We start from the raw sequence: 71,545 nt of genomic DNA, 5'->3' as shown, positions 1-71,545 counted from the left end.
TTAGAGGGATTCACTGCTAGGTTTCCTAAACACAAGAATAACAGCAACAGAGAGGAGGCCAGGCCAGCACGTGTCTCCTGTGAACAGAAGGGTCATTGTCTCTGTAGTCCCGTTTATCACTGAGACACCACTCACTGAAACAGCTCATTGTCCCACAGCAGACCTGTGTTTTTGTATCACAGCATGAGACTTCACTGGAGATTTGCTTGATGAGTGGAATTCCTTCCTTCCTTCCAGCTCAAAAGCCTGCAGTAGTCATTTGAATGTTGGTTTACCCAGAAGGATCCAGTAATGAGTAATGAGATGTGGAGTCTGTTCCCACTTTGTGTTCTGCAAGCCAGTTCTCTCCTTTTGTACAAAACATCCAGTTTTGTATTTCTGAAGCACAGAAACAGTTCTTTTACAGGTCTGGAACACAAGTATGAAGGATGATGAGAGGCATCAGTACAATCAGTTTTATTTTCACATCCTCATCAGCCTGTTCAGCTTTTCTTAACACCTCTTTGCTTTATTGATGAAGCTGATCTGTCTCTACCTGTATTAAGAGATGTAAAGCTGAAAGAGGGCAGGTTTAGATGGGTATGAGGAAGGAATTCCTGACTGTGGGGGTGGTGAGGCCCTGGCTCAGGGAATCCAGAGAAGCTGCCCCATCCCTGGAGCAGGCCAGGCTGGATGGGGCTTTGAGAAATCTGGGATAGTGGAAGGTGTGGAAGGGGGTGGAAGAAGATAATCTCTAAGGTCCCTTTCAACCCAAACCATTCTTGGATCCCATGGATCTATGATAAGAAGCTCTACTAGTATACACGTACAGCACAAGGATATTCTACTCCAATTGTCTTCTTAATTTTTTTTTTATTGCCAGGGTGCTGTTACCATGCTCAACCACATCTAAACTGTTGCTGAGCTCCAAATGATACCTGATGCACCAAATCTCACTCTTTGCTTCCCTCACCTAAGTCTTTATTGTATCCTTGTATAAATTTCTTGCCATAAATATTTTACTGTATAAACAAAGCTCTTTAGCAGGATATTACTTTCTAGGTCCTAGCAGAACAAATGCTGTGATTTGACACTATTTCACTGCTTTGCCAAATCTCAGTCCTTCCTCACATTGATAGTAGGACCCTGCTGGAACCAGGTAGGTTAAAATCCATGTACACTCAGGCTCTGTCTCAGAACTTCATCTGTCAAAAATGTCAAAATAGCACAGATCTCTGGCTGCATTAATATCTCTGTTTCCAGACTTGGGGCCTTCAGAAGTTAGTGAACCACATTTTCCCACTTGAAGCCACAATGCTTGTACACAGAGTTCAAAGCACTTTTGGGATGAGTCATTTCACGTGTAAATGTTCTATTTCAAAACTGACCCGTGCTTTTATTCATTGGACATCACTTAAATAAAAACATGGCAGAATGAATGAGTAAAGCAATAGAAGCATGTTCAGACTATATCTTCAGAGAAATATCTGGTTTATATTCAGGTTCAGTGAAGATGTTATACCTCATTAGCTACAACAGAACTGAGCCATTTTCTCATTAGATCATCCAAGTGGAACAACACAAAAGATTTTTCGAGTTTGTCAGTTGCATTTTAGTTGTGCTTTTTAAAGTGCTTGCTGGAAAGAAAGAATTGAAACCGTATGGTATTGCTTAAGCTTAAAAAGTGCTTTTGATCTTAAGCTTCAAAAGAGGTTTTTCCCAGCAGAGAGTAGGCTGGCACTTTATTTAGTACTGGGTTAGGTACACACCAGAACACTCTGTACATAATAATATTTTCTTGTTTCATGCCATTGATTAAATCTCTTTTAATGTTGTCACTGCTGAATTTGAGATGAGTTACAGTTCTTTACTCACAAGAAGTTGATCTTTACTGTTTATATTACTGCAAAACCAAAAAGACATTTCTGTCATAAAGACTATGATATAGAATCTTTATTATTTGGGAGAGTTTTTTGCTTTTCTTATGAAGCACATTCCAGTTGCAAACTCACCAGAGGACTCTGGACTTCCTGGAATGCCAGCAAACTTTACAAGACATAATCCTCTCAGAACAACGAATGGGAACCTGAATGAAAACTTTTACCATTTATTTGGCTCTGATCTTAAATTTGGTCATGAACATCAAGAGCATCTTCTCAATAACTCAAATGAAAGCAAACATAAATAAAGAGGATTACACATTCCTGAATACTTAACACAGTTAGACTCCTTCAGGTTACATTTCTTCCTTACCCATTCCCACCCCTGGAAGTTTTCCAGGCTGTGTTGGACAGGGCTTGGAGCAACCTGGGATAGTGGAAGGTGTCCCTACCATAGCAGAGGGCTGGAACGAGAGAATCTTTAAGGTCCCTTCCAACTCAAAGCATTCAGTGATTCTGTGATATTCTGGATACCTAACACTGTTATACACCTTCATTCTACATATCAACATCATCATATAGAGAATTTGTAACAAGTATAATTTTATCTTTCCTGAGTATTTTGCAAAACTGTAACTTTTACACAACCTTCCCTGAGCTGGAAAATGTGTTTTCTGGTAAAATATATATCTTTCTCAGTTCTTCACCCTTGGATGGACCTTCAGGTAGAAGAATTAGCCTTTTGGTGCTTTCAAAAGCCTTGGGGTTTGGGGTTTTATTCCTTTTCATTTATTAACCAATTCCAGACTGTAAATTAAAGTTTTAACCATCCTAGGAACTGAAAAGAAATTATGAAAATGTCGTTCTGGTGAGGAAAATTAAGAAGAAAATAAGAATGAGTGCCACACTTGGTGACTGGCAGCTGAGGAGGGCACGCAGGGATAATATCCATGTGCATTTTGGGTTATAGATAAGTCTAAGAACCCGGGAATTACAACAAATAATCTTTGAAGCATCCATGTGGAAAGAGTTCTTTGGCAAGCCAAAGGAGCAGCAGCTAATCTTCTAAACCCCTTGGTGCATTACAGTGCTGCAACTTGAACCAGCCAACTGCACCAGGGCCACACAGAAAATCCAGGCAGGTGAGGCTCTTACCAGCCCAAACATTCTGGTTTCTTTCCATTTTGGGGTTTTTTTGGATGGGAGATGCAGCCAAAGCATTTCTCTTCAAACATTACTTTCCTTCCTCTATTTTCTTTATCTCATTTTCCAGACCACCAAGAATGTGTTTACTCTCTTTCTTCCGATAAAACCTGCAATGCATCTAAGAAAGCATTTAGACAACAACTTAAAATTTTGCAATTAGAACAACAAATGTACTATAAAATAGAGCCAGCTGTTTAACTGAAATAAGCTGGTATCTCCCAAATCCATGCTTAATCCTTTCCTATCCCTAACTTAAGACTTTGCTTTTTTTGTTTGGTTGTTTTCTGTTGCATGAAATCTAGATTTTCTTAGCAATTAAAATATTAAGTATGAAAGCAGAAATGCAAGAGTAGGGCTTTTACTGTGGTTAAATATTTATAGTTAAGATTTTAATATTATAAATACTGTATTAGAGAATATTATTAATAATAATTATGATAAAAACAGAAGTATCTTGCTATTCCTGCCAGAGGAACCAGCAGGTGATTGAATGTTACAGCAACACTTCTCATCATATCAAATATTTCTCCACAACAGGGATGTGAACAAACCTGGAGCTTGGGCTTTTACATTTCCATCTTCTTGATTATTAATATTTATTACCTGAAATGACTTCCTCAAAGCCAGGTGTGTAAGCCAGTGAGGTGATTCCTTCTGCAATCATTCTGCAAAATTGCTTTTCATGGAAGATTAGTCCCAAACAAACACTTTTCTTAGGTATATTTCATATGTTATTATATTTGTAGCCCACAGTGCAAGCTGTGAGTTTTCTTTGCTAGAGAAGCATTTAAAAATTGCTTGTCATGTTTGCCAATGACAAAGTGATAGTTAAGGGCTTGTTCCCAAAGGTGTTTCTCCACAACCAACTTCAGCTGGTATTTACATAAGCCCAGTGGTGATGGGAGTGGTTTCCACAGGAACATGACTGATATCACCAAACCTCTGGAGGGGAAACACTTTAAATAAATCTCATTTAAACAAAGGAGGGCCGTGCTGACTCAGATGTGGCAGAGGAGAAGGCAGTGGTCAGAGGAAGTGACATTACTCAGCATGACTGATTTACACAGAGCTAAATTCCCGCTGGCCTTGACCTGAGCTGGCCCCTTCACACTGCACAGGATCCTGTTACAGGTACTTCTCTCAGCTATTTAAAACATGGGCTTTTCTGGCCTAAAGCAGCGTGCATGGATTTTTCCCTATGCTGTAATTGATCCTCACACATTAAAAAAAAAAAATCCAACACATGGAGAACACGTATTTTTAAGTCATGTAGATGAACTGCTGCAGCAAGCATCCTCTATCAGTAGTTTTGTTTGCATTTCCTCACATGCCACATGTGCTCTTTGATCTTTTCCTGTATCTCTCAGCCTGTTGTAGCTTTATAACTCCTTGCTTAGTGACTGGGTGTTTCTAATTTCACAGAGTTTTTTATTAAATCCAACGTACTAAAATTAGAACACCACAAAGGCACCTAGACAATAATCATAAAAAAAAACCCCAACCAACCAAACAAACAAAATCTCAACAAAATGTTCCTTTGACTAAGCAACACAACTCACATAATCCCAGACCAGACAAAGTGATGGTTTAAGGCAACTGAACCTTTTTTTTTTAATCTTTCCCTTCATAACATCTCTTTAGGCAGAGATAAAGCTATTCAGGTGTCTGGACAGCCTAAATCTTAACTTACTGTGGTTAGATTTCTTTGAAGTATCATCTTCCCTAAATTTATTAACTGACATTATTATCTGTAGCATCTTCCAGTATTTTACAGTTGTTACTGATATTTACTTATTAATTTCTATTTACAATTGATTTTATTAAAAGTGAGAAATCTTGCACACGACCCTTAAATAAAAATGACACAAAAATGCTGTTACTCAACACTGTTCATTGTTTCTGCTTACTGGGTCCGTCTTTAATCAGCTCTTATTTTTTTAAACTTCAAGGAAGATTCACTGAAGCATCAAAGCAGGAAGACTGAAGTAATCATTTGAGCTAAATTTTTAGTTGCTTTCCAGCCCCAAAAATCATATGAACCCATGCATTTCTTCCTTATTCTTTGGTGCAGTTTACTGAATTTTTGTCCTCGGTTTGTGTGTCACCTAATTAACCATAACACTTGTGCATGATTTTTAATTAGCAACTTAAATTTACTGCAAGATAATTAATGCAAGTGAATTCTATGTATAATATATAGAATTCTCTTGGAAGTTTAAAGTGTTTTCCTTTGCTGTGATCAAAAGAAACAACACAAACAGGGAGGTAAAGCTTTTAAAAGACAGAATTTCACCTCACTCTACTTCAAAAAGTAACAAATGCTTGAATTTTCCCATTCTATTAGAGAAATGGTAATGAGCTCTTTAATATACAAAGGCATGCATTTTTTAATGTACAAAAGAAGAGTCTGGATACTTGCTAAGTAAGTAAAACAACTTTCTTTTACAACTGGATTCTCCACAACTGTCCCCAGCTGAAAAGGGAGCATCACATTGGTCTGCATTTCCAAATATTAAGAACTTCCAGACTTCATTTTGTTCGGTTTTAAATATTTTAGTTATAAATTATATTTCAGTAGAGGGGAAATTCTAGCAAAAAGGAGGATTTTTAAAAGGATAATTTGGACTGGAATGGAAATGCCTGTGCTTTAAGACTGTTGGGGTTTTATCCTTTGATGGCTTCAGGCAGTAGGTCTGGAGTGAGTCATTCCATCCACCAGCTGCCTGTAGATGAGAGGGATAATGAGATAATTTGTTATTATCTTAGGGGTTCCTTCAGGTCCTCTTCTGTGACACGTATGCCCTAGCACAGTGCTGGTTTCATGGTATCACCACTGGGACAGGGCTAAAAGCTTTCTTATTAACCAAAAAAATCAACAAGCTGGAGCTAAAAGATGCTCAGGAGCCACCAATGGCACATTCCTCTGCTCTTTATTCCTGAATCACCTGGTTTAGGGAAGCAAAATCAGTGTTTCACCTTGTTTCTAAATAATCTCTTCTTTCTAAAACAAAGTTCTAAAGATGGTTGTAGAGGGATGTACTGAAGTAGATGGTGAAACCCTGACTTGTCTGTATTAGCAGCGGAATTCCAAGTTAATTAACAAATTCCTGCTTTCATCCGTGAAGGGAACATATTAAAGTTATTGTCATGGGGGTACATGATAGGACTGAATGTGATGTTACTAATACATTAAATAAGTATTATAATTATTACTTCTCTAATAGATTTTTTAAAAACAAAATCTCTGTGGTGTAGTGCGGAGTTGTTTCCAGCCTCCCCACCTAAATCTCACCTAAGGGTCAAAAAAACTACAAAAATGAGAGAAATTCTGGGAAAAAAAATTATTCTGAGCATTGCTCCACAGCCTAAATGGTGTTACCAAAGGGAGAGTTTGGGCATTTGTACTTTCATTTTAATACAGTGATCCTGAATGTATAATGAATACAAAATATCAATTATGTAAAGAAATTTTTAAATTCAGTGAAGCAACCATTTACACTTATGCAGAATACCTGTGGGACTCAGAGATGCCTTTAGATTGTTCTGCTTTCAGTCACCATGGTATAAATCAGCAATAAAATCTAAGAATTTAGTTTACATTAAGTCTGATTTTATATGATTTCTTCAGATCTGCACTAGGAAAAAAATAGAGGGCAGAATCTGATCTCTCCAATTTTATTACATCATGGGTTGGTCAATTTTCCAAAAGCTTCATGATCTGACTTACTTACTCTTCTTTTTTACTGACTTGGTTATGGTAAAACGAACTTTCATGGAAAGGTGAAGAAGGAACTAAAACATCAGTACACATCAGCTAGAGGTTTTATGCTACATTCAATATGCAAGACTGTGTTTTGCTGTTCAGAAATAGTTTAATCAAAAAAATACCACTTTGTTAAAATAAATGGGCTTATTGTATCTGTAGAGCCTTTCTCATATATATGTGTGTGTGAAGAGATGCCAAGGATAACAATGAAACTACAAATGAATATAACTATGGACTTTATTATGCCATCTCTTTTTAAAAAATACATTTCACTTTTCATATTATATTTTTCAAAATATAGTGTTTGGAGTACAGTGTGTGGTATTATATACGGGTTTAAAATACATACTGGTATACAGAACTGTAAACGTGTATCTTCAGATTTCTAACAAAACTGTAAGTTGTTTAAAGGCAAATGTGAATAACTTACCCTGTTAACTATGAAATTAAAGTTCTTAGAAGATTTTAGAGAACTATAAGAGTTTACTTCTAGACTTGATAAATCTTTCACAGAGTTCACTTTACATATCAGATCAAATTAAATTATTGAATAGAAATTTTAAGGGTTTTTTTAATCTAATAATTTGAGTTCCTAAGCTTAATTCAGAAGCAAACACCACATTTCTATTGAGTGCATTATTTATTCTTCACAATTATCATAAAGTACTCAATTTATTAGTATCATTTCTTGTTTCTCCCAGGTGATTTGAAGGAGGGGTTGGTATTAATGGCATTTTTAAGTAGCTCAAAGGGAGTAAGAGTGAAGATTGCCCCAGAGCAGACACTCCAGGCTGGCGGGTTCTGTCTGTGTGTGTGGTTTGCAGGGCAGCCACGAGGTGTCTTTGTTGCACCGCTGAATTTCCACATCAGAGATACCAACACATGCTCGGAGTGCACCGGGGAACAAGGGCTCACCGCCTTCAGCAGGGCTGCGGCACGTTTGTACCGGGATAAATCAAAGATTCGTGTCCCATTCTTTAAATTTTGGGTTGGTTTGGGTACAGAAAACTGGAATCACGCTGGGCACTGCCTGGCTGTCACCTGTGAGAAGTTTTCAGGTGTTCCTCTGAGCCAGAAGGATGGGAGGCAGACAAAGGTAGCTGAAGTTAGCAGAGGATCAGCACAAAACAACAGGAGACAGTCCCTTATCAGTGAGAGGGTTGTGGCAGTACCATGTGGAGGAAAAAGAAGAGCAGAACTGCTCATGCAGAGTTTGGTGCCTGTGGCTTTGTGCTTCTGATCTGTGTACAAGGGCAGTTCCAGCCCCACAGAGGTAAAACTGGATTTTAAGACAAGACTTAACAATTGGGCTTAAGTGGGATAAGGGGAGAGGAAAGGGCTGAGTGAGCTCAGTTCTCTGCAGAGATTGCTCAGAGCACTGTTTTGTCCTTGTGCTCCCTGTGTAATTCTGAACCCTTCAGAAAGACCCATGTATCATCCTGAGTAGAATTATCCTAAAGCAGCCAAAGTTTCCCAGGGTCTTGGAGTTTCAGTGGCCTGCTGCCTCCTCCTGAGAGGGAGAGCACTGCTTCTTTTAGGGGAAGAGCTTCCATCTCCTTGGGCTGCAGAAGCACGATAGAGTAAACATTGTGCAGCCCCCTGTAGCTTGAGTTCTTTTTGATTCTCTGAATTCATCTATGCTTTAATTCTCTTGAACTTATATATTGTGCATAATACTCTTTCAATTTTCCATCTCTGCCTATAGCCAAGGCTCCTTTAAGTGCAGAATTTTATAATGAAAGCCTATTTTGCTTTTGGAGGCTAACTGCACTCCATTAAAACACGCTTTCTGTCTCTCTTGGTTTAGCAAAAGATTTCCTTTTTGAAAAACAGCGTCATTAAAGATAGTTAAATGCTGAAGTGCCATAAATATACAGGGCATTTGCATTACAAAGCTTTTAAAAGAGATATCTTTATATCTAGAAGACACAGTTGTAACACTGGATCTTGTATGTGTGCTCCAGGAAACACAGAAGATGTGAGAACTTTCTTAGCACTTGGCTATGGACTCCCAAGTGGAGTTGAAAGATTGAAAGAAGGGACATGGTGGTACATTAACAGAGCTGGGTAAATGGCTGGAATCAGTGATCTTCAAGGTCTTTTCAGCCTAAATTGTTCTATGATTCTGTGTTTCAATAACATTTTGTTTGCTTTTGATTCACACTCCCTGCACATGAAGAGTAGCAGGGCAACAAAGGGGCTGCAACAGGACACAAACAGAAGCCTTGAGGCTGTGATGCTATTTCTGTTTCTGCCTTATCAAACACTGGTTTGCTGGTATAAAATTCAACGTTATTATAAGATTCCGTAATTGATGTTGGAGCACCCAGGCTGACAGATGTGTTCTCACCACCACAGGTCTGTTTGTGTTCAGGACAGGCAGCTCCAGCACAGCTTTTGCAGTGTGGAGGCATTACTGGGGAACCACCACTTCCAAACGTGGCAGTGCAGACCCAGACACAAGTGGCCAAACAGCCCACAGACAGCTCAGCAGGAAGACCACCATGAGCTGACTGACAAGACAAAGGATAAACCTGCAAGTAAAATCCCAGACAGGGATTTAAAGGCTTGCAACAGAGGCACGATCACTTCTTTGGCTGGATGCACCCAGGATTGTCTGCATTTATTCACCCATCTCTTCTGTGGGAAGAATCTCAGAAGGAAGCAGGACTGAGTTTGGCCCTGTGAAGAAAAATGAGGCTACAGCAGAGTTTTGGTCCAATATATGCATTGAAACCAATGTTTTGCCTGATAAAAGAATGCAGAAATGGCCCTTGGTTTCTGTGACTCCTGACTCCAAGGAGCAGTAAAGCCTCTGTTTAGTACAGACACATTGGCATCCAGGCTGGCTGCACAGATCCCCTGTAAGGCCCAGACTGAGAGCTTAGAGCCTGCAGAGCACAGACAGATCTGCTACGGAGGCCTCGCTTCTCTGTCCCCTGGAGAGAACCAGGAATGCTGCAGTCTGTGTCTATTCCCACCTTATTTAATCTTGTATAGAGCTGGTTGTCAAAAAAAACCCAAACAAAGCTTTGACTCTCCCCGTCTGTGCATGCATTTAAGGAGTTCTGGTACTGCACCATTTCAACAGCTTTTGCCCACCAAGTGTCACGCTTTTCATCTACCATTTAATTCTCCTAAATGGATGTTACTCCTCTCCCCATAATGAATCTCTATCGCTTCCATGAAACATTATTTGCATAAAAGGAACTGAATAATTGATCGAGGATGTGAGCAAGAGCCAGCAGACAGCTTGGGAGGGGTTTGCTGGTAATCCCAGTGAGTCCAACACATAGCTCCTGGCTCGTTTAATGGGATGGAAGCTGACAGGGTTTCCTTGTAGCTCTGCAGCAGAACTCAGCGCTGCTGCATGACCTCCTTGTACTCAGCTACTTTGCTTGTTGATCTCACTGCTCTCTTCCTACATTAAGAGCAGAATTCATAAAGCTCAGGATACAGCCTGCAGTTTTTGCTCACATACACCTTCAAACACCCCTGCAGCCAAGGCCTGGTGGGCTGATTCCATTGCCTTTATAAAAGGAAAAGGAACAAAAGTCTTAAATTCATCATAATATTAAAGGCAAAGTCTGGGAACAGCTGTCATTTACAACTTTGTTAGATCCTGAATTCAAGCCTGAGTTTCATTTTGAGGCTCAAAAGGTGTGGGTTTTTTCCATATAAAGATTTTTTTAACTCCATTAAAACTGTAAAACTCGGCCTATGCAGATTTTTTTGCTCCTATTCTGCAACGTCTTATACTTAAAGTCTTCCATATTTTAGATATCTCCACTTAGTGAGATGACTGTCAGAATGAATATCTATATTTCTGAAAAAGAGAAAAAGCCATAGAAGTGATACATTTTGTAAATAAAATATGTTTGGCAGCTGTCTGAAAAAAATATCTAAAAATAAACCAAAATCAAATTATTTTCTTTTAGAGCTTTCTGCATTTCTATAAAGTACATATTTTTTAATGATAAGCAGCAGTATTAGGAGAGCCTGGAAACAGCTGGAACGATTAGTATTTTGTTTGGTGACGAGCCGCCTCAGCTGCTCTGACAAGCAAGCTGCCATTTTCAATGTAATCACTTTTGATTCTAAAGCACTTGCTTTGCTTTTAACTTTGTGCAAATCCCTCTTGATATTTCTCTTTTTAAAGCAGATGCATTTCCGTATGTCCATAAAAGTTTCCTTGACAATTCAGCATGCTGTTCAGAATGACTTCCCCTGATTCCTGGTGAGGGATTTGTGAAGTGAGGCTGCTTTGTTCATTAAGGATACGTGTACATAATGTAAAACGTACTTAATATCATCAACTTCTGCACAGGTGTTTTTGTTCTGAAAGGCACTCAAAGTTTCGCTGTTTTAATTAAACTTTTTTCCTCATTTGTAAAGAAATGTATTAGTAACTCCTCCTATTCCTGATCAATTTGTTATTCCATGGTGCAAATGTTACTCTTAAGGAGTTTTCATTACTCTCTGAAGAGAAATACTTGAGAGCAAAAAATATTTTTTATAACAGAAAATCATGAAAATAACTGATCCAGATAGTTCTGTTCATTCTGCAATTTTCTGTTCTCAGAACTGTGCCTGATGGTTTTTGGGGAAAAGGCTTTCTGCAACAACAAGCTACTGCCTGGAACATTTTGTTAAAGTCTCGGTATTTTATTCCTCAAAATGTTTTACACAGGCTTTTTAAATTCTCATAAAAATAACCAGCAACCAAATACATATCAATAGCATTTTTAAATTTCAGTTTTTATTCCTTCCCACCAATTTGGCTGAAAACAGGTATTTGCAAACACTGCTAGCCTAATTTCTTGCGGCCTTTCATTTTTTATGAAGTGTTTTCAAAAGACTTCAATCAACCTTAATGGTGCGTTTTTAGTTAAGGAAACAGAATGGAGAGAAGTCAATTTAAGCTCCCCAATGAACAAGTGTGTACGGAAAAAAAAGCCATAAATGGGTTTAGAAAACAGAGCCAGTACAAGCAAAATGCAGAGAGCAGAGCGCTCAGGGAAGCCAAGATATAATGGAAAGAGTAAAATACTGCAGAGCTTTTTAAACTATATACAATTGGAACAATGGGCTGGACCAGACATCCACGTTAAACTGTTAGGAGATAGGTGAAAAGCAAGCTGCAATTCTGTAACCAAGGCTAGGGAATATGAGAATGGAAGGGCTTAAAGCTGAAGCTGAAATGTGTGTGGGGAAGCTAAATGAATGTGGGGTAGTTTGGCAGCGCAGAAATCAAGTCAAAATTGCCATATTTCACTGTTTAATGTACCACGTGAAGAATCATGTCCTGGCTTTCTGAATTAAAGGACTATAAGTACCAAGCTCCTTAATGAAGCAGCTTTTATGCGACCTGTGAAATAATAACACCTTTATTTGCACACCTACTTTTACCAAAACACTGTAAAAGCACAGGGTAATTAAGTAATGCAGCGTCTGCCAGAACACAGTATAGATCTACAAAATATATCAAACAGGAATACACCTGGGAAACTATCACCCAGCGATCGTTTAATTGTCTCTCATTATTTAAACATGGCGTTAATAATGCATGGAACACATTTTTCCAAAGCATCACAACCTCCCTGGTAAAAGGGTAACTGCATCAATATTAACAACCCACAGAGTTAAAATAATTCAGCCCTGCTAAAGCAGAGCGAGGCGCTCTCCCCGGCGCTGCTTTCAAACAAACTCCTGCACGGGGTCCCGGCGATTATCGCCGCTTGTATCAGTTTATACGTGGCTTTTATGCGTGCTCACAGCTGAGTGCAGTTGTTTTTTCAGCGTCTGCCTCGCGGTATGATTCAATCCATTTGGGTGGCTTAATGCAAAGATTTCGTAATGTACACAGGGATGAGCAGCGCTAAGGCAACGAACATCGTGCTCATTATTCTTTTAACGGGAATGTCAACAAGAAGAGGAATTAGAGAGGAAATCGTTGTAACTCCAAAAGAACATCTGACTAACCACTACAGATGACATGTTTTTTCCCTTTTTATCCTCTTCATGATCCATAAAGCAGGATTTTTCCAAAACAATTAATTTGGTTGCCAAACCCTTCTTAATTCTAAGGAGATTTAAAACTCATCTACTTGGAGTCTGTCTCATGGAGTTAGACCCACAACCGGATTACAAGCTATTCCATCATATGGCTGGTGTTAGCCCAGTTGCTGCTACATGGTACATAATTGGATGGTTTAAAAAAAAGAAAAAAGGGAAAGAAATATAAACCTCCAAGTCTTCTTTACACTAAGCCCACTGGCACCTCTGTCTATTATTATTTGTGTTACTTTCTCCTCAAAATAAAAGCTCAGCAGCATGAGAGAAAGAGTTTCCAAAAACTTCTTCTAAGTAACCTTGATATCCTTGATATACAGACTCCACAACAAACATTAATACTCTTTAAACGAGCCAATCAACAGCACTGGGCATCCCAATTCTACAGCAAAACAGAGGTTTAAGTGGTAAAATGGTTCTTTGTGTCTAGTGTTGGAGAGCATATGGCAAATTTCCACTTAACAACAGTCTCTTGGTTTGCAACACAAACTAATTCCCGTGTTAATTCTTTTAATTATTAAGTGTGTGTGTCTGTGTGCACACAAGTCTGCGTGTTGTTTTGTTTCTTCGAAGAGAATCAGTGACCTTAAAAAAACTGAGGTGGACTTAAATCCTGTTTCACTCCTTTGTAACATAGAGCTGGGATCATGGTGGTAGCTTTGTCCTCTCTTCTGGTAGTGCACAACGGTCTGTGCTTGATCTTTGCAGCCAAGATAAGGCCAACAATTAGATAATGTCTCTGCTGATAGCTGTGGTCTTGGGCCTCTGGTCATCCAAACATCCTGAATACAACAGGACCACCATGCCTGTGTGCATGTTACCTTTCTGGGGGAACTGCAGTGGCCAGGGAATATAGAGGAATGTCCTCAGATGGGACTAAAGTGCTGTCCCAAAGAGAGGAACACAGCAGTAAATCAGTGATCTTACTTCATAATAGGTTTCTAATTTATCAAACCTAAACCAATTCCAAAAACTAGAAACTTTTGCCCTTCATCAATCTCTTCACTCATTCAGTCCCCTTCTAACTCTATGGCTGGACATGATATTGACTGCACTGGCTGCATCATCTTTTTCTGTGGGTTTTTGTTGTTGTTGGGGTTATTTTGGTTTTTTGTGGTGTTTTTGTTTGTTTGGTTGGGTTTTTTTGTGTTGGCCTTTTAGGTCTGTTATTCCCAGGATTAAACATAAACTGAGTTCACAAAAGTAACACAAACAAGAGCAACCCGGAATGACCTGATTGCCCAATATGCACCATGCTGCCAAAGAGATATGAGGCAACCCAGGAATTTGAAGTAAATAAGGATGCAATTACAGAAAATGCAATAGAAGGTATTTGATATGTAGTCTGGATTGATTATTCAAAAACATTATATGGTACAGTTCAGATAAAGTGTCTACCTGGGAAAACACTCCCCCTTTTGCAAACAGAAGGGATGAAATATTCTAAGAGAAAGGGATGCTGATGCATGTGAGGATCATCCATTCAAATTCTAGTAGAGCAGCCTAATTTTTAGTTACACTTAAAGTATTTAATTTAACTGTTTAAAGTTTGTTGTCCAAGGACATAAGCTGCTTAAAACTACATATTCAGATTAAGTCCTCTAAACTATTTTATTCTAAAAAAAAGAAATGCACTGGTATCGGATTTTCACCTTTGGATTTCAGTTTGCAATAAAAATTCAAGTTATCCTATGTCTACCCTTGTCCCAGGAAAGGAATTATCCCACTGGGCTTCTACCCTAATGCTGATCATCTTGGGATAGGAGGGCTGAAGTGTGAGTTTATGATAAATTCCAACCTCTGAACCCAAGGTGAGATTTCTCCTCCCCATTTCCCATGTGCAGCTTTGACACTCCCTCCGCTGCTCTGCCTGGAAGTGTGTGGGATCTGTTTTGTCCTGTCACAGAAAAACACAGGGAAATTCTATTCTCCTTTCTCATCCTCACTCTCTCCAGGGCTCAGAGGGAATGCCCTTTTTCACTTCCTTCTCTTTGTGCAGCTCAGGCCATATTTACCAACTTTAAATAACAATACCTCTCCCTATCTCCAGCTTGTTCAGTGTGTAACATCATCCAGAACCAAACAAACTGCAGCATTTCCTAAAACATGAATTGTTTTTAAAAAATTCAGCGTGGCCAGCTGTTTGGAGTCTCCCAGCTAGGAATGCTGCCTTCAGAACCCTTCTGAAGCTCGAGCAGAGTCTTTGCTGCTCACCACCGTGTCCATCTGTCTGTGTGCCGATCCTTATCCAGGGTACCAAAGCAACACGGATTGGGACTGACAGCCTCAGTAACTGCAAGTGTCACTTCTTCTGCTCCAAGTCCCTCTGCAGTGACAGCACTGCCTTCCTTGCTAGACTGCTATCTCAGGTTGGTATCTCGCTCCCGTCGGCCTCTCGGCTCTGTTTCAGAAAATGACAGAGTGATATTGATGCAGAGCCATAAAAGTACTACTAAACATAAAACCATAAATATTGATTTTTTTATATACATCATTTTTATGTGCATTAATGTGTTTCTTCCACTTAGGAGTTGCATACCTGAGCTACACGAATGTGTAACAAAAGGTAATTGTTGTATAGTTTGAAAACTCAATCACAAAACTACCCTTGGTGTTACTGTGACAAGAACTTGCCCTAAATGTAATTTTGCTAATTTTTTTGGTTTAAAACATCAGGTTAGGACCCAAATCTGCAAACATCACTTGAGCAGTAATGTGCTCCAAGGAAGTCCCACCAAAATAAATTAATTTCTGCTGGAGACATTATCCATTGCAGTTTTGGGGACTGGGATAAAGTTTTGAGTGCAGAGAACATGGATTTGCAGTATTTTTCTTTCTTTTACATAGTTCCATATGTGTATGATCCTGCTGGAGGTGCTTTCTGACTCCACCCTGCTAAAGACTTCCTCTTGGGACCATTACAATTAATAATTACTTCTCCAATCCCTGGTTCAGAAATAGGCTATTTCCTTTATAAATTCCTCTTAATGTCAGTGGGCGTATTTGCTCTACAGCCATCACTAGGCAACAAAAGCATTGCTTTTTTTTTCTGAGATATGAGTAGTTTATGCTCTGGATTGAGGACAGCAAGAGCCAGACTGTCACTGTAACCATAATTTATCTTTCAGCCAATTTTGTAGAGTGAAACATAAAAGTTTGAATCTCTAATTTGAAAATGATTTACATTCTTGTCTTCAATGATGACCTGATTTATGCAGAGTTGATTGTATCTCAGAAGAGGGATCTTGGACTGACTTCTATTAATTAGCATTATAAATGAACATTTCCATTTAGAGCTGTCCTAGTTTTTCTCACAGGTGATGAGAAGGGGGCACAGCCTGGAGCTCCAAGTCAAATTAAATTCTTTTTGCAACCAGCAAAAGCAAAGACTTCAGTCTGCTGGCTCAGCCCTTGGTGAAAGAGCAAAGAGTTCTCCTGAATACAACAATTAAATCAAACACTTTGCTAACTTTGATGCAATGCTCAGTTTTCATCTGGTTCACCCCACCACATGGGAGTGTATTTTCATGCACAGACCTGATGTCTTTGACAGTTTAGCATTCCTGCAGTAGGACTGATGGATTACTGTGATGTGTGTGTTGCCATGTGTCTGTACCACACAGGGCTGAGAAAAGCTCCTGTGTTGAAGGAACTCTCAGGCTGTGGAAATATCTGCCATTTTGTCTGTCTCAGTGGCCATGTGGAATTGCATCAAGGTAATGGAGCACCTTTTGTGTGTAAATCACCCTTTTGTACACTGTTCTTTTAATTATTGTTGCCGTTGGCTTCTCATCCCATTGCTGTTAGTAAATTATCTCAACCCAGAGTCTCTGCCCTTGTCCCTTCATCACCAGAGGGAAACAGGGAAAGGGGAGCAGCTTATTTGGAGTTTAAGTTAAAATCTTTAAAAGAAAAATGTGCCCTGTGCAAAGGAAACAATAAGATGAGATTTTCACAGATACTTCCATGGGAAAATGGCTCTAAGGCAAAGCTTGCATCACTTCAGGGATGCACCACAGCTCCTCCATTTCACAGCTTCCATGACAGTGAGCAGAGGCATCAGGGCTGGTTAGGGGAAGGTTTGCTGGGCACCACACGGGCAGTGAGATGTCTGAAAAGTCCTCCTGCTTCCCTCTGCACTCCAACCTGTGCCGGAGCAGCAGCGGCGGCTGGGCCAGCACCAGCTCCCCCTGAGGAGCCAGGGACGAGGGCAGGGCTCATTCCTGGACACCATCACTTATTGTGGCAAACCTAAACAGCTGCAGCAGTTCTGTAAGCTCATTGTGCTCCCATCTGGGGTGGGAAGGCTACGAAAGTGGGACCACTTCAACACTTCAGGAAATTTCTGAATCATAGTACTGGAACACCTCCCACGCTTAACAGAAAGTTCTTTTAAAAGTACTGCTGGTGGGTTGTGCTTTCTGTATATGGACAGGGTTATAATTAGACATGGAAAACTATTTTCAAATTTCCCTATTTTAATTCATTCCATTTTTATGAGGGTTTTTTTGAGCTTGCTTGTATGTTCTGCTGTATTGTTAACATAGGTCTGGCTGAGATTCTTCATCAGACTAAGACAAAACACATGCACAGCATAGAGCATTTTTCTGCAAAGAAACCACACAAAATCTGCAGCAGCACACAGCCATCCTCAACTACCCTTGTACTCATGCTGGCATTCAGCCCCTGTCAGCCTTCTTCTTATTAGGGCAGTAATAACATTATAATGGGAGCGGCAGACAAAACTGTCAAATTCTTTCCAAGACAATCTTCCAGGCTCATCAGCATAGACAATCATTCCTTTTACTTCTGGAGTAATAGGAAGATTTTAAGCAATATCTTTTGATTTGAGTTGGACTTAAAAAATGACATAGCTGGGGGCCTTATTTGAAAATGCAATGAGACTGAAATGTAAAGTGCAATTTCCCATGCAGTCTGCGGGGAGAATGAGGCACTTGTCCCAGCTCTCTTAATTGTCTCTGATTGCTGTTTGTGTAGCACAGTCACTTCCTCGTCTTCGAAATCACCTTCAAGGGCTCCAAAATTTTTCACTTCACTGTTTTAAATCAAGAAGGCCTAAACACCAACCCACTCAACCATTATGGCTCTTTTATGTTATTTACGTGGTTTATGCTATTAGGCTTTAAAATTTTGCTTATTTAATGGGCCTTAACAAGTACTTAAGTAACAGGTTTGAGGACACATCAGTGGGGCTTGGCACATGTTGATTAAGGTGTGCTTAACCTGACAGTTAATATTTTGTACCATTTTCCCAGCAGCCGTGACTGTTATGGAAGAAGTGCTAATTTTCCAAAAATGGTTAGAGCTTGATTATTATGTTGGTTCTTTATTCACATGGCTTCATTATTTTGTTGGCGCTGCTCTGTGAGAGATGAAGTAGTGCTATTATTTCTACTCCCAGCTCCTTTCAGTCTTTTGCAATCATTTAGGCACACGTGTGACATTACTCAGAGAAGCAATTCTGTTTGCCTTCAGTGAGAGTGGGCAGCAAAAGCAGTTCATAAAATGAGCTGCTCAGCTTCAGGAGTGACCACAGGATTTTCTGGCATATACCTGGGGAGGCAAACAAGAAACTGTAAAAATCATAGTCATACGTCCCACTAAATCTTCTTTGTCTAAATAAAGAGCTTTCATTCACAAGGGATGTTCTGTCAGCTGGAAGCCTCCAAAGCCTCTCTCATTTTTTTGGGAAGCCCAAAGGAGCCTGGTTATAGTCAGGAAGGAGGGAAAGGTTAGGTATTTGAAATAAGTGGAAACCAGAGAGGCCACTTTGTCCTCTAAAACTAGAAAATCTGTTTCTGTCTGTGGCTAGAATATTAGAAGCTGGTACTCCCAAGTTATTCAACACAGCAGAAGTCCAACTTAGCTTTTTACATCAAATTATTCATGAAAGTCAGCAGGAGGTGGAGATAAACTATTCATTCTGTGCATATCTATGTGAAAGGAGCTCTCAGGAGAGATCCTCAAGATCCTGCCAAGAAAACAAGTGAAAACATTTTAAGAATGGGAGGGAACATTCATAATTGAAATCACCAACAGCATATTTTGATTAGTTAATTCTACCAGAACAAAGATGCCACCTTTCCTTAGATGAGGGGGTAGCACAGAGAGCAGAGTATGAGGGGGGGAGGGAATGTGATTGTCACCCCAACATATCCTGCCAGCCTGATTTTAAACACCGTGAGACTTGTGTGACCCTGATGCTCCAGACATCCTGTCCTGACAGTGCACCCAGGCACACCTGACAGCTCTCTCCTTCATTTCTTCCCTGTTCTCAAGATAATACAATAATGTCATGTGGAGACACCCCTAAACCAGCACCTCCTACCACCTCACACTCACTCACAGGGTTTCCAAAACCAGGTATTGAGTGGCCTCTGATTCCCTAATAGCACAGAGAAAGGCAGAACTGCAGGCAGAAGCCAGGTCCCTTTTGCCTTACTTTGCTGAAGAAATAAAAAAGAGGAAATAATTATTTAATGTTGTCTTATTTCTCCATGGCTTTTTGTTGTTACTGTTTCAATTGCCACAGCAATTCTGTCTGGTTCTGGGTCTGAATGTGCTGCTCATGGTTCCTACCGATGACAACAGGAGGAGAAACCAGAGATGGACAGAGCCCAACAGACCAAATAGATGGAAATACTAAAACAAGCCAGGCCAGCATGTGTTTGGGGGGATTCAGAACATCTGAACTTTCACCTTAGAGAAAATAAAACTCCATTAATATTAAAGACAGTGCCAATTTTAGACCATTTAAGCTAAAGTTTCCTTTCCCCACAAAAAGAAAGTAAATGCCACATAAAATGTGAATTTTCTTCAAAGCCCCTAGTCTAGTAAAAGGGAAAGGAAATAAATGATTGTTTAAAAATGAAAACTTTTTATTTAACTCCAGTATTTAAAATGAAGAGTATCAATTGTTTTTCATTCTTTATCTTTAATTAGATGTTAAGATGTTCTTAGTGGCATTTGTGGCAATGGGAATAAGTCAGTGTTAAATTGGCAGAAACCCCAAACCACATTTAGCTGTTCCCTATTGTAACAGTGAACAAAGGTTTTATTAACATCTTACCCCTTGTTGGGCCCAAAAGTCCCTTTTCAACAAAACCACAGCCTTGAGTCTTCAATTTGCAGCTCTGTGGAGAGGATTTACGCTTTCAGATCCAGCATGTTTTTCAGCATCTGTTTACATTTATCCCCAACAAAAGTTATCTACGAGTAGCAGAGATATTTAGATAAAGAGGATTTTTATTAAATCAGCACCATAGTGTGCTCATCTCTCAAACTTGATGTCCTTGCCCCAAACACCCAGCATCAAGTCTATCCCAGTCCAAACCAAAACTGATTATTTCACTGCCTTTTCAAGACCCAATGTATTGCCAGCTCTTGCTCCTTGATGAATTTAGGATGAAGCATTCCTGGCAGGACAACATGCTGTCACCTGGAAATAGATCTTTCAAGACCACACATCTAATAGTCACATTTAGAGAGAAACCAAGAGTTTGCAGTCCTTCACAGTGAGGTGGTGATGACATCCAAGGCAGTTGGCTTCTTCCAGCCTGGAGAGACCAGCACCTCCCTCACAAGCACAATTCCCTCTGCTTGACTTGAGCCTGAAGGTCAGCCCTCCTTATGTGTCAAGTTTCCTAATCCACTTTAATATCCAAACACATCAGCATTTCCTGATGCATTTTGTGCTTTGCCTCAAGGGCACAAGAGCACATTGTGGGAAATGCATTCCCTTTCTTCATGGAAATAGCCTTTAACCTTGCATGATCTGCTGGTTCATGCTCCAGGGAAATGCACCTTTTTGGCCTCAGGGCCCTGCAAAGAAGCATTCTCTGTGCTTTTCGTGTCCTCTAAAGGACTGGATCTCATGGAAAAGATGGAAACAAAGAGACTAGTGTGCTTTTATAAATAGAAATAAAAAACCCCACCGATTTGGCATGGATTTATAGCACCTTTGTTTTTTCACAGCAAACAGCAATATCTCAGCTCTTCACCAGCATCTGTGTTTCCAGTTCGTGTTGCAGCTGCAGCTGTAAAAAAGGGAATAAAAGGGGCTGCTCTCCTACCTCGAGAGGGCACCACGAGACAGTCGAAAAAAGGAATGGAAGCAAACAAGCTTTACCTCAGGCACCAAATATTCCTGTCATGAGGATGTTCAATTACAGTAATTAGCAATAATCACATAAGCAACAGGAGCTTCCCTTACCTCCCTTCACCCCTTGGAAGAATGGAGTCTGCTTCATTAAAATCTCTGCTTCCTGCCTAATCCCAGGGACCCCTTCAGGGGTGCTTCCTTCGGAGGCCGGGGGACCTGCATTCACCAGGGCAGCTTCCCAGAGCTGCTGCCAACATGCCAGGACAATGTGTGAACTGCAGAAGGAAAAAAAAACCATATTGTAGTGACTCACCCGACTCAGAAATGGAAGTTTTAAAAGGGGGGAAAGTGTGAAACATTAACAGGGGCTATTAAACACTGTGTGACTATGGTTGTGCTTTCTGAAACGACTCTGACCTACTTGTAAGAGATGAGCTCTGTCCATGAAGCAGGATTTGGGGTTTTTTTTATAAATAGTTATATTTTACCTCCTACTACCTGGTATCCAACCAACTTAGTTGGACAGTACCTGATTTGCAGGGGGAAAGCTGAAGTTAGCAGATTTACAGAAGGTTGCAAGAAATCACATCTGTTTAAAGAAAAATTTTTTTTACTATTTTAGCCTAGATGAATCTCAGTCCAGTATCTTAAACTCAAGGCCATTTTTCCACCCTTCAAACTGAAGCATTCTGAAGGGAAGGCATGGGGAATTGCACTTGGAGGGAATGCAGAATTCAAGGCAGACCCAGGCAAGGCACTGGGCGACATCCTGCCATGCAAGGAATGGAGCTGAGGGTTCAAATGTGCTGCCTTGTACCTGAAGAGATTCACACAACCTTGCCATGAAGATCCTCTACCCTGACCTTTTCCAACAGTCAAGTTAAGAGTGAGCAGATTAATTGTAAATATCACAAATTATTTTAGCATTATTTCTACTTCCTTTCTCTGCAGCGCCCCCTTTACAATGTTGTTATTCTAGTCCCACACCTTTTCGACAAATCTAACTTTTGGTACTATTGATAAATTTGTGGTATAAAACTTGAAAGAAAACAAAGACATTTCAAACCAGAGAAGTAAAATAAAAAAAGTAAACTATGTTAATGTTAAAAATTACTCAGTGAGTTTGAGTAAAGAAAGGTAGGTAGAAGATTCTGATTGTGCTTAAATTTCTCAGTGTGGATGAAAGAACAGGCCTGGATTTTCCTGATCTCCAAATCATTTAACATACAGGCAGCACAAAAGCATCTTCCTTACTGACTTTCCATAAACCAGGACTGTGCTCTCAATGTCTTTAGTGCATTGTCTGAGCCATTCAATATAGACAGGCAAGTCTGGATTCAAGGTAAAGCACAAAACAAATTTCACAGATGGGTGTAAATCCATGTCGTGAATCAATGACTGTCCCATGTGAATGGCAAAAGCAAAGACAAAAAACAGGAAATCTCAGACAGTTCTATTAGACTTTAGGTTCTTCTACCCCAAAATAGCATGCAACATGATAAAGGCAAAGAACAAATTGGACATATTCAGGACATTTGGCAATCTGATGGCAATTCCAGTCAGTGACATTTCACAACCAGCATTTTGCTTTATCCTCTGTACCCAGGAAACCAGATGGACACTCTATATTCTCACCATTGGTAAGCTGAGGGCAGAGACAGTGAGATCTTGTTGTTGGAAAGATCAACCATGCAGAAAAAAAAACGAGTATACAAAGGAAACCATTAATTTCAGTCACATAAATATACAGAAATAAGTGGTTCATTCATAACTAAGAGAATTCCATTTACACATGTTTATTTTGGGGCAGTGTTGCCATAATTTAAACATAAATGCGACAAATACAACATTTTAGAACTCAAATTACAACACGGAGAACTAAATAACTGCAGTTTCTTGTTCTGGTATAGATTTACACAGGTAATCCTTATATGGATTTTGTTTTCTTTTCAGACAGCCTTCAGAGCTCAGGATGATGACATCTTACAAGTGTGAGGGCCATGAAGTAAAACATGGTATGTGGGTTTTGTGGGAACCTCAGATTCTTCAATATCCATCCTTCCAGCTCTATCCCAAGCATTTATTTATAAACACTTCCAAATGGCAAAGAGCAGTATCATCAAAGGATTTCAAAGTCACAGAATAGTTTAAGTTAGAAGGGAGATCTGGAAATCATCAAGTCCAAGGCCTCTGCTGTAGCAGGGCCACCTAGAACAGGTGACACAGGAATCCATCCAAGTGGGTTTGGAATGCTCCAGAGAGGGAGAATCCATCATCTTCCTGGGAAGCTTGTTCCAGTGCTCTGCCACCCTCAATGTAAAGAAGTTCTTCCTCACATTGAGATGAATCCTTTTCTGTTTTAGTTTATAGCCACTGCTCCTCGTCCACTTGCTGGTCATCACCGAAAAGAATCTGGTACCATCCTCTTGGCATCCACCTCTGAGATATTTGCATGCATTTATGAGATCCCCTCTCAGTCTTCTCTTCCCTGGACTAAACAGGCCCAGCTCCCTCATCTCTCCCCATAAGAGGGATGCTCCAGACTCCTGATCATCTTTGTGGCCTCCAGTAGCTCCTTGTCCTGCACCCAGATATTAATACCCCCAAGCACCAGTATAGGATGAGGCCAACAGCTTGGAAAAAGCTTTACAAGAAAAACTCTGGGGGTCCTGGTGGACAACAAACTGATCATGAGCCAGCAAGGTGACCACTCAGCAGAGCCCTCCAGGGCTGCATTTGGGAAAACACCTCCAGCAGGTCAAGGGAAGTGAACCTTCTCTCTTCAGCATTAGTGAGGGTCACATCTGCAGTGCTTGGTCCAGTTCTGGGCTTTCCAGTACAAAAGAGATGTGGCCATACTGGAAACCATGATGATGATGATGAAGGGACTGGAGAACCTGTTATATAAGGAGAGAAACAGTTCAGTCTGGAGAAGGTCAGAGAATTATATCAACGTACACAAACTCAGGATGTGAAGGAATAAGAACACAGAGACCAACTCTTCTCTGTGGTACCCAGTGAGAAGACAAGAGGCAATGCAATGGACATGCAGTGCAACAGAGGAAACTCCTTTAAATATGAGCTGTTTATACTGGGAAGAAAATCAAACACTGGAAAAAGGTTGCCCAGAGTTGTCTTGAAGTCTCCATTCTCAGAGATACTGAAAACCTGAGAGGACACAGCCCTGAGAAACCTGCTGTAAGTTGACTCTGCTCTGAGCAGGGCTTGACTAGACAACCTTCAAAGGTCTCTTCCAACCTCAACACTTCTGTGATTCTGTTACTGCCGAGCCAGTTTTTTTTCCAAGTTACTGATGTGTTTGGAAACAGGAAGAGCCACAAGCTGTATCAACAAACTTTTGTGACTGGAAAAGCTGAATTAATTGCTAGAATCACACCAGTCAGCTGGAGAGGGCGCAAGTTTCTGTTCAATGGGCTGCCAACGTAAACATTATTGTTGCAGAATCTCAGCTCCAGCCGAGGGCTGGGTGCCAGATTTCTTGATGTGCTTCAAGAACGTCGACTTTGTTAGCCACAGTAGTAGGACTCTGATAAGAGCTGCATGTGATAGCAGTGGGAGGGGCTGGTGGAAATGGGGATTGAGCCTGTGCCACTGATCTGCGGCACCAAAAGGGGTACGAATGCTTTAGCCCAGCCAGAAAATCACCCTGTGGCAAACAAGTGCCAGATATAGGAAAGAACTACAGAGGTGGTTCCAGAGCAGCCAACAGAGAGGCCTGGCAGACCTGGCCCTCTCGTACTCTGGGGAAAACTGTCAGCAGCCCCCAGACCCCCCTGTCCATTTTCAGTCTGCCACCCAGCCCCTGGAGGAGAAGCATTTCATGAACATTCATTTCAGCAGAAATATTGTGCTGTTCCATGGCAGGAGGTGGAGTGGGAGTAATGGGCAGGCACCAGAGCAGGAAAAGGTAAGGGATAAGCAAGACTGAACACTGCTGAAGGTAGAACCCTCCAAGCTTCTTCATGGGTAGAAAACCGGAATGGAGAAAGAATGTTCCAGTGCTTGGAAACTTCCATTTCCGGATTAGATGATGAGCTGTTTGATCATGATAAGGGAGATTTTCTTGCCAGCTTTGCCTGTTTGGCAGAGGGCTCTTTTAAGCTCCAGTTCTTAGAATACATTTAAGCTTTCATTTTTTTTCAGGCCTAACGGTTTCAGAAAACACAATGTAAACGTTATTCCTAAAGACACAAACTGAGAAGCAACACTCCTCACATCTCAAAATCATTCAGCCTAGTTTTTAAGTCCATCATGTAAGTTAGCAAAGAAGGTCCACCTAATTATTTCATCTGCAAAGACAGATGAAAATACTGTTTTAAAGTACATCAAGTGTATATTTCACAGCCCATTTTTAGATCTAATAGCATGGTCTGTTACATCAATCATCATATGGTTGTAGGTTTCATAGATTCAATTGCAATGCTTGTCTGCCCCCTTCTATATAGATGGCATGAAATAAAACAAACTGGAGATAGATGCCATGGAATTATTTATTTTGAGAAATGATTGCACATTTTTAATCATGTTTGCCATGGTTAATTAAGTAGACCTGCTCAGGAACAAAATTAATCTTTAGGCTGGCTTTATTTTTCATTTTGTAGTATACTGTGTCTGTATATGTTGAACTATAATTTATTCCCAACAACACTGGTGTTTCTGTAGCACACTCAATAAACATCCAACAAAGGACATCCCCTGCATTTTGTTACTGCTCAAGCAATTTTCACTTCAAACTATGTTATTCTTTACTCTTTGCTTTCTTGTCCAGTTCTGCACATCAGATGTCTATAATTGCCATCCTCCAAATTGCATACACAGCCTGTTAATTTCTCACATCCAAAACAGGAGCACAAGAATAAAGGCTGACTAAGACAAGTATAATTGCTGTTCACTAGAGCAATCCTCCGAGATCCAAATATAGAAAAGTTTGTAAGCATATATTTAATTTAAAACATGCTTGTATTTCCATTGCCTTTGAAAAAATATGTTTTATGTTAAGGCTTCTACAGAAATTCTCACACTTGAATTATGCACATCCTGAAGACCTTCACTGGACCCACAAACTGAGCAGATTTATTGCACTAAATGAAACCTTCTTTGTCTTTCAGAAACTAAATTCCTTTATTGTCTTTACACTGCAATAGATTCACACTTCAATTTAAGATCTAAAATGGAGAATGGAAATATGACATACACATTAAGTGAAATTTCAGATATGAGAGTTCCTAATCTGCAAAAAAGCTTCACTGGAAGTGGTTCGTTCTTAGCAAATTACCTGTGACAAGTCAGAATTTCCCTGATCAGCCTCTCAAATACTCAGTGTCTGTTCAGAGGAGTATCTAAAAACTCATCATGCCCGGTCCTTGACGAGGAACAAGAATTCAATTCAAACTGAAAACAGGCAGTGCTGGGAGAGGTTCTGACATTCAGAAAGGGTAGCAGGATAAAAGAGAGAGAAAAATGACAGACTCAGTCTGCACCATTACTAAAATTAGATCACTTCTTTTGTTCTCCTGAACCTTCTGCTCTATTTGCCAGGAATCATATTAGCAACAGAAACTGTGAGAATCTGTCCAACCTTATTAGAGAAGCCGGACACAAGGAAATTATGAAAATCTCTTCTAAATGTATTTGCACATAAAAAGAAAAAAGGGAGAGTTTTAGAATTCTGCAAGGTTAGATCAAAACCCATGTCAGAAAAACTGGACATCAAACTAACAAAGATTAATTAACAGTATTGCAGTCTGTCACACATCAGCACAGCACAGGACTTTATAATTTCTGTCTTTTTATATATTGTTTTACTACTGAGGACAGACCAGGACAGGCTCAGAGGTGTGCCCAAGGCTCTTCAGAGTTTACCCAACCAGTTTACCCAAAATGCTGCCCTACTGTCTAAGATACAGTTTAATATTGCCACTCAAAAGAGCTGTGAAGGTCCAGCTTTGCTCCTGGGGAGGATTTGGATGGTTGGCTGGGAATCCTTCTCCATGTGGAACCTAACAGTCTTTAATGCTGTAGGGGCAAGAGATGATTCTGGTGTATACCAAGGAATCATGGCTGAACTCCTCAATATTGCAGGAATTTCACAGCAGAGTCTTCACATTGAGATCTTCTCTCCGTGGGCTGCTCTTTTGAAGACACAATTAGAAACAACAGATAAGAACTAATTAATACTTTAAGTGGGGCACACAAGGGAAATGTGATAGAGTGATGGCATCAGGCTCCTTCTCTAGTCTGATTTCACTAGAATAGCTGGTAGTGGCTCTTCCATAGCCATGTCCATAGCTTCATGGTTGGGACATCTTTTAGGAGTGGCACAGTGACCTAAGAAGGCCCTTGTCCTCCTTCCTCTTGGAATGGCCACTAACCCTCCTCAACAAGGCAATTCCTGACATCAGACCACTGCTTTTTATTCCTCCTTAGGCAAGTACCAGCCCCACCAGGAACATCCCAGTTCTGAGTGGATTGAGGCACTTTTTGCACCATCACAAACCAGCAGCTCAGACCTGCTTCTGGAGAGATGTTTGCTAATGACCAATGCAGCAGCTCTACACTTAATGAACATCCAACTTCCTCCAGGACACCTTCATTCCCAATATCACACAAAGCCCAAATGTTGCACGGAGATCTCTGAATTTTCTTGGTCAAGAGTATTTGTTTAGGTCTTTGAGAAGTTGGATGCTGTACAGTGGTGACCTAAGCCAAGTTTTAACAAGCACCAAGTGTGTACATGACCATTTCTAATTGGGTGAAGTGGTCAAGGACACAGGACACACAACCTTATTGGTGATTCAAACATTCCTACTCCACTGGAAGCTACAAAGTGTCCTGGAGCTCCAGCTGTAAGAGCTTGTGTGTCGCTGGAGTGGAGAGTCTCCCCCATGATCTGTCTCTGTTCATATTCACAACATTCATGTGGCCATGGACTGGGGTATAAATGACAACTGTGAAGGTTGCATGGCCACAGGACTGTTGCACCCTGTCAAACTAAAGATGCAGAATATCTCATAGTCAATCCTGGGTTGTCACTTGCAATTCTAGCAGTACAAAAATTTGTGATTTGTAATTCTCTCTCTGTCCCTTTCTCCTCAGATCAGTGACAGATTCTCAAAATACAGCAATTGAAAGAGACTTCCAAGAGAAGTGAGTCTTTCCCAAAACATAAAATATTTAACTAGATTGTTTCCATAATCAAGATATTTTCAGCATGAAATGCAGAGAGGAGAAAAAGAAGGAAAACCTTACCTTAACAAAAAGAAATCAGCTCAAAGCTCCTGATTTTAAGAATATCCTACACAAATTAACCAGAAACCTGCAAACTCAGTGTTTTATTGTTCATCTGAAGCATACAGTTCTTATAAAATCCAAACCACAAAGTTAAATTGATGAGAAATACTCTTGTGTTTTAATGTTGTAAAAACAGCTAGGTTGGAATACAGAAATTACTTGAAGCATATGTTTAGCTGCCATGCAGGAAGGACACCTGAAAGACAGATGATACTTCAGTTGCTAAAACTTACTACATGGATGTTACACTGGAACTCTTAATGGTTGCTCAGGAATGTCAACAAAAGCCTTTCCCTTTGGGAAAACATGGGTATCTTCCACATGTAGGAATGGAATACCTTTTCCTAAAGTTTATTTTTAAGGGATAAAGTCACCCAGAAAGAAGTGAGCTCCTCTGCGTGTTTTTCTGCCAGCCTACGGCCACATTGTCGAAAGGCATTACTTCCAAAGGAGCCACAGGAAAGAAGTCATGGATAACACACATCCAGCACACACAGATTTCCAGAAACCTACACACAGCCACAGGATGGGTTTCTGTAGGATGCAGGACAAATAGACTGAGTAAAACAAGGAGTCAGATTCGCTCTGATATCCTCCCTTTGGGAATACCAGCCCGAAGATTGCAATAAAACAATAATTAACTTTCGGCATCAGGAAAAAAATTTCCATAATCTAATTTGAAAGTAAACTCTTTTTTTCTCTAGCAGTAAATCTCTTTAAAAAAAAATCCTACAAGCTCTTTTTTTCTTATAACCAATAACTGCAAGAAAGCATCTGTTTCCCCTACCATTATAGCTGCACAAAAAGTTGCATTTCCAAACAGAAAACATGTTTTTGTTTTATCTTTAAAGAGAAGAAAGGTCAGTAAAAAAATATTTGTACCTGCATTACTCCAAACAAAGTCAACACTAAAAATATGGAAATGTTCATATTCAGGGAGTTAGGACTAATAGACTTTTCACAAACTGAAACTAAGCAAGCCAAAAACCAAGTCCCAAATCTGGGAATAGTTTATGCGTATCATAATTTTGAGAGGATCAGGAGTCCTTTTAAATTCAGTGAGACAGTTCATGTTTCCAGCTACACATTGTGCGATAATTAGAAAAAGACAGCTGCAGATCAGCAGAATTTACCTGGAACAGTTTACTCTGTTAACAGGTTTTATCTTATTTTATATGAACAAGAAAATTTTTAGAACTCTTCAGAGAAATAAATTATTATGCTCCCTTCACCAGTAGCTTGGAGTTTGAACCAACTGAAATTCTGATTTATTCTTTTGAGTAAGAATGAAAATATAGAAAAATTATTCCTAAGAGTTTTGAAGGAGTTTTGAAACACAAGTGGCAGAGCTTGCAAAGAAATAAATCCAGTGTCTGCCTCCCTCACTCTGCTGTTGTAATTTAGGATTTAAATATTCCAGAAGAGAATTGTCATCTTTACAAAGTTGTAACTGAATTGGGAAACTGGGACAGCATGCAACTTGACAACCAAAATAAATACCTGCTATTGACCTTTAGGAAATTGCAAAGAGATGCTATTTACCTTGGAATACCTATGAGATATAAATAATTTTAATAGAATTGCAACAGATACATCTGAAAGAGAGGATGACAAAATATTAGATCAAGGATAGTGAAAAAAGCATATTTTTTAAAATTTATTATCCAAGAGGCTGGAATCATCTGTGCCACTGAGCTACATTTAAAAGAAATTCAATAAAGAGAAATGGTTATTTTCCTCTGGTGGTATTTTTAAGGTTCTACACTCGATTCACCAATCCAACTACCTTTTTATTATCTCTGAAGAATAAAGATTAACAGACCTACAAAAAGGTTACGATGTTTCTGATAAGAACTGCTTACAGTTAGTCCTTTGTCTGTCATAAATTCCAAGCACATTGTTGTGTGTTAAATTAGGTATTCAGATTAAAATGGATATAACAGTTTCTAACTATTTACATGGTGATTGTTCTAAAAGGTATTAAGGTAGACTCGTGTGCCTCGGTGTTAATACACTGAATTACACATTTCAGCATTATTAGATATAAATTATATTATGCATGCTGACTCTGATAAATATTCTCAATGTTTAAAGAGTGTAATTTGAAGTGGTAAGTAGTACAGCAGTATCTGGATTTATAGTTCAGTTTCCCACTGAATGCTCAATTTGACTGTAACTAGAAGAAAACAGAAAGCATTTGGTTCTACCAGAGGCTAAAACCAGTGTTTGTGTCCTGAATTAATACATAAAGGCTATTAATATTCAGGATTAAGGGAATTTTGAGGGGTATTCTGTTATGGTATCAGAATGCTGGGGGCCTTCTCGGTCTCTGCAGCTCCCTACAGGAGGGTGAAGCCAGGTGGGGACCGGGATCTGCTTCCAGGGAACAAGGGCAGGATGAGAGGACACAGTCTGAAGATGTACCAGGGGAGGTAAGCTGGACATCAGAAGAATTTCTTCTAGGAAGGATGGTAAGCCATTGCAATGGGCTCGCCAGGGAAGCGGTGGAGTCACGGCCGCTGGAGGTGTTAAACACTGGCGGGGCACTCAATGCCACGGCCGGGCCGGCACCGTGTGTTCGGTCATGGGCTGGACTCGCTGATGCCGGAGGTCTCTTCCACCCGGGCTGATTCGGGGATGCTGCGGGCCGTGAGGGAGCGGGAGCACCGCGGCCCCTCAGCGCCCCGGTACCGAGCCCGCCGGGGAGGCGCCGGCAGCACCCCGGGCCCGCCGGAGCCATTTCCCGCAGGCGGCACCTCCTCACCGCCTGCCTCAGGCGGGCAAAATGGCGGCGGCGGCTGAGGGGAGGGAAAAGGGGCGGGCAGAGAACGGCAGCGCTCCGCCATCCTCCTCGTCCTCGTCCTCCTCCTTCTCCCACCGCCGGCCCCTGCCCCGCTCCGAGCCCGGGCCACAGGTAGGTGCCGTCCCCGCCGAGGCTCCCTGCCGCGGGTTTGCCCCCCGGCCTTTCCCCTCCGGACACCGCAGAGGTGTTTTTTGTAATCGCTTGGTGTTGGGTGTTTTTATTTAGTGCCTGCAGCAGAGGTGAGGGGAGGTGGGTGGGTGGAAAGCCTGGTGGGCCAGGTGGGGGCCCCACTGGTCAGGGGTAGACGTGCCTCAGGAAAAGGAGGCCAGCGACCCTTCCCAAAGGTGATCCCTGGATGCTCGTCCCATAACTGGATGGTTTGTGTTGTCCTGAAATGCTGTATTCCCGTTCTCGCTGGGGAATGGAATCAGCACTGCTGAGCAGGGGCTCCCAGCCTGTTTGCCTGGCTCCTGGCTGGAAGCTGGCCTGCAGCACAGCGGGGTCTTTACCCATGGATGCTCCAGGGAATCTCTAACCAGGGGTGTGGGCACACAGGTGGGCAGGGGATGCATCTGCATTTGGTGGGACAGGGATGCCACAGCCTCCCACCTGTTCCTCCAGCTTATCTAGCAGGCAGCTTGTGGCCCTTACTTATCCTGTCGTGAAAACACATGTAAGACCACCGAGGTAAGGATTTTTAAGCCCTATGTGTTTCAGCTGCTCAAGTGGCAGACAGCTGTACACATACTCTGTAATCTGCTAAAAATAAAAGCAAACCAAGCTCAGCTGATCCAACATCAGCCCACGTGAAGGATGGTGTTCATTTAGACGAAAATTCATGCCCTCCTGTGAATTCCTGCCTGAATTTGTGGCAAGGTTTGCTTTGTTTCCCTTTGCAATAAGGGCATAACGAGGTTATTGCGGGGAAAACCTGTGAAGTGATTTTATGGCGTTAAAGCCCTTTTTCCATCCTTGCTGTGGTGCTATCCAAGTGGCACGGATCCCCCCAGTGATGACAGACTGTTGTGCTAGGGCTTGTTTGGGTATCCAGGCAAGTTGTGAAGTGGGGCCAGGCCTGTATGTCAGGAATGTGTATTGAAGCCAGGTCCTGTAAACACTCACAAATGTGTGGAGCCTTGTTGCTAGGGCTTTGCACAGGAATAAGACATGGAGGAGTCCCTCTTTGAAGTCCTGATGTGCTACCTGACTAGCTGGAAGCCAGGAGAACAGCAGAGGGAAGAGTTTCCATAGTTAGCGAGCTTCAGCAAATAAATTCACCTCTTTTTGTGGCTCGTTTTGGAGCAGAGCCAAGTGGAACTATATTGTTTATGTGCGTAGATTCTTGTGTCTCACACAAAGATGCCTATTGTTTACACAGAAACTGTAAGAGGAATGTTTTGCTAACATTTGGTTAGCAATATAAACTTACAAACACAAATGCAGACTGGAACTTGAAACAAAAATAGCCCCTCTGAGAGCAGAAAAACACAGCTGCCCAAAAACTGTTTTTCAAGGAAAACTCTACACCTCTTGGTTCCATATTTTCTTTTTAAACTCAGCTTTTGTCATTTCTGTGCCTATAAAGCTTCTACTACATGTAACTATCCCAACAACTTAAGCTCCATGCCCATGTACCCTCTAAACAGCTTATTTTTCTAAAGCAGATTGACTGAATTCTGATATTTTATAATTACATTTGAAATTTGTTTTTAGTTGGGTGTGTCGCTGTTACATTTTCAAATTCCTGAACTGACTGGGATGAATTCCCCTCTCCATTGTCAACATGTGTCTTTTCCATTAGTTCCAGCAGGACTGACTGCTGCCTTCTCCTTACTTTTAAGAACTATTTAGTGGCTTGAAATGGTATTACCAAAAAACCTGTGTTTGCAATATTTTATTTAAAACAAACAAACAAACAAACAAAAACCCCACAGCCTACGTAAAGAGTAGTTACAGAGCCTGTGGGGTCCTGCTTTCCATGGTGGTGTATTGCCTTAGTGAACGCAGAATGCAAATCAAATTTTCAGTCAGGATAATGTGTAATATCTCATTTACACTGTTTCCAACTTCATTTCTCAATGACCAGCATCTGCCAACAGTAGTGACTGATACCTGTTTAAATAAATGGGGTGAATTGTGCTCAAAAGGGCTCAGAAATGTTTGGTGCTGTAGAAAAAAGGGATCGCAGAAGTTTGAGGACTCTGTGGCAGCCAAATGTTTAATTTTTAATGTCTCACCAGTGATGGCAGTGGGTGTTCATCAGATTGTATGGGTCCAGTGGAAGAAAGTCAGAATTTCAGTACTTGCACTTCTCCTAATGCATACCATCTCTTTTTTAGAATTATTAATTACGATATTGGCACTGCTTTTTCTGTGCTGTTTTTTTCACCCTATTTCTTAGCTTGAATATTTCTGCCTGTCACGCATAGATTTTTGCTTTCACGATCAGTAGCACAGAATTATATTTGAATATCATAGTTACCACCTTACATTCATTGTTTCTACATTGCCTGATCCTCTCTAAAAGAGTATTCAAACCTATTTCTATTTGGTGGGTCATTGTAAATGTCTACAGGTATCTTTTTCTTTCCTTTCTTTCAGCTTTTTCCATTGGCACAAAGAAGAATATGTGCTGATTCTTCTACAACTCAGAAGTATTGGGTTATTTTTTTATATATGTTTTAGAAAGCAGAAAGTGAACTGTTAATTTTACATTACAGTGAGATCCTGTCCTGCAACTGGGCTGTGTAAGGAGAACAGTAACAGTGCTGATGTGAAAAACAATTTGTAATACTTCTGCTTACATTCTTTAACATATTTATGCAGAAAAAGCTTTATTCCATAAAGCTTTGATTTTTTTACAGCACCTCTGTGTGCCTGTGTCCCTGCACTTGTGTGGCCGTTCACTGAAATCACAGACTCTGTACACAGAGATCCTTCACAGGATTTGGAATTGGAGGTCTGTGGCAAGGTGTGATTGGAATCAGGTTGAGTGGGAAGAATGTCAGTTTTAGGAAGGTATTTGATGGGGTGATGGGTTGGTTTTATCATCTCCCAAGAACAGGTTATATATTTTCATTTGCAAACTTCAGATGAAAGAATGTGTTCACACTTTAAAACAGATGGTTGCTTACTAGTTGTATTGTGGGAAGGTCTAACAGCAACACATCAGAACTCCACTGTAACTTGGTAAATAAAAAGAAGACACAGGAATTCCGTGGATTCTGAGTTCCAGGATCAGTAATGTGTCTGTGTATTCATTCTGGTCCCTGACAGGAAGGATGATCCCCAGGCAGCATTCCTGAGCCATGAGGATGGGGCCAGATGTCCCCCTGCTCAATGACTACAAACAGGAATTCTTCTTGAAGCGCTTCCCTCAGACCCTGCTGGGAGGTCCCCGCTTCAGACTGGGCTACTGTGCCCCTCCTTACATCTACGTGAACCAGCTCATCCTTTTCCTGACCCCATGGCTGTGGGGAGGAGTGGGAACACTCCTGTACCAGCTGGGAGTGATGCAGGAGTTCTGCACGGCAGCGCTGTCGGGAGGACTCATGTTTGTCACTGCCCTCGCTCTTCAGATGACAAACCTCTATGCAAAGCAGAAAACAGTGACAGTAGAAAGAATGCAAATTCAGAATACCCTGACAGATGAAGATGAGTTTGAATTTTCCAGCTGTATAGGTTCAGAGACAGTAAAATTTATTATTCCTGGCAAGAAGTACATAATCAACACTGTATTCCATTCCCTTCTGGCAGGGGTATTGTGTGGGCTGGGAACTTGGTATTTGCTGCCAAACAGAATAACCTCGTTATACAGCAACATTGGAGGAACTGTTGTGATCTTTGTGTTTGGATGGGTGACCATTTGTATAGGAGAGTATTCATTAATTATAAACACAGCCACAGAAACAGCCACTTTCCAAGCACTGGATCCTTATGAAATCACTGCTCTGATGAGACCTTTCTACATTTTTGTCTTTATTGCAGTGGATCTTGCACACAGGTAAACGCAATCATGCATTTAGCCACTTTAAGTGATGGTTATTCTGTGTATTTTTGATGGGAAAGGTTAAATTAGTCTTCTGAGGAAAAATTATTTTGAGATTTTAATCAACTGTAGTAACTTCAAAGGAGGAAGATTGAGGCACATATGATAAAAATTGAAGGTCTGTGCTGTTTATAAAAGGTTGTTAAAATTTTATAGCATGCCATGTAAACTAAGAAGAGCAGTTTGTAAGTAAGAGATAGGTAAAACTATCTTCTACCATGTCATTGTTCATATTTTTGTATTGAAGCGTTTGCATCTTTATCATTTTAAAGGATGTGTTTTGAAAACAAATGTTCCTGACTTGGAATCATAAATCTAAACACTGCAGGATTCAGGATTACTGGATTTATGTTCAGAATTCATCCTGGAATACTTTCTAATTTAAGCTCTGTAAAGTGATAGCAGAGGCTTTTATACAGGCAAAAAAAAAAACCCAACAAAAAACAAAACCCAAACCACCAAAACAACAACAAAAAAACCAAAACAAAAGCAATAACCAAAAAAACCTCTGAATATGGTTTTAATGAACGGGTAAGAAATTGGAATATTGCTGTGGCTTTGTTATAAAGATTTTGAACTTGGATTTTTAAATTCTTTTGCAATACAAAAGAGCTATTTCTGTCTACAAATTAGGAGACTGAAATCACTTTTTTTTTCAGCTGAGTGTCTTAGCTGAAGTATTTGTAATATCAGGCTCCTAAAACAAGATGCTTTTAGATTTACTCTGCATTCTTTCTCCCTATCAGGTGATATTTATAGGATTTGGTCACATGCACACATTTTATGGCTGGGGTACTTGAGATACATTGAAAAACCAATGTTCAAGTTTGCTGGTTTTGCACTGTGAGATGTCTTTGTTAATGATTTACCCTAATTGCCACTTCAGGTGAGGTATGAGAATTATACATGTGGCCTCGGATTCCAAATTCTTCTATTCAATTTCCTGAGGAGAAGATTAAGACATTGTCAGAATTCCTGATAAAATTCCTCTGAGGCTTGCTTACTTATTAAAAAGTAGAGAGACAGCAAATATCTTGGCAGTCTACTACCTTTAATTGGTGAAGTACATATGGATTAGAATTTATGCAGATTTCTAATACTGATCTTAATGGTTCTGCAGGAAGATTTTGACACTTTTATGTAGAAATAAACTCTCTTTAGGAATATACAATATTATACAGGCAGCATGCAGTTCTTCCAGTATTAAAGCTTAGATCTTAGGCCTTGAAATTGCATAAAATTTCGCTTTTGTGTTTCTGAAAAAAAAACTTCACAATTTTTTGTTAAACAGTGGAAGCCTTGGAGCCTGTGGATCTTTCTTTTTTGCACAAGTATTTTTTCAGTGTATTATCTCAACACTAACAAAAATAATCAGGATAATTGCATCACTGTATTCATCTGAAGGATTCAAATCTTTTAAATGAAAATTTAGTCTGTGTTCTGATGTTCTAATTAATGTGTTACTGTCCCAAGCATAAATATATGTCCTTATTTTTCCTTTTAAAAAATATTCATTAGGTTTTATAGGTTGAATGTGTAATGTTTTTACTTTGGGATTTGCTGTAGTAATTAAACAGGAAGTCTTTCCACATGGAAATTATTTTTCCCTTCACAGAAGTCAAATCCATTTCTTCTTTTATCCAGGTTTGCTGTCAACGCCCCCATTCTAGAGCAGACAAACCAGATTTTGCACATCCTGTTTCTTTTTCTGCCATTCTTGTGGGCACTGGGAATTCTGCCCCCTCTTGATGCACTTTTTCTCTGGGGAATGGAACAACTGTTGGAGTTTGGACTAGGAGGTTCACCTATGTCAAGTAACACAAAGTAAATGTTTATACTCTTGTAAAATATATCAGTATTGTTTATAACCTTTTTCTTTTCAAGCAAATCTTCTTTATTTTCTCCTTCACAGGTTGTTAGTAATGTTTCTCATTTCTGCTGGAACAGCACTAGCATCGTATTTCATTCCCAGCCCCCTCGGTGTGATCCTCTTCATGACTGGATTTGGGTTCATACTGAGTCTTAACCTAAGTGAGATTGGGTTGGCCTTCAAACACACCATGATCAGCCATTCAGGCTCCAACAAATCCAAAAATACACACAGAGGTCGTAGAATACAATTTGGGTGGAGGGAATTTATTTTCTATGTGACTGTGTTGACATTTGCTCTCACAGAAGTGAGCCTGCTGCATCAATTTGTGGGCTCCTCATCATTTTCCCAAGGCAGTCCCCAGGCCATAGCAAGCTACATTCTGCCCCTATTACTTGTAATGATGTGGATTCTTAGAGAGATTCAGGGAGTTTACTTGTTTGGAGCCTTCCGAAACCCCTTTTACCCCAAGGATGTCAGGACTGTGGATGTGTTCATGGAGAAGCAAAGAAGGCTAATGAAAGTTGGTGTTGTCAGGAGGATTTTACTAACTCTAGGTAGGAACACGCCACTGTCTGTTGTTTGTTAGATGATGCTTGTAGGGAGACTGAAACTCTAGAATTGCTGTATGTGCAAGATTCTGTGAATGAATCAAGGGAAACCAAGTGGCTGGAAATACTTGTTGGTGTCTTGTTAAATTGTGCATTGAGGTCAAAGTTACTGGTTCAGCGTATTTGAAAGTGATTGAATTTGAAAGTGATTTTATTTATTTCTTTTATAGGGGTGAACATAAAAAATTGAGCCTTTTAAAAGCCCAGCTGAGAAAGCAGGGCCTTTTAAAGGATTTTAGTTACAACTGCAGTACCCACTTTTGAAAAGATGTACTTGGAAACAAAATGAATTGAAAGTCTTCAAGCTGACTAAATATTTGGTTCTTAGAGCTTGCTAGTAAAGGGAAGAGCCTCCTTTCTGGTAGGTTAGAGACAAATGCATCTACTTTGTGGGAATCAAAAATTGATTTAAAGTATTTCATTTTATAAACAAGCATTAGTTTGGGAAAGGAGATTGATGACTACTATTCCATATTTATTTTTACTTATTTGAATTTTCTCTTGAGGAAACAAATAAAGGTCAAAAAGAACTAATATCAAGAAAGAACTAAGCATTGATGTGAATGTTCGTTGTCCTGAGCCATTAGTGCAAATAAATTGTTTGATATTGTGGGACTGTAATACAAAGAGGAGTTTGCGATGATGAAGGGAAGGTTTCTCTTTTCATGCTGGGATTTCCATCCTGCAAAAAGACTGCTTACTTCTGTTGACTTTTGTTATGTTTTTGGAAGGAGGTCAGTGATTCTTGTATTTCCATTGCAGTGTCTCCATTTGCTATGATAGCGTTCCTGTCACTTGACCATTCACTGCAGAACCCGCATTCCGTGTCTGTTTCCATTGGATTCACAAGGATATTTAGGATGGTAATTTGAATTTTAAATATGTTAGCCTTAGAAATGAATTTTAGCCTTAGAAATGCTCTTCTACATGATTTGAGAACCAAGGTGACCTGGAGGAAATATTCCAGGTCATGAAAGCAGAGATAAATAGATGTATATTTTAATATATTTCTAACATATCTCTATTTTAGGTCTGGCAGAATACAGAAAATGCCTTACTAGACATGGTGGTTGTGTCAGCAGCACAAATGTTGGTGTTTAATCGAGACCTCTGGTGGAACAGGAGCCTTGATACAGGAATCAAACTCTTGCTGGTAATGTAAAATGAAGCAGATAGTTGTTACCTGAATTCTCTCCTATTGGAGAATTACAGAGCCCAGAACCCGGCAGATAGAACCCAAAAATTATACCACCAGTGATAGTCATTGTCGTCAAGTTCCTGTAGCTGTGCTGAGCGTGCTGCAGGCTACAAGCCCGCGCTTCCTGCCTGTCTGCTGCAGGTGGGCCTCGTGCGGGATCGGCTGCTGCAGTTCCTGTCCAAGCTGCACTTTGCCGTCGCCATCCTCCTGACGTCGTGGACGGAGAAGAAGCAGCGCCGCAGCTCCAGCGCCGCCCTGATCGCTCTCAACGTCGCCTTCTTCCCCGTGCTGCTGGCGCTGGTGGCCGTGTCGGCGCTGCTGTCCTCGCCCCTGCTGCCGCTCTTCACGCTGCCCGTGTTCCTGGTGGGCTTCCCGCGGCCGCTGCGCAGCTGGCCGGGCCCCGTGGGCGGCAGTGCCTGCGTGTGCCCCGACACCGTCTACTACCGGCAGCTGGTGCCCGGCCTGGCCGCAGCGCTGCAGTCCGCACTGGCCGCCGGCGGCCTGGGTACGTACAGACAGCTCTCCTCCCTCTCACAGGAGTGCAGGGAGCTCATTCTTCCCCTGTGCTCGGCACTGGTGAGGCCACACCTCCAGTGCTGGGTCCAGCTGTGTCCCCTCAGTTTGGGAAGGACATTGAGGGCTGTGTCCAGCTGTGTCCCCTCAGTTTGGGAAGGACATTGAGACGCTTGAGCGCGTCCAGAGGAGGCAACGAGGCTGGTGAGGGGCTGGGAACACAAACCCTGTGAGGAACGGCTGAGGGAGCTGGGGGTGTTCAGCCTGGAGAAAAGGAGACTCAGGGGTGAACTTATCACTCTCTACAGCTCCCTGAAAGGTGGCTGTGTCAGGTGGAGTTGGTCTTTGGAATGAGAGGACTCAGTTTTCAGCTGCACCAAGGGAAATACAGGTTGGATATCAGGAAAATGTTTTTCACAGAGAGAGTGGTTAAGTATTGGAATGGTCTCCCTGGGGAGGTGGTGGAGTCACCATCCCTGGATGTGTTTAAACAAAGACTGGATGTAGCACTCAGTGCCATGGTTGAGGTGTTAGGGCGTGGGTTGGACTCAATGATCTTGAAGGTCTCTTCCAACCTTGTCATTTTGTGAATTCTGTGAAATATTGCAGCTGAATACTTCAGGAAACATGGTTTTGCTGGAGAACTGGAGAATCTGGAGTTGAAAACCTTGTTTCACGCTGTGGGTTAAATCTGATATTCAAAGATTGCTCAGGAAAAGGTGGTTACCATTATTATCCTTTTTGTACAGCCAACAGTAGGACAAAGGAGAACAGCCACAAGTTGCACAGGGGAGGTTCAGGATGTTGGGAAGTATTGGATATTGGGAAATACTTCTGCATGGAACAGAGGGTTAAGCACTGGAATGGGCTCCCCAGAGAAGTGGTGGAGTCATCATCCCTTGGGCCCTTCAAGGAACAAGTAGATGTAGCAGTTTGTGATGAGGTTTCATGGACGTGGTGATATCCAGTCAAAGGCTGGGCTTGATGATCTAGGACATCTTTGCTAGCTAATGATTCTACAATGTCTCCTTGTCACAATCCTGTAAAAACAACTCTGATTTGTTACCTTTAAGGAGATACTAAATGGTGATGAAACAATATCAATCCTAATCTTTCTGTACTGAACAAAAAGGGTGGAATGCATTGATCCCACCTAACTGCAGGCAGTAAATTGGGTTCTTCAGCCAGACAGCATAGAGAAGGATGTGTGTCAGACTGTGTCTGTAGGTCTGTCTGTCTTCATCAATCCCATTACTCAGCATCCAGAAGGTGACTTTGCTAATTTGGCTCTGTTAATTGCTTATGGTGAATATTGACTGTATGTTTGTGAAATACGACGTAGCCTAAGTTAGCAGTAAACAGCTGAGAACAAACCCTTTGATAAGATTTAATGTCATATCTTGTGCAGGCAGCTGGGGTAGGATTGCAGCAGCACTTGTGGGTTTACAGCCTGTGAAAGGCATCATGACAGAATTACAGAGACAGAGGTGAAGAAATGCCCAGTCTTTTTCCCAGCTGGAGACAGAGTAACTGTTCTAAAATTGTAAGGTCATTTTCTTGAGAAGCAGCCTTTGTGTAACCTAAATAATCAAAAGATTGAAGCCCTTAGAAAGAGGCAAATATTTACATAAGCCTCTTAGAAAATGGCTTATGGCTGGAAAAAGTGGCTTAATATTTGAAGGCAGTGGAAGTTAACCTTAATCATGCTTTTCTGAAGAATATATCCAGGTGCTTTACTAGAAAACATGTGCTGCATTTTCATCACTGGTTAGAAAGAGGTACTAAATCAAACTAGGAAGTCTTTTTTCTCTAAAGAAGGATAACTTTAGTTTATCTACTGCATTAGTCCATCTATGTTTTATATGTACAATAGATACATTTATTATATCATAATAATTTATATCAGTCATATATATATATGTTATTCATCTCTTATGTCTATCTATATTATATATATATACATATTTTTGTAGGGCTTTTTTCCCCATTCCCCTCATGGCTGTGGTGGCATGTATGCCTCAGAATAAATAATTTAAAAGACTAGTCTTGAGGGGTAAAAAGTCTCTTCTTTAATGGGAAAATCTGTGAATGAATGTCTTGAAGCAAGAAAAACTGTGGTGTTCTCAGATGAGTTCAAAAGGAAGCAGTACCACTTTGTGTGTCACTAATTTAAACCCATAGATTTTTCTGTGTAAAGGAGTTTTAATAGCTTTAACAGCTAGCAAGAAAGGAATTAAAATCTTTGCAAAATGTTAGCAAGAAAATGCACTTCATTAGCTCAGTGGGATAGAAAAGGTTACTTAAATTTTAACTACAGCTTAATGGTTGGTTTCACTGATTTCATCTTACAACATTTTAAAACTAAAATTCTCTGCAAGTGAGTGGTCACCAGACATGAGTGACAGCAGAAGCAGGTCATAAACTGGCAGCAAATGTCGTGCTGAAGAATAGAACCATTGTGTTGGAGGATTGACATTGGCCTATAGTTCAAATACAGTCTAAGCACCAGTTCTGAGGAAATTTGGCATTGCTCTTTTTGTGACATAGGTAAAAAAGAGAAAAAGGTTGGGTGGGTGTTTTGGTTTTTTTTTTTTTGAGTACTAATTTGCTGTTGTTCAGGACCTGATTTTCAAATTCCAGTTCAGTTATATTTTTATTTCTCTGATAACAAATAAACTTCCTACTCCACAGCAAATTGGGCCATTAGGAAACTCATGTGCTATGTCATGATTCTTTAATATATTCTCAGTAAGAAGGGTTTTAGGTCACCAGAGAACATCAGTGGGAGCTGTGTGGTTGAGAATGCAGCCAAAAAATGATCTTTAATCGTGAAAGTCATCTCTGCAAAGGGAATTGAGGGTGGTGTTGTTGTTCACACCTGGTCTGGTCTGAATAATGCAGTCCTGCAGTTGTGTGAAGTTTCCCAGCTTTCCACAGTTTTTTCAAAGCTTCAATTTCAGCCTGTTTATTCAAGATTCTAAGGTTAGCCAGTGTTAACTGATTGTGATGTTGATGCAGAAATAGTTTGTGTTTGCTGTTGAATCCTTTCATTGGCATGTAGAAAAGGTAATATGTGCTTTTTGTCTGGGTTTTTTTCTTGCCTAGGTCTCTCTCTGCCTGGCTCGCATTACTTGTGCCGCTTTCAGGACAGGCTGATGTGGATATTGGTGCTGGAAAAAGGCTTCACATACTGTGGTGTTAACATTAAGGTAATTGCATGCTGAGCACTGAGATGTTGATGCCTGGAAATAGTGCAGAGGTTTAGCTGTGTAACTGATTTACATTTAAATTTCTAAGATGAGTGTTATATTAATTAGTCTTGCAATTTACATGAGTAGCAGATGTGAATTTTTTATCATTTAGCTTGTAACACAATATATTTAATAAGCTGGCTAATAAAATCTGCATCAGGCAAAGATTTATTTAAGTCATTGATCTGTGCCTAATACTGAGTTGAGTGCTTTGTTATGTCTAGATAACAAGAGATATCTGTTCTCTCTAGATAGATTTGTAGATTCAATTGTGGAAATACTGACAATCACCTTGTTCAGAATAATTCTGTTGCAGGCAAACAGCTTGCTAGTGTTTCGAGTTATGTCCTGGTGAAGACTAACAGGAAGTTTTCATGTGTGCTTTAGGGGCTGGAACTGCAGGAAACATCCTGCCATGCTGCTGAAGCTCACAGAGTGGATGAAATTTTTGAAATGGCCTTTGAACATCAGGAGCACACCAGGATTCTGTCTCCCAATCCCCACTTTGGACACATCCTGACTCCCTGTACTGTTGTTCCTGTGCGGCTGTATTCTGATGCCAGGAATGTGTTATCTGGAATCATTGATTCCCATGAGAATTTAAAGCACCTGAAAGATGATTTTGTTAAAGTGCTTGTATGGATGCTTGTCCAGTATTGTTATAAAAAATCAAAGACGTGGGAAAGCCCAGGCAGTGCCAACAAGAGCAGACAAGGATCATCTCCAGAAAATCAGCCTAGTGGTGCAGTGAAAGGACCCAGAGCTCTGAGGGAAGAAGACAGCTTTAGTGTTGATACAGTGGAGGACTGGACTGATGACAGTGACATTTTTGATTTTGAACCCAGTAGCAGAACAAGAGACAGAAAAGAACTTGATCAGTTGAGACTGACACCAAAAGTGCACCTGTCTATTCCAGGGTCTGTAGAAACACAGAGCCAAGATTTCCTACAAGAAATGTCACCAGAAGATAAGTTAAACAGAGCTGTGGTGCTTGGGCTGCCTGCTGTGGACAAAGGGAAACAGCCAGAAGTTTTACCTCATGTAGAATTTAGTTGCTCTTACTCAGAGCTGCTGAGCATCCCTGAGGAATGGAGAACAGCGCCAGTGCCTTCTTCCAAAGTCAGTGAAATGAGGCAGAGGTTTCCAGAGGAATGGTACCACTTCGTTTTGAGCCAACTGGACTTTTTTCATCTGAAAGAGAAGCCTTCCAGTTTACTCACAGACCTTATGAAAGATAAAGCTTTGAAAGACCTGTACATGCACGGGGTGTTGTCGTGTTGCTTTGGGCTGTTTGGGCTGGATAACGCCGTGCCTGCCCCTCGCCACGTGTTCAGGGCATACACTGGAGGCATTCCCTGGTCTGCCGGCCTGGACTGGCTCACAGGCAAACCAGAGCTCTTCCAGCTGGCATTGAAAGCATTCAGGTAAAAGAAAACCATTTCCTGAGATCAGAAAAATTAGAGAAGTGTCATTTCAGCAATGTTTTGTTAAACCCATATAGTTTAAATTTATTTGTAGGTTTTTCCTACATGAGTATTGCCCGTGACTCCAGGCAGTGAAGCCTGTGGTGTGGAGTTTTCTTCTTCTTTCTCTTCTCCACAGCAGCTGCCTCCAGTCTGCTGTGTTGAGGGAAAAACAACTTATTTTCATTGTCCCCACATCTCAACAGTTGTGTTGGATTTAGATATTTGGCACCATCTATCACCAGGCAGTGGGGAAGTGTTGGAGGTGAATGAGAGATGTTTAAACTGATGTGTTTTACATGTGGGTGAGCTAAAAGTGCTCCCAGACTGACTGGCAGTGACTCAGCTGACAGGCAGTGACTGACAGAGTTGGTGGAGCCTCTCCACCCTCTGTGGCCTGAAGAGCCTTTCTCCCTGCTGTCTTTGCCACACAACTGACTGTGCCATGTTCTGCACCTTTCAGATATACCTTTAAACTTATGCTGGACAAAGCCAGTCTGGGCCCAGTGGAGAACTTCCAGGAGCTGGTGAATTACCTGGAGGAGTACGAAAGCGATTGGTACATTGGCCTGGTGTCAGACCTGGAGTGGCAGCAAGCAGTTCTTGAGGAAAAGCCATACCTGTTCTCTCTGGGGCATGACCCAAGCATGGTAAGGAGAAAAATTACGAGGTCAAAGATTGATTTTCTTTTTCACTGTTCTTTTTTCCCCCTTGTAATTGTGTTCTAAAACATGAAGGCTCTGCAAGGTTGGTTTGTACGAAAGAGGAACTGGTACCACTGTTGTCGCAAACCCCACTGCACTGTTCTTCAGATGCAGCAGCCTTTCCTGATTCTATTCCAGTGGAGGAATTGAACTGAGGGGACTGGTTTATACTTTGCTGTGTTTGAAGTGTTCACAGAGTGTGGTCCCAAAGCTTCCCCCAGTGCTTTGTAACCAAAACGCTCTTGTCCCTTCTCGCACAATGCACTGGACATGTTGATCTGTTTGTTCCTTAGGGAATTTACACAGGGCGAGTGCTCACCCTGCAGGAGCTGTTAGTCCAGGTGGGAAAGCTCAACGCCGAGGCCGTGCGAGGCCAGTGGGCCAACCTGTCCTGGGAGCTGCTCTACGCCACCAACGACGACGAGGAGCGCTACAGCATCCAGGCACACCCGGCCCTGCTGCGCAACCTGACCGTGCAGGCGGCCGACCCGCCCCTGGGCTACCCCGTCTACTCCTCGCAGCTCCTGCAGCTGCCTCTCTTCTAGGCTGCCCGTCTCCAGTTTGGCTGTTACTGGTTTGTCTTTTCCTCTGCACGTTGGGAATCAAATGTCCGCGCTCCCTTCGTGCGCTGCAGGTCAGGTGTTCCTCTCAGGGTGGCGCTGCCAGGCCAGCGCACGTCCCCGGCACAGAGGTGGTGCTGCCAGAACCTTCAGCAGGCAGGGAGCTGGGGACTGGTTTCCTGCTGCTGGAACACGAGACACCATTGCCTGTGTGGCTGATGAGCCACAGGCTGAAATTCTCTTCTCCAGTTTACAGAAGAGCAGCATAATTCTGATCATTACCATCATTCTGATCATTAACCATTTTTGGTGCATTCTGGTTTGGTTTTTTTTCCCTTGGACAGGTGACTTGCACTGCCAGTCAGGTTACAGCTTCTTGTAGTGTTGTCAACCCCAGAGTTGGGAACCAAAGTGTACATAGGACTATTTATATGTTGGGTTTTTTTATTCTGGCCATATTATATTGGACTGACTTCAGTTCTAGCATTTGTTACATGACTTTCACTGATCTTACTTATGTGTGGTAAATTATCAGCCATGCTTTAACTAAAGTAAATTCTAAGGGACAATTTTTACCAAACTACTTGTTTTGGTAAAAAGAATTTGTATAAACCAATGTGTGCTCAATTGTTAGCCTGGGTGACTTAACTGGTGAAAGAAATAAATATATATAATTAGGGGAAAGAGGAAATTTTAAGAACAAATGGTATGATTTCATCTCCTTGTTCCAGTATCCATATAAATGATATATATTATATATATCTATATATATATGTTGTTACTTGCAACCTCTGTCCACTTCTCTAACCAGTCTTCCACAAATGCAGTGAGAGTTTGATGATGGAGGGATGGTGAAAATCCAGCTGTCTGTGCCAGAAGTAATTTATTTTTTTTAACCTCACTCCAGGCTGGAACAGACTCAGGCAGCTGATTTGAAACTTTACAGGTCACCTTGAAAACAGGTCCAGGTCCAGTTTCCAGTGGCTCATTTATGCTGTTCACTACCACCAGTCTTAGCACATAACTGTGTTTTCTCAGCAGGGCAGTGGTTGCACTGTAGGCAAATGCTGAGCAGGGAGTTAGGTAATTGTATTTCCTAGTCCTGCAGAATCAATTTAAATCAGACCTGCTCCATAACTGCAGCAGTACTGGCTTGGAACTCCCAGCCTTGTGTGATTCTGAGCACATTCACTACTTTTACTCCTCACTTTTAAGACCTTTTGTCTCAGATGAAATTTGCCACAGAACCTTGTACTCGGCTGCTGGCTGTTCTTTTTGATAGTGGTCAGAAATGATTTTTAAAACTATGCAAATGTCGTAGTGGATTAACAAAGCAGGTTGGTGCCATTGCAAATGCAGAGCCATGAAAGGAGCTTATAGAGAGCACCTATTTCAGCTCCCTCTCAGAAGGAACTACCCTGGCAAATGTTTACTCTGATTTAAAACTTCCAATGCAAGGAGTGTCATGAACTCCTCAAGCAGTTCATTCCAGTTCTTTGCTGTTCTTGCAGCAGCTGGAAGGTTGGAGTGATTTCCTAAATCTAATTAACCCTCCCTTGCCTCGTTGTAAATCTCTTACTACTTGTCTTCCATATGGTGACAGAAAATTTAATTATCTTTTTTTTGCAGCAGTTCTTACTCGAAGATGGCTGTAATTTCTGCCCTCAGCCTTTGTCTTTTGTAAACTGAATAAACCAGCTGAGAAAAAACTGAAGAGATCTGTGATCCTTTTCCCTTCATTTCTGTGTTCTCTCCATCTGCTCCCCAGCCTTGAGGAAAGCTGCTGCTAACTGGGCCCAGTGTTCCAGCAGAGATCCTGATTGGCACCAGATGGAGCAGCACAATTAGCGACGGGCAGAGTTCCTGCTGCAGCACAGGAATGTGGAGCTGGGCTCTGCTGCCCTGCCACATCCTGTCCCCTGCTGTCACAGGCAGCTGTCCCACACCCCCACTCACAGCCCAGGGTGGCCACAGCCCTGAGAGCCCGAGTCACAGTCCCTCACCTTACACCTGTCTGCATTCTGGTTTTGGCAGGAACAAGGTTAAAACTTCCTGTTCTGTCCCACAGCTCTGTGCAGCCAAGTGCTCCTGTTCAGCTGCTGTTTTCCTTGTGTGCTCTTGAACCAGGGCCTGTTTGGTTTGGAACAGTTCTTTGATTCCTCTGGAATTCAGCAATCGGAGCACCTTCAGCCCTGGCCTTGTTGGGATTACTGATGGCATCTTCGTACTGCTCTCAGCAATGGGATTGAGCTGGGGACAGGCCACCCCATTGTTATCCCCTGTGACCCCTGAACTGCTGTTTTCTAACCAGGTGTGTGCAGAGCTTTATTTCATTCTTCCCAACGCCTGCTTGCTTTAGATTGTGATGTTGATCACACACAGGGAAGTGTAAAGGCAGCAGAGTTGGGAAATGTTCCAGAGTTCTGATGTGTCAGAAATGAAGGGCTCTGAACACACATTTGACTCAAGCAACATCCCAAGCACAGACCAGACATGCTTGGCCTCCGTTCTTCACTCTTCTTGTATTTTCTTTTAATCAACATGAATTAGGAATGAAAGTGAGGGAAACAGGATCCTGGGGTCTATACTTCTAGGCTGCTTACCAGGTATTTCCCTGTGTCAGAGCAGCAGCCCAGCCTCTTGTGTGTCTCAGTTTCTGTAAGCTTAAAAATTCAGCCTGTGGGAGTTTGGCATGAGACAGGTGTGTTTAGAAAGAGATTTTTATTTAGGCAAGTGTGTCATCAGCTCCATAGATCTGTCAAGTTACAGGATGACAAAGACATAACAAAACCAAAAGAAAAGCTGTTGTTCGCAGTCATGCACTATGAAAAGTTTCTCAGCCTTAGCACAAGTTCAGCAGGATTTTGTACACACTCATCCTTACTTCTTCTTCCTTGAATAAGAGGCATCAGCATCCTGGAGGGAGAGGACATTAAATCAGTATTTCCCCACCCAGCTTTCTGCTCTGTTAAAAACAACACTGGGAGTGAAAGACTTAAAAACAGCTTGTGGCCATGGGCAGTTAGTGTGAAAGCACTAAGTTTTAACCTGCATGTGCCACCCTTATTTTTGTATTTCCTGTTCTTGCAGTACTTCAAAATGGGAGGGTTTTTTATACCAAAAGGAAAAAGAGCATCTACCAGGGAGCGCTGCAGGAATAGAACACTGCCCTGCACATCAGGGCTCTAAGAGTGAGTGAGGAGCAACACAACCCCAATGCTCCCACAGCAGCAGAGTGAAACAAGCAAGCAGGGGAGAGAGGGGGGCACTGCACACTCACAATTCCGCTCTTGAAGTTCTGTATCCTCCTCTTGCCCATCCTGTTCATGAGCCACCAGGCCCAGGTGGGCGCGTACTGCCACAGGTAGCACACGGCCAGGTAGGGGTGGTCGCTGATCCAGGCCTCCTTCACGTCGTTGGCCACGCTCACCAGGGTGAGGCGGGCGCAGCGGTCCGTGGGCATCTTGTGGGACTGGTCCCCGCTGTTCTCGATGGACTGAGGGGGGACAGAGCAGGGAGGGGTTACAGCTGGATGGGGGAGAGACAGAGGGGGGAAAAGGGCCCTGCTCTATGTGACAGACACACTGCTCCTGGTTTCCCTACAGGAGACTGGGGCAGGGGAACCCATCCCTCACTATCCTCTGGTTTCCACACTTTCCACCTTCCTTTGGCTCAAATAAAGCACCCTTTTAATTAATGCCTCTATTGATGGCTCAAAGGTTTAAAAAAAAAATGGATCTCCAAGCTCTGTCCTGCTTCAGCAGGGCTTCCACTTGATGGGGATTATTGTACAAGTTCCACCATCTGCAGCTCTGAGGAATGGGAACTCCCCAGTTCCCAGCTGTGCCTGCCCCATTCTACACAAGTTACTCAAGTAGCCAGGTTAGTAGGTGAGGTCACATTCCCCATTAACTTCCATATTCCTGCCAGTTCTCTCCATCTCAACCAAGAGAAAAGCAGCCAGCTGCTTTGGAGCAGGGACATCAGCCTCAGGTCTTGTCCCTGTGTATCACACAGTGAACATAAACCACAGCCCCGTGAACTTGTGCACATTTCACTCCAGCAATTACAGGCCGCTCTAGCAATCTGTCCTTCTGTTTCACAGGGCAAAAGCAGTTCTACTCTAGATTTGCTCCTCCTCCCTGGTCTTCTGCCACACTGAAATCTGAGGAATGTGTTTTGCAACTTTCACCATTGTTCAAAAAGTACATCTTTTCTTTCACGCAAGTCAGAAGTTTTGCAACACAAAAATCACTCCAGAACTCAATTCAGCAACCAGAGATCCCCTCCCCCTCACTGGTGGGTCATCCTGAGCTTCAAATCGATTGAATTTAGGGCAGATTACAGTTTGATGTATCACAGTAGCAATTTCTGCCTGCTGCTTTGTCAGACAGCCTTTACTAAAAGCCACTGTGCAGTTGGAAGGTTTTGCTTTTCCTCCTGGAACAATCCCTAACAGGAAAGGAATGCACAGCTCGTGTCAGCTGAGCTGGGGCTGTGCCAGCAGCAGCGTCACCCACGTCACCCACCAGGGCACAGCGTGACCAGGGCAAACAAAACCCTACCTGTGCAGCAAGGACAGCGTTCCCCAGGCAGAGCTGTGTCCAGAAAATCCTGGCTTTCCCCCCAAAACTGCAGCACAGTGGCTGTACAGTACATTTTACTAGACTTGGGTTGTTTGTGTTGGAAGGGAGAAGGAATAGCAATCAAACTCAATTTCCATTTGATTCCACCAAGAATTACAAGAGTGTACAAAGTTCTGCAGCACTCGAAGCATTTCTTGGTAAGAAGATGAGGTTTGCAAGGAGGACAAAACCAGATAGAAGTGCCCCACAAAAGAATCACTGACCCCACAGCAAAAGTTGGGTTTGTCCCAACAGAACTGAGTCCTTACCTTTGCAAGATTCTCAGTAAAGACATTTTGGATGATCTGGGACTGCACAGGCCCTGGGCAGATTTGGATAACGCTTATCTCAGGGTAGTCAGTCAGCTCAGTCCGCAGAGAATTAAAGAATCCCTAGAACACAAAAATACAGTGAAATCTTCCTTTTCCACGTTTTTTGCAAGGTTTAGCTGATGACATCTTGTCATACAAACTTATACTGTAAATATAACAAGATTCTACTACAAGCAATTCCTACTACTTTCTTTGACTTTTCACAATCAATGGCTAATTTAGCATTTTATCTGCAGTTACAGACATTGATATATAAACCAGTGAGGGATCTATCCTCATCTTACCAAATACACCACAATTTCTCTAAACTACAGCCAGATTCTGCTGCCCCTGTACTGAGGATAAGTCTTGCTGTTTGGCAGTGGAAATGTCACCAATCCTAAGAATTGCAGTATCACAGAAATTAACTTTTGCAGGTCAATTGCTGTTTGGGGTGACAATAAAGAGTTTATTTACACAGTTTCTGTGAAGTACGTGGCACTGGTTTATGGAAGAAAAGGAGGAAAATTTTCAGCATAGCAGAGTCAAAAATGCACCCTGACACTTCAGGGGATTAAGTTGCAGCACTGAATTTGCTACAGAGTTTGAAATTGGCATCCACATAGATACAAATCTTATTTCAGCTCAGGAATATGCTAGCGGTGTATCCAAGTTAAACCAAAATTACAAAAATTGTGAACACTTATTTTCTTTGCGCTAAGAGGATACAAGATTTTCTGAATCTCTGTAGCAACTCACATTTAGGCAGCAGCTGTTATGGGAAACAGGGCCAATTCAGAAGGGTGTATTCCACCAAAGCTGCTGACCAAGCACTGTGGAGGATGATTTAGCCAACACCCCATCATGTCTTATCTTTGACCTACCAACAGTCCCCTGTATCTGTTCCAACACAATTTTGTGTCACAACAGAGACACAGAATGAGCACAGGCTGATAAACTTCTCCCACTGTAGTAAAATTTTATCACTTTACTCCCATCCAGTTTGGGAGGAGGGGTGGCTGACCCAGAGCTCTTCCCCGAGCTGCAGCACAGGCTAAAAGCAGTCAGATGAGCCTGTGGTGACACAGAACCAGCAGCTGGGACAGCCACCGAAGCTCTGACCAAGAACAGGGGCTCCAATGTCCCAGCTACTGCTGGCTAATTCCAATTTATGGATTCCATACAGGCTTTGCAGTTCGGTTCCCTAAAACACTGAGCATGAATTTAAAGTCGTGAGTACCTGCAGGCCCCAGATCTGGGGCTGGATCTTCACAGCAAGTGAGCAAAGCCTGGAGAGGACTAAGCTGGACTCATGTGCCCAGAATCTGCTCCTGGACAGATAGGAATCTGCTCCTGGACACCCGATTGTTTTGGTTTCAAAAGCCAGGCCCTGCCCTGGCTCCTCCACCCTCGTGTGTACAAACAGGGCTGTGTTTTATCCATCACTCCAGGCTAATGCTACATCCCCACCTGCACTTTCTTCATCCCCTCCCCTCCCCCACTTCTTTCAGAAAAGCCCCAAACCCTGAGGTTGTCACTGTCACAAAGGTGATGCTGTCGGTCCAGCTGAGGATAAAATCATACAATAAAAGATACTTGGACCCCCACTTTCCCACCACTCCCTGTGCATTTGAGGAGATAAACAGAGCTGGCTCCCATTTTCCCTGAAGGGAACACACTCAAGATGCACTTCCAGGAGTTGAGGAGGTGGAAGGACGTGTCTGGGAATGCTGTGATAGAAGGGAAGCACCAGACCACAGCTCAGTCACTTTTGACAAAGCTCCTACACCTGCTCAGATGGTGGGTGGATCCTGGGATCCAAGCTGTACCTAAAACTGGGCACCTGAGCAGCCACACAAGGACACACAGCAGCAGGCAGCTCTGTGGGCACTGTCAAAGCCAGGGTGAGTCCATTAAAGGCTGTAAACACAAAATGCAAGTAGCCAGAGGTGGCAGCGAGCTCCTGTTCCTGCTCTGCAGCCATTCTGCTGTCCCACATCCTTCCCTTGTGCTGCAGCTCCAAGGGTTACACCAGAGAAGAGGCACAGCCTTCACCAGCAACACAGGAGGGCCAGGACACTCACTCACCCCAAATCCTGGCTGATACACACTGACAAGGGCCTCTGGAAAAGCAGAATTTTATACAGACTCAGTCCCCTCTGGAGGCTCTGTGTGCAGTATGCACATGTTTCCTAATTCCAGCACTTATCCTTGATATCCAAAGATAACTGGTATTAAATTCCTCTACTTCCTCCCAGAAGAGAAGCTTTAAATTCCTCAGCAAGAAAAATAAGTGTTTTTTCTTATTGAAACTTAGGCAGGGACAGACCCAGATTTGGGAGCAGTAAAGGAACTCCAGTGCAAGAGGAAGGACCTGAGTGTTTCCACCAAGCCCAGACTGAAGCCAGCTCTGACATCCAGGCAGAGTGCGTGGGACAGGAACTTATTTCAGCCATCTCTGGGTCTTTCCAGCCTAGTGACCAAATCCTAGAAGATGCTAAACAAGGCAAGGCTGAAACCACTGGTACCTTGACAGAAATATTTAGAAATTCCATTAATGATCAGATACTGAACAAAGAAAGGAGCTGTTGCTGCTCAGTCCATGTGCTTCTTAGACAGGTTCCTGATGAAGGAACATCTTGAATTCCTGATCCACTCCCCAATTAGATGAATTACAACTGGGTGAATGGCACATGATCTCCATGAGCATTATCCCTCCAGGGGGGAAACTGCACCAGGCAGATGCAGACTGCCACGGGCTTGACTCATGCTCTTACAGCACTCCCAGCACCGAAATAAAGGGTAATTTCATCAGTAGAACATTGTTATGAAGAATTCCAGTTGGCATGAATCAAAGCATGATTGTTTCAAGAACAGATTCTAATTCCAGGCAGAATTCCTTCCTTCCTCCTACAACTGCCATTTAAAGGAATTAAAAAAAAAAAAAACCCAACCATAAGCAAAAGGAAGGACTTTTTCAAAAAAAGGTGTAATTAAGTTTGCAGCATTAAGTGTGTCAGCTGGGATAGACTCCAAGGCATGAATTAAAAAACAAAACAAAGCAAGCCAAAAACCACAACAGATGAATCCATGTCAGATGGGCTCACATATTTAATAATTGGTGGCCAAAACACAACCTTCAGGAAGATCTCAGAATACAGGTGGATACATGCTGGCAAACCTGAAGAGGAAAAGCACCTCTTTTTGCTTTGGCTTATTTTTCCCCTCACCTCTTCCAGTCTCCATTTCTTCTTGCTCACCATCAGAAATGGGCTCCAGGGTTATCTAAGGAGGGCTGCCATTCCTACAGAATTCCTTTATCTGAACTGCCCTGGTGAAGTTTGTTATTTCAAAAAAGCTTTCCCAACTTTTGGGGGCTTCATGCCTACTTGTAGCCATAACTCCAGACTGATCAAAGACTCTCAGGCAGAGTATTTCCAAAATCAATATTGCAAGTCATGTTTCAACACCTGCAATTAGAGTTTGTAGAATTACTGTGAACAAAACAAGGAAGGAGGTTTGGAGTCTGGCCTGGTTATTGAGGTAAAAGCTAATAAAGACAGAAACAGTCCAATCAGCTTATTTTAATGACTTTTAGTAAACCACCTCTTCAAAGTTTTGTCTGTGCTCCCAATCTTAACATGAGCTTCACAATTCTGAGTATTTTTAAAGCAACACGTGAATTCCTTGTGCTTTGCAATTAATTAGCCATGCTTAGCCCAGCAGCACCACACCCAAAGATAATTCAACCGAAAGAACATTTAATAAATAAAGGAGCATGAAGGGAAGTCAGGCTTTGCTCATTGCACTCTTCTAATCTACCAGGCTTAACCCAAAAGCTGGCCTGTAATGGGCAATTCCAGCACTGCCACTCCAATGAAGAGCAGCAGATCTCTCCCCATCACTAGCTGAATTTTTTTTAGCAGAGATCTGTCACCATATTTTATATCTTCATCTTTTCAAGAGGCTTTGCACTGTCAGCCACTTGTTACATTTTTGTTGTTGCTGGTCAAATTGTCGAAAAAGATATTGATCCCTTGGCTTAAGCAGTTGTTTGTTCTGTTCACGTGCTGAAATGCAGCAGGGAGTAAGAAGAAGCCAGTTTTTAAACCATCACTGAGCACAGCTGAAGTTTGTTTTACTGAGATCAAAATGTACATTAGCAGGAGGCCAAACAGTGGTGAAAGACAAATATGTCCAAACAAATTTACTAGTTAAACAAGAGATTCCTCAATGATACAGGCAGAAACTTTTCTGAGCTCCTCTTTTATGTTTTTCTACTCAAGTGACACTGCTTTTGAAAACTTTTTCCAGGCAATGTTGAGTGCTAAGTGTTAGGCAGAAGATAACTTCCTATGCCACTGTGAGCTGCCAGTTCTTCACACCACAAAAAGACACAGACTCTTGGGAAGAATCGTTCAGTTGTTCCCAGAGGGATCAGGAATTCTCCTTTTTCTGATTAGTCTGCCTTACCACTCGGTGTTCTCACTTCTCTGTCCTAAAGATTTCTTCAAGTCTTAAACTCTCACCAGTGACTCTTTCTCCCTAAATGAATTGAGAGTATTAGGGCAATGTATGCAACAGAATAATCCTCTCATAGAGGAATTCCCTCATCTGATTTTAATGGACTTTAACCATGTAATAGTTAGAGCCAATTATGCTGGCACTCAAATTCCAGCCAGGAAAAAAAAAATCTACAGCAGGAGCTATTTCACATTTCAGAGCAAATTAATTCTAAAGGACTTTCAATACCTGAGGATGTTTCATGTGCTGTGTGAAATTTCAGGTGAGACTTGTGTTTTCTGCACAGAACTGGTACAGCACTGGGACTGGCCCACTTAATTAACTTAATGAAGTTGCAGAGTGTAACTCACCTGCAGAGCGTGCTTGCTGGCGCAGTAGCCAGTGGCCAGAGGGGCTCCCATGATGCCCATGACACTGCTGACAGTGACAATCTTCCCTTTCTTCCTCTGGATCATGTGGTTCAGGACATACTTGGTGAGGGAGATGGTGCCCAGGTAGTTGAGCTCGATGATGGCATTGTAGACATCCAGGTTTGTGTCCACGAACAGGGAGCGCTGCGAGCGCCCGCCGTTGTTGACCAAAACATCGATCTCGGGAAAGAATGCAAAGATAAATCAATACAAACACAATTTCCTTTAATATTTCTGCTTCCTCAGGCAATTCAGTGAGTGTTTAGTCCTTGGGAAGGACCAGTGATTATTGTTTGTTGCTGAAAACCAGAAACAAGCAACAGAAGGGATAAAAATTACTTTTTGGCAAGTTTAATACTGAAACCGAAGGAAGATGCAGACACTGCTGAATTTATCACACACAGTGAAATAAAAGTGAAGTATGAACATAAATGCAGGTCTAGGAGACCAAGAAAAAAAAGAAGTTTAACCCCAGCAGCACATCTTACCTTGCCAAAATGCTTGAGCACACTGTTGGTCGCAGCTTCGTGAGAGGCTCTGTCAGTCAGGTCAAGACGCAGAACAAGGATATCATTTTCAGTCAGGCTGCTAATCTCTAAAAAGAATCCATAAAGGGAATGAGAGCTGATAAGACTCCCAACATCAGAACTGTGGGAAATATAACATGCTTTTAAACACCACATTTGCACAGAGAAGACATCAAGAGACCATAACATCAAGTTGGAAATAAAATGCTTGCTTTGTTTCCATTTTGACCCCCACATAGAATCTACTTTATCTGGTCCTACCAAGTGTTTTTCTCATTATGTTTTTGTATATGAAAAGCCTGACTTTATCAAACAGGCTTTGTAGCACAATACAGAAGTTTCACCTCTCCAAATAAATTGCAATAGTTAGGAGTAAAATCCAGTTTTTTACAGAGGGATTCAGAAGCACATTGGGAGCCTGACACTTTGCTTGGATGTCAACAGGTCAAGCATGTTTATTCCTGACAACAGGACTCATACAATTCACACCCAAAACACAGCATATATACCTGAGTAGCTGCATGGCAAATTCTAGAGAAGCTGAACTACTGGGGGCTTTTTGGGAGGAGATAAAAAGCTTTTGTTTAACTGACAGCTTTTAACATATCTGTACCCTGAAATAAAAGTCAGCTGCCATCAAGTTCCAGCCTTTTTGTCGTGTTTTTCCCCACTGTCTCTTCAGAACAACTGACCTTTTCCAAAGAAGGCATTTCTTGAGCAGTGATTTGTTACCCTGGGGTTTTGGGGCAGATGACTCACAAAAAGAAAATCTTCATCATTTCAAGCTTTTTTTAAACGACACCTAACAAGAATTTTTATATTATTTATATTAGTTTGTTAATGCTCTTTTTTTCTACATCAACTCCCAGGCACATCTAAGTGTGGCTGCTCCCCTTTAGGCAGCTGCTCTCTTCAGAGAGCCTCAGGCTTTGACTTAATTACTATTTCTTGCAAATATAGGGAAATTTGAACTTTGTCTTAACAGTGATATAGAAATAAAGAGGTCACTTAAACCCACAAGTTGCCTCTGTTCAAAGGTCATTAGTATTTAAGCCACCGGTTAAAATAAACCCAACTGCCTGGTTTAATGCTAGAAGTATTTCCATTTATTGCTTCCTCCAACCCCTCCACGTGCATTTTCTTCTCCATTTCTTCCAGAAATACAGCAGTAAAATGCAGTTTAAGGTGCCCTCTCAGGGACACACCTCCACCTCTGCTGCCTGAAGCAATTTGCACAGCTGAAACCTGCTGGGGTGTGGATGTTTCTGTCATGGGTTAGCAAGACCACAGGCTCAGCCCAGTCATGAAAGCTACACAGGGGAGAAAGGAAAGAGCAGAGGAACAGACACAGACTGCTGGCAAGGAAGGAAGTGCTCTTTTGTGACGTGTAAGAAATGTCTGACATCAGGAAATTTTAAACCAGAAACTTTGTACTGGATTTCCACCCTCCACAGCATTCAAATTCTACCTAGTCCTTTTCTAGGGTGAGGGATCCTTACTTCAGGCACTCCTCACAGACAGCTTTTACAAAAACCAAGCACTCCTGCCACCCTTTTCTAAACTCCTTCTCCCTTTCACTATCCCACTGTTTTTCTGGTTGGTGCCCAGCACTGTGCCTAGTGTAGAACACACATAAATGTCCCAACTCACACACTGTGTTCCTCACTGCTTTTACTAACAATCCCTAATATTCCACTGCCCCTTTTGCCTGCTACCAAAGTGATGTTTCTAAGGGAACAATTGTGACATCCACAAAAAATACTTGGTCCCAAGTGGGAGACCTCAGTTTAAAGTTTACTGCTTGAGTTTTAGACCAACAACTCTTTTCAATACATGTTAATCTCCTGTAGCAGTTTTACACAACGTGATAAACACTATAGCTCAGAGTAGTATTTTCCAGCTCTTCTGCGTTTCCTCTTCTGCCTTTTCTTTCTCCCTTGCATAAATGCCCTTCAGCAGAGGTTGAGCTTTCAGCAGAGGCTGATCAACGTGACCTCCTGGGGTCCATTTCAACCTCAATTACTGTATAATTCTTGAACTTATAGATTGCCTGTCACTCATTTGGCCTATCCATAATTAAATCATATTTGACCTTTGCCAAACTGAGAAACATTCCCCCCCACACTTTTTTTTTTTAATTTTTAGGGCTTTTGAGAGAAAACAGCCTCCAACATTTCTCACAAAAGAAAGAGAAAGAGTGGTTGGGGGAAATAGAGAAGCCTCTTGCAGGAGCCAAGTGAGTTATACAAGTTGTTTTCTCTCCCTCCTGCCCAAGTGCAGTGAAGTGTTGAGTTGGCATACGCATGACTCAACAGGGATTACCTTTCCCTCTTTCTCTCTCCCCCTGTGCTTTTAAGCAGAGGAAAACGCACAAACCTGTACCACAGGGTGGTGTCACTAAACTTTGAACAAGATATATGTGCTTGTTCCTGACACAGTTCAGTTGCTGCTGTGTTCAACCTGTACAGCAGGCGTGTTGCAGCACATGAGCTCCAATTATGCCCCATAAATCAGCCAAATTTACACTGATGTTGCACTTTGCTGCTCAGACTGCATCCATCCCATGCTACTCAAACCTTTCAGGACAGCCTTGAACTCAGCTGCCAAGAGAAAACATGTAGGTGGAAGCAGGGACAGGCCAGCCAGGGAGCACATGGACCCACTGGACATGCATGGAGAGAGGGAATCAGGAAGATCAACAGCCAGGTGAAGGTGAAACTGAAATTTCCACTGGAGCTGAGGAATGTGAAAGGCAGCAAAGGCTTCACAGGTACAGCAGCAATAAAAGGGAGGCCAAAGACAGAGCGAGCTCACTGCTGGACAGGGGTGGTGAGGAAGAAATGGTGAAATGCACAGAAAAACATGAGGTACTTAAGGCCTTCCTTGTCCCAGTCTTCTCTGGCAAGGTCTCCTCCCAGGTGTCCCACACTCCTGAGGCTACTCTCTGGAGAAAGAAACACTACCAGAGTCAGAGAAATTAGGGAGAAAATGCACGTACAAGCAGGGCAATGTATGCATCCATGACTGACAAGAGCTGACCAACATCACTCCTTTCTGGAATTTTCTTCTAAGCAGAGTAGCTCCCCAGGGACAGCAAGAAAGCAAATGTCACAAAGCCTGACCTCAGTCCTTGGGAAAATTACATGGCAATTCCTCCTGAAAGCAATTTCCAAGTAAGTGAAGGACAAGAGGGTGTGTGGGAAAAGCCACCATGGATTTACCACAGCCATGTACTGCCTGACCAACTCAACTGCTTTTTGTGATCAGCTGTGGCATCCTTCCATGATAATATGTTTGAATATCTTCATTGATGACCCAGATGATGGGAAAAACACAGATTTTCATAAAATTTTAACTCCACATCAAGTTCTGAGGAGCAGTCCTGCTGCAGGGCTGGAGTGCCATGCAGAGGCACCTTAACAAGCTCTAAAAATAGTCTGACAAACCTCCTTAAGCTCAATAAATCAAAATGCAGATTTTTCACACCTGGGCCAGGATATTGCTCTGCAGCACTGCAGGCCAACATCCAGAGGGTCAGATCTCCAAACAAGACCTGGACCCTGATGGAAGGACAGCAGCAAGCTGAGTGCAAGCCAGCAACTGGCTCTGGCAATGCACTAATAAAATCACACTGAGGGAAAGCAATTTTTAAGAGCTTCTACACAGCATTCCAAGACTGCACCTAGAGCACTGTGTCTAATTTCAGACCCCCTAGTTCAAAACAAATACTGATAAACTGGAGATAGAGGAGCATAGGGCCACTAAGTTGGTTTGGGTGGGCTGGCACACATAACAGTCAAGGAAAGAGTGGAATCTGGATTTACAGAGCCTGGAGAAGCAAAGGATAAGAGTGGAAGTGGGTCCAATTACTACCTTCCACTACTTAGGAGCTGCTGTAGAAAACATGAACTATCATAGAATCACAGAATAGTTGAGGTTGGAAGGGACCTTAAATATCACTTCATTCTAAACCCCTGCCTTGGAGTGGGACACCCTCCACCAGACCAAGTTGCTCAAAGGTTCATCCATCCTGGCCTTGGACACTTCCAGGGATGGGCCAGGCACTCTGGGTAACCTGTGCCAGGGCCTCACCAGCCTCAAAAGCAAGAATTTCTTCAAAATACTCAATCCAACCCTGGTTTCTGTCAGTTTAAATCCATTCCCCCTTGTCCTATCACTTCCTGCCCTGGTTGTTTCTGTGTTACTGAAGAATTTCCAATATTCCTACTAATCAGACTTTCAGTCAAAGCAAAGTTCAGCAGCAAATATTTGCAAAGCACAAGGCTTTCATAAGCTACAGAAGACTTCCAAGGTTGTGTATGGCACAGCTCAGACATTCTCAGGGCCACTGAAAGTTGGCAGCAGCAGAAATCCTCTCAGGTAAATCACTGCTCTTGGTCCACATTACTTGAAATAATATTTCTGAATATTCCCTAGCACATCACACAAGTGTTTCCTAAAAATGCCTAGCCAGGATTGCAGCTGCTGCCAGCCTGTCTCGTGTTATCAATTTTGCAATCACAACAAACAGCCACGGACGCAAATGGAGTTGCAGCTTTCTGCTGAGCACTGACCATTGCACCACACAGCTCGGGGACTTTGTTATGATTGGCACTTCACCACGCTGTCATCACGTGTCCCCTGCCTCTTTTTAAACATCAGACTTTAGGTGATTGCTCTTTGGAGCCTTCAGAAAATAAAATTAAGGAGTTGTGCATTTTTGAAAGTTCCTTGAAAGCTCTTCTGAGTAGGCTGCTGCAGCTTTTAGCTTTCTAGACATGTTTAGGTGCTAATCCAAGAAAAACATCTGATTATTCCCTAGCACACATTCCAAGTAGACTGTGGACATTCTGTCAACATTACTAAGACTGAACTCTTGGTGTGATAACACATTCCACATAAAATACTCCATCCTGAGCTATAGAGGATAAAGAGCCTGAGAAAATGCAAAACGTTAATCATGTTCAAACTCTCTATCAGTGTGAATTAACTGCCTATTCCCCTTGCTGCCAAGCCAGAAAACAGGAGGAGAAAAGAGAAACAGGAGGAATGAAGCCAGACTACTGAGTCATCAGGCATATGAAAGCTAAATGGAGGACAACTGGCATAGTTAAACTTTGCTTGACATTTTTTCTTCTCGATTACAGGAGGATCCTCTTTCTTCCACATTCTTAGAACAAGTTTTTCTGAACATTTTTGTTAGTCCATTTTTCAAAGAGAAGTCAGTTGGCTCTCTGCCTGTCTTTCTTTCTTCAGTGCACAAACCTGAAGAAAGAATATTTCTTACCAGCAAGCAGCTACGTGCTTTGATTCTTTGCAGGATGATACCCCCAGGCTCATTTCCTCCATTCACCAAGTATTTATTCAATTTCTTAATCTAATACCTTACAAGAACACTTGCAACTGATAATGAGATTTTTAGCTAACAGTGGCTTATGTAGGAAGTTGAAATGCAGGTCTACACAAAGGCTTCTCACTCACTAAAAGAAGACACCATCTCTGTATAAAGTTGAGTTTCACCATTAATTTTTTTCTCGTGATATCTGTGTTAGTGTTCCTGTGGCAATTCCAGCCCAGCCAGGGTGGAACTTCTTGCATGAAGTGCTAAGCTGTACTTACGAAGGCATTTCTTTTTCACTCTCTGCAGCTCGTCCTCCCTTCTGGCAGAGATGGCAAGCAAGGCTCCCAGCTTTGCCAGCTGGTAAGTCAATTCTTCTCCGATGCCACTTGAGGCTCCTGTCACCCAGACAACCTTGCCACGCAGTTCATGTTCTGTCAAAAGAATCCAGACAGCAGTTCACACATTGGCACTGCTAGGATAAGCATCTAACTCACTGCAGGGGTGTAATCTGGTACTGTTTTTAAGAAATATGCTCAATTTGGGGTGCATTACAAAATCCTGACTTCTTCATTTTTCAGTCACATGCAATTGTGAAATGGTTCATAGTTGTTCTGTTGCCATTTGAACTTTGTTCCAAGGCTAACCTGAATAAACACAGGTTATTTACCTGATGGAAGAAATCTGATTGCATTTCTGCAGGCCATCCACACAACAATTCCACTAACCTCATCAAAAACAGCTTCAGAGGAAAAGGGAGAAAAGAATTCTTGGAATTGACAGGAAACAGTTACTGTATTGCAAATACAAACAAAAGCCTAGGCAAATCTTTCCAAATAATGTTTCATCCCAAAAAATGTTCCAGAGCAATTGCTAACTGAGTAAAATTCTCTGAACAAAGACAGCTAATCACAAAAACCCAAATGGGTGTTCATCCACTTTCTTTTGCATCTGATGCAGGTTAGCTCCTGCACTGGCCAGGGCACAGCACACAGAGTTCCCGAGGTGTAAATTCACATGTGGATTCCCCAGCTCCTGCCCTGACATGCTTTTTTAACCTGTAGTAAAATTAGGAGCACCTTGCTCCATTTACTCCTCTGCTGATAATGCCTGTTCCTACTTGTCCACAACCATTCCCACTCCGTGGTACACCTGGGCTCTGGGAAAAGCCTGAGCTTTCCAGACATATATCCAAAATCATCAAATACCACAAGTGGCTGAAAAATCACTCAATTCCAGAACATGATTTAGGGATGAAAGAGCACAACTATCAGAGCACTTTCCAGAAGAAATTGTTGTCTGACACGAGTCTGTGTTCCTCAAGATCGGCCATAGTGAATATCAGTCTTGGGGAAAATCTGACTCAGAGCACTGCTGACAGGAGCTCTTCCCTCTGTTTCTCAAGTCTGTGCATTCCAGCATCTAGCCAACCAAGAAAAATGTCATGGCATAATTCTCATATCAGAGCCAAATGAAGTTCCTGAGACTTAAAGCCAGTTCCCTTCTGAAAAGTATCATAGTAGCATTTTTCAGCTCACTGAAATTTAACCACTAACTTAATTTAGAAAAAATACTGCTTTTCACTGTGGCTGGCACTGCTTTTACTTCCTGCTCTCTCCAGTGATCACTTCCTGGTTCTCTCTACACAACACTGGGTTTCAAGTTTCTACTTTTAGAGTCTTAATGACACAAAAGCCACAAACAGACCAGCACCAAACCCTTCACCCTTCAGACAAAAGCAGCAAGCACTCAAGACTGACTATCAGAGCTCAGCTTGACTTTGTGGAGTTGGCAGTAAGCATTATTTGTCTTTTTGTAAGCTGACTGCATTTCAGCCCAAAAACATCCCTCCTAAACCCAGGCTTTTGTGGCTTGGGATTATTTGGAGGTTTTTGTTTGTAAAAACAGTAACAACAGCAACAGGAGTCACTTCCCAAAGGAGAGATGTAATCTAAGGTTATGAACTAGGGAGATGACAAAAGATGTTGAAGTTGTAGGAATATCCACTGTGTTTATTGTTAGAACAAATAGCTGCTGTCTGTAAAGCTTATTCACATCCTTTTCCTACAGTTTTATTCCAATGTATTCCAAATTCAATGAATTAAACACAATAAACATGGGAGTTTGCCTCTCCTACTACATTTTTTTTCTGCAGAGAACCCGAGCAGACAAACACTGCACGAACAAAACAACACAGGGACACAATTTCAACCCTGCTTACCACACTCACTCCTCTTGCTACTGAAAACAAATCCGCTTCCTCCTACCACTTAGTTTCCCTGTTCCCAACCTGTCTTGGGCAGCTTCACAGCAGTTAGTCAGGATCTTGTTCTGTGAACAGAATAATTGAGATAAGGAAAGTTTTCCCACCCATTCTCCACAGCTGATCTTTAGCAAGCATTGAGCTACTGAGAGCTAACACAGTGGGAAACCTCAAATGATGGTGCAGAACAAGCACCAAACCATCAGCTTTGCTCCAGAATAAATATTCTGTTGGTGCTGGAAAGAAGTTTAAAATTTAACCATGCCATATGAAAAAAGAAAAGTAGATGATGCCACTACTAACCATTAACTACTGTGCTACAAGGCATGACAAATGAGAGGCTGAACTGACTAGCACTGTAAGTAACCCAAAAAGTTGGTTTGTAGCTCTGCTTAGAGTTCTTTTCTGACATTTTATAGCTCTTATAGCACAAGGTTGCCATGTCATTCCTTTCAGGAAAAATATTAGAAATAGGGAAGTTTAACGCAGAACATCTACTCCAGAGCCCTAAAGAATCATACCATTATTCCTAAATTTAATAGCAGGGCTTTCATATATGGAAGGTTCCCCCTCAGCTTGATAATATTAAGCTGCCTGTGAAAAGCACAGGGTTTAGGGTGACTTCTGTGCACCCAGCAAAACACAACACAGAAGGAAAAGCATCCAGTAGCCAAAAATCCTTCTCTGCTGACCATACACATATTCTGAGGATGGGAGGCAATCCAGCACCTGCCAATGAATAAATCCAAAAGTCAAACTTCCCTATAGAATTGGAACCAATTATATTTACTTATATATAGATTTACCTATATTAAGGCCTTTCTTTGTAATTATAGTTTATAGCACAAGAAACACAGGAGATCAGTCTACTTTCTGCTAATACCTCCATCCCCATAAACTTCAATACCCATAATAAAGTTGTAGAAGTGATAACACCATATAATGACTGCAAGAGTGATAGCTCTAATAAAACCTTTAATTAAAAATTAAGGGATCCACACATTATTTACCTAGGCACGCTACATTACATGTACAATATGGGGAGAAGGAAAAGGGAGAAGAAATTTAAAAAGTTATTTATCTTTTCTAGTGTTTGTCCCTTCTGTTTTCCTACCTGGTTTGCTGAATGGTACCATTTCAGTTATATATTTTAATTAATTACAAGCACAGAGGCTGGGGGCAAAGGGGAGGTGGCCAAAACACAGCTGACCTCTTATGTTGATGGATTTTTGCCTGATTCTTTTTGTATTCCATATTAAAACAACTCCATCATAAAATTACTACACTGGTCTTTGCATGTGAATTTTTAGAGACTACTTAAAGGGTTTCCAGGCCTTCAGTAACTGAAGGCTACATTCAAATAACACTTTGTCTACCCAAGTGAGCTCCTACATCTTGATGGGTATTGCACATAAATCCCTCAGGACAAAACTTCAGGTCTGTTTGTATTACTCAAGATTTATCTCACTTCTCTGCCCTGATTCTTTCCATGTTCTTTACAAAGTCCACACAGTAAGATTTTTTGCAGTTTTCTTACAGCAAGGGAACTTTCTAAAGGAGTTCATTCAAAACTTTGGACTGAGGACCCAAACAGCTACAGGAGATTGTTCACACTGATTTAAATGTAGTATTTTTTAGAGCTTTATTACTTATGCTAGTCCATCTAATGGAGAACAGAAAAGGATGCTCATTTGCAGGAAGCTTCTCCTGAGAACAAGAGACAAGGGTGTCTCAAGTTTGTCCTGCTCTTCTCTCCAGTCATTCCTAACACCAAACTTCACCTGCACCACCATCCCCTAAGGGATCACGGTCCCATGCTCACTCCACCACTCCTGATCCACCTTCACTCAATGCAGTCCCGTCTCCCAATCCCAACCCAACAGCCCATTTCAATTCCCACATGGAATATCTCGCAGTGTTGATCATCCCACCTCCTTTCTGAGCAGCTTCTGTCCCCAGTCTCCATTTCCACCTAAAGCACCTGCACCCAGCGGCTCACAGCAGCCAAATCACCCCAGCAGGCCAAACTAGGGGGATATTCACAAATTTGTGCCTTTTCTGACCAAAAGCCTCTATTAAGCAAACAAAACCTATGATTTCTAAAGATCTTTGTCCAGAAACAGGGAGAATTGCAATCAGAATAGAAAGCTCAACACAAGCAAGAACAGAAAGTGCCTGTCTGACAGTATTTCATTAAACTTTTTGTCCCCTAGGTGACCAAGGCAGCATCTCACAGAGATGCAGTGCACAGTCCCTAAAGCACGGTGTGCAGGGCACAATCCACGGAACAGGAAACCCAGTTAGCCCCAACATTAATCAAACTCATGTTTACTTCACCGTAAACACTTTCGACACCCCTGTGAACGCACTATCTGCTTGAAGATGTCAGGACAGGCTGGAGCGGCAGCCTACAAAGCCACTCGTCCCTTCCACACTGTCCCTGTGCCCAGCCACAGCCTCAGCTGCTCGGCGGGGCCCTGCCAGCACCGGGAACCTGCCCAGAAACTCTGCAAAACAAAGACCGAGGGACCGAAGGAGCCGGGGCACGCCACAGACGCCTTTTGGGAGCTGCTTTGCGAGCATGAGGGGCACCACACTCCTTATCCCGGTAAAGGGAGGGTAAATTACACCTTTGGGGTATAATCCCAGGGGACGGCTGATGCCACCAGCACCCCTGGAGCTGATGCTCCCTGGCCCCCCCTCTTTCCCCGGCGCCCCCGCGGTGCCCTGCCCGGGCTGCAGGCGGGCGGCATTACCTGGCTTCTTCCCCCACCTCTCGGCCCACAGCAGCGTGAGGTCCCCGTCGGCCTTGAGCCAGCGCAGCAGCTGCACCAGCAGCGCCAGCAGGGCCCCTCCCGCCAGCGCCAGGCACAGCGCGTCCCCCCACGCCATCGCCGCCGCCCCGCAGCCGCCCGCACGGCGCCCCTTTATCGGGACCGCCCCGCCGCCCGCCCGGCCTCCTGCCCGCCTCCGCCTGCCTTCCCTCCGGCCCTTCCCCTCCCTTCCCCGCCGCCCCGCTCCGCTCGGCCGCGCTGCCCCCGAGGCTGAGGCCACCGGCGCGGGGCTGTGGGGCACAGGCCGAGCGTGCGGCCGAGGGTGAAGGTCGATTTCTGGGAGCGGAGCGCTTTGTTTCTCCTCCTCGCCGTGCCCCCGGGGCTGCCCGGCCTTTCCCCGCTGCGAACAGCGCTGCCCACCGCACGTCCCGGGCAGCGGGACCGCCTCCAGGGCTTGGCTCCGGTGTGCAGAGACCGAACAGAGTCTGCTGCTCAGAGAACAAAAACCAATGCCCGTTCTCCTGGAGAGCCTCGTGGCTGTCCCGACGAGACACCAGCGATTCCTTCCCCCTCTGGAGCTCTGCGAGGGATTCCAGCCCAGATGCAGCCATCCCCAGCCCCTGTGACAGGTCACATCCTTTCCCGGCCGGGTCCCTGCAGGAATGCTGCCCTTGGACGTGGCTCTGCATCCTCACCTGTGAATTCGAACCCAGTTCTCACACCTACCCACTCTGGCCAACGTTTCAGACCTTGGGCTCCAAAATTCGTGGTGGTGGATACCCACAAGTGCTAAAAACACCAGGGATTGCAGCATTTCAGGTCATCACATCACTCATCTACAGTTCTTAAGGACAGATTTATTAGTGCTTATCATGCATAGGTGAAAAACTCTGTTCTTACTGCTCTGTTGTACCAAAGTATTTCATGAGAGGAGGCACAGATGCAAAAAGGAGGCTGGAGAGGGACTTTTTACAAGGACATACAGTGATAGGACAAGTGGGAATGGCCTTAAGCTAAAAGAGGGTATGTTTGAATTTAGTATTATGAAGAAATTCTTCCCTGTGATGGTGGTGAGACCCTGGCACAGGGTGCCCAGAGAAGCTGTGGCTGCCCCTGGATCCCTGGGAGTGTTCTAGGCCAGGTTGGATGGAGTTTGGAGCAACCTGTGGTAGTGGAAGGTGTCCCTGCCCATGGCAGCAGGGTTAGAACAAGATGGTCTTTGAGCTCCCTTTCAACCCAAACTGTTCTATGATTCTATGGAAAGGGTAACCCACTGTAATTCCTGGCTCCTAACCAGGCACAAATGCACGCAGAGCTTATGTGGGACAGGACATACATCCTGTTCCCAAAATCTCCCAGGCTCAGGCCCCTGGTCTGTCAGCAGATGCAGCACAGGATGGCTCTTTACCACACACAGCTGCTCGGTCTGTTCCAGCTCCACCAGTGAGCAAAGAATTCATGAATCACCTCCTGAATTACCATAAAATTTGCATTACAGCTTTTTGAGGCAAAACACAGTCATGGTCTACCTTTGAACCTTTTGGTTCTTACTGATTTTTCAGCAAATCAGTCCAAACTTAATCCATATGACAAGGGAAAAGTGACAGAAAATAAAAATACAGCATCAACATACTTTGTTTCTGCAAACAGCCCCAGTCATCAACCATGTCCAAACTAATAATTGTAAATTAAATGGTTGTGGTTGTTCAGAATAGAAACAGGCCTCTGAAGGTTATACAGGAAGCCACAGAACTGTGACCATTCACAGTTACAGTTATGGGTACCAGCTATTCTTCATATTCCTCTATTCTCTCCTGTTTTACTGACTTGAGAACCATTTATCTTGTGTTAATGCAATGCACAGTGTAATGGACTCTCAATGTCATAGAAAATATAAATAATACAAATAAATAGCAAGTAATTTAAAGTGTTTTCCAGGTCTCATTTCCTCCTTGTGCTAAATGCAGGGTTTGCACACACAGTTGTGGAGCCTTGAGCCACGACACACCTGAACAGGCAGTATAAAGCTGGAAAAGGATGGAAACTGCAGCTGCACAGTGTATTCCCAGTGGGGGTTTTCCAGCTATCCCCAAAGGTGCAGGAATGCACAGAAGAGATGAGTAGGACAAATTCACAAGTGTCTTGTGATGAAGTTCCAGCATCTTGACAGGTTAGTGGTGAGAATTTATCATGTTAACTCTGTGCTTCAGCCCTTTTTTTACAACAAAACTGAGTAAAACATATTTCTCATGCTAAAAAAAATAAAAAAAAGTTTAAGTTGGGAAGGTTTTGTGCATTTGTACACCTGCACAGTCTCTGTCAGGGGAGATTTTATGTCCTGCCCTGAGACAGGCATGAAGTTCCTGCTTGGTGTCAACCTGAGCTTGGGAAGGAGAGCACTCAGAAAACTTAAAACATCCTTTACAAGGTAATGTCCATTCTTGATGTTTTACAACTTATAAAAAGTAAATACACTCATCTCGTTAGTATTGTCTTAGTGATAGGTAAGTACACTTAAGGAATTTTCTATTCAGGTCTGTTCTTTGATTTCTGAAAGGATCACATCATAATGGAGCCCTTGCACTTGACCAACATCTTTGTTTCCAAGGAAGACCAAAAAAAATTTCTCATTATAATGCCTGAACTTAGTTTCCACTTGAGAAGCTAATTTTCACTTTCTGAAGAGGCCATCACTGCTAACAGCTTTTAAAAGTTAACCAAAGTCAACCTGAACATCAGCAGGATAAGTGACAGCTCTGCTGCACTTTGCCCTGTGGCTGAAGCAGATGGCACTTTGGAGCTCAGCAAACACATTCTGATATCTGCACAAAGTGTTTAACTGCAGCTGGGAAGTGCAAGAGCCAATGTGAAGCTGGAGCGCAAGGCTCTGAAAACAAAATCACAAGCAATTACTAATGTGGGAAGTCACAGTCTTGCTCCACACCCTCTGTGAGCCTTGCTGAGGTTCCCGTGCTGTGTCGGTGGCAGCAGATAACAGGTCAATTAAACTCAGCACATACTATGATAATGAGCCTTATTCTCAAGAGTTACACAAATTATATTGACACACTTAGCGTAAATAAAAGCAAGATAAGCTGCCTTCTGTCTCTAACACAATATGGCAGAAATATATACTTGATTGGATTCTCTTTCTATATATTCTTTTTCCTCCAGCTGTGCAGTATTGAGGAGACTTTGTGCAGAAGTAGAACTGGGGAATGGAAGGACTGAGAGCTGTCCTGCAGAGAAAGACTTGGGGATACTGATGGGAGAAAAATTGTACATGAGCCAGCAATGTGATCTTGCAGCCCACATTTTCCACCTCTACTTGGCACTGGTGAGACCTCAACTGAAGGTCTGTGTACTGCTATGGATTTCTGGGACAAAAAAGGTGTGGATCTGTTAGAGCAGTTCAAAGGAGGGCCATGAAAATGTTCAGTGAGCTTGGGCATCTCTCCTGTGCCAAAAGGCTGAGGGAATTGGAGCTGTTCAGCTGGGAGAAGAGAAGGTTCCATGGAGACCCTATTGAGGCCTTTTAATATATAAAGGGACTTAGAGGAAACACAAAGGTTACAAAAGATGTAGTGGCCAGACAAGGAGCAACAGGTTTAAACAGACAGAGGGCAAGGTTGGATTAGATATTAAGAAGGAATTATTCCTTGTGAGGATGGTGAGGTTGCCCAGAGAAGCTGTGGCTGCCCCTGCTTTGGAACTATTGGACCAGCCTGGTCTGGTGGAAGGTGTCCCTGCCTATGACAGGGGGTTGAAATGAGATGGTCACACAGATCCATTCCAACCCAAACCATTCTGTGATTCTATAAAATGAGTAAATTTGCACAGATTTATGGGTGAGGAGCTTTCTCTTTGAATGTTCACAAGGTGGGCCTCACATGACTTTCTGCCAGCCCTGCTGATACTGTGACTGCATGGGTGTGAGCATTTTCCACAGCGCTGTGATGCAATTTCTTTGATCCACATTAGAGTGAATAAAGCTCCAGAGCAATTATCTGAGATTATTTCAGTGTCTGTGTAAAACATAGATTTGAAAAACTCTCCTACTTCACTCAATTATTTATGAGAGTACAATAACACTGAAATGAACAACAGTAAGTAGAGCACCCTCTTTCTCTATTTACTCTTTCACCATGAGCAAAACAGAATACTCTATAAGGAGAAAAGCTCTTTGCTTTGTTTAGGAAAACAAAACTTTAGGGAGAATCTGTCATAAAATGAATGCAAGTAAGGCCATGTCTCCATCCTATCTGCTTCAGAATGTTATCTGTGCTGTATGGTTTAGTGGTGCCTGAAGAGGAGACAAACAAACACATATCCAGGTAAAGACAGTAATGTAAGTGTAACAGAGTGCCAAAAATACTTCCTACATACATCTGTCTGATCAGACAATGGATATGTACCTTCCTTCTATTGATTTCATTTTATACCTTGTTTAACCACAAATTACTGTTTCAGAAAGTGTCATCTCCTTTGTAATAACATTTACTGAAAACCTAAAACTAAATCCTAGGTAAGAGGCATCCATTTGAGCCCTTTAAATGTGGCAATCAGATTATTGTGATCTGATGTTGATTCGAGGTACAGTTCTGCTGACACATCAGTGAAATTTTTCCTCTTGCTTACAAACAGCACAAGCTCCTCTGCTTTCTGCATCCAGCCTACCTTCTTGAGTTCAAGTCTCTGAGGTTCTCAGCACTTAAGCCTCTGCATTCCTATCTCCCCTAATTGCCTCTCATTTCAGCTTTTAGCAGCATGTTGTTCCACCTTCATGTTTTTTCACACGTAGCCCCTTCAGCCAGCTGCCTTTCTCAGGCAATTCAGAGATTTGAAGAAAATAACTCTCATCTTTTCTTCCTTCAAATAATTCCTTAATTTTGCTTATGACTTGCACCCATTTTATTTCACTTTGTATACTTGAACTTTTGTGTGTGAGCTCCCATCAATTTAAAACTTGAAGTCTAATTCTAATTATCATAGAATCATGGAAGGGTTTGGGTTGGAAAGGACCTTAAATATCGTCCAGTTCCAACTCTTCTGCCACAGACAGTGACATCTTCCACTATCCCAGGCTCCATCTAACCTAGCTTGGAAGACTTCTAGGGATGGAGCAACCACAGCTTCTCTGGGTAACTTGTGCCAGGGCCTCACCACCCTCACAGGGAAGAATTTCTTCCTAAATTTAATCTAACCTCAGTCAGTTTAAAGCCATTCCCCTTTTTCCTGTCACTCTGGGCCCTTGTCCAAAGTTCCTCTCCAGCTCTCTTGGAGCCTTTTAGGCACTGGAAGGTGTTCTAAGGACTCCCTGAATCCTTCCCTTCTCCAGGCTGAACAATTAGGAGGATAAGATGAAATACTGTGTCTTCTATCCATTTGTAAAACAGTAAATACAGTGGTGAGCCAC

General features: G+C 42.3%; 2 protein-coding genes across 4 annotated transcripts; one reads left to right on the top strand and one right to left on the bottom strand.

The window, feature by feature from the left end:
- Positions 1–31,109: 31,109 nt before the first annotated feature.
- On the top strand, positions 31,110–47,071 carry PCNX4 (pecanex 4). 3 transcript variants are annotated; one of them, XM_063399577.1, is made up of 11 exons: positions 31,110–31,250; positions 34,416–35,142; positions 36,832–37,011; positions 37,100–37,614; positions 38,431–38,531; positions 38,699–38,821; positions 39,008–39,371; positions 42,485–42,588; positions 43,018–44,054; positions 44,557–44,743; positions 45,091–47,071. In XM_063399577.1, the coding sequence occupies exons 2-11, from the start codon at positions 34,448–34,450 to the stop codon at positions 45,340–45,342; spliced, it is 3,558 nt and encodes a 1,185-aa protein (XP_063255647.1). In that variant the 5' UTR covers positions 31,110–31,250; positions 34,416–34,447; the 3' UTR covers positions 45,343–47,071. The 3 variants fall into 3 exon arrangements, with proteins under 3 accessions (XP_063255647.1, XP_063255648.1, XP_063255649.1); XM_063399578.1 differs by lacking the exon at positions 31,110–31,250 and adding an exon at positions 33,916–34,098; XM_063399579.1 differs by lacking the exon at positions 31,110–31,250 and adding an exon at positions 33,916–34,110.
- Positions 47,072–48,061: 990 nt separating this feature from the next.
- On the bottom strand, positions 48,062–66,294 carry DHRS7 (dehydrogenase/reductase 7). Its single transcript, XM_063399576.1, has 7 exons — positions 66,112–66,294; positions 61,374–61,526; positions 55,716–55,822; positions 55,168–55,407; positions 50,252–50,374; positions 48,638–48,853; positions 48,062–48,273 (listed from the first exon to the last, which is right to left on the bottom strand). Exons 1-7 carry the CDS (start codon positions 66,245–66,247, stop codon positions 48,238–48,240), a joined length of 1,011 nt encoding a protein of 336 aa, XP_063255646.1. The 5' UTR covers positions 66,248–66,294; the 3' UTR covers positions 48,062–48,237.
- Positions 66,295–71,545: the final 5,251 nt, after the last annotated feature.

This window comes from Prinia subflava, chromosome 5 (assembly GCF_021018805.1).
Source record: "Prinia subflava isolate CZ2003 ecotype Zambia chromosome 5, Cam_Psub_1.2, whole genome shotgun sequence".
Classification (NCBI taxonomy): Eukaryota; Metazoa; Chordata; class Aves; order Passeriformes; family Cisticolidae; genus Prinia; species Prinia subflava.
This window is presented reverse-complemented; position numbering and strand designations above follow the sequence as displayed.

Coding starts and splice junctions, on each gene's coding strand:
- PCNX4 (XM_063399577.1), top strand. CDS start 34,448: ATGAGGATGGGGCCAGATGTCCCCCTGCTCAATGACTACAAACAGGAA. Junction 35,143..36,831: donor GCAGTGGATCTTGCACACAG/GTAAACGCAATC, acceptor TCTTTTATCCAG/GTTTGCTGTCAACGCCCCCA. Junction 44,055..44,556: donor CTGGCATTGAAAGCATTCAG/GTAAAAGAAAAC, acceptor TGCACCTTTCAG/ATATACCTTTAAACTTATGC.
- DHRS7 (XM_063399576.1), bottom strand. CDS start 66,247: ATGGCGTGGGGGGACGCGCTGTGCCTGGCGCTGGCGGGAGGGGCCCTG. Junction 55,823..61,373: donor AGTGAAAAAGAAATGCCTTC/GTAAGTACAGCT, acceptor GATTCTTTTTAG/AGATTAGCAGCCTGACTGAA. Junction 50,375..55,167: donor CCAGCAAGCACGCTCTGCAG/GTGAGTTACACT, acceptor TTTGTGTTCTAG/GGATTCTTTAATTCTCTGCG.